Genomic DNA, 72089 nt, shown 5'->3' with positions numbered 1-72089 from the left:
TACTTTGCGGAGCATCTGTTTAAGCGTCTGGTTAAAACGCTCTACCAGCCCGTCTGTTTGTGGGTGATAGACAGACGTCTTCAGGTGCTTTATCCGGAGTAATTTGGCGACCTCCCTGAATGTATCCGAGGTGAAGGGTGTACCCTGGTCCGTGAGGACTTCTTTGGGTATACCCACTCTAGAAAATAAGTTGACTAATTCTAGTGCAATGTTTTTTGTGTTAGCGGAGCGCAGGGGAACCGCCTCTGGGTATCGGGTCGCTTAATCTACCATGACCAATATGTACTTATAGCCACGGTTTGAGGGTTCCAGGGGTCCTACCAAGTCCACCCCTATTCTGTCAAAGGGAATATCTATCAGGAGTATAGGGATGAGAGGAGCGTGGTCCCTCCTAGGAATCTGGCGAATCTGACATTCCGGACAGGATTGGCATAAACGCCGGACCTCTTAGTTGATCCCGGGCCAGTAAAAGCGGAGTTTTATCCTTTCTAGAGTCTTTTCGGCCCCGAGGTGGGCGCCTAGGAGGTGAGCGTGTGCTAGTTCACATAACTCCCGCCGGAAGGTACGCGGAACTAGCAGCAGCTTCTGCACCTCGCCCTTGTGGGTCGCTACCCGATACAGCAGATCATTTTCTAGCACAAAAAAGGGCTCGCGTGGTATGGATCCGTCAGCTTGTGAGCTGCCTGGAAGAACAACTGCATTCCGGGCAAACCGCAGGGAATCATCATTCCACTGCTCCCTCTTAAATGAGGCAGGCGTGGACCGGAATTGATGGTCCAAGTTACTCAGGGGGTCTGGTGAGCTGGTTAGCGGAAGTGTTCCCTGGCTTGTCCCTTCTCCGGCGGATACTTCCGGGTCAGGGTCCGTCGCCGGGGAAGCGTCCCCCGATGTGCCTGCGCCATTAGGGCCTGCCCCAGAGCACGGCGTGGAGACCTCGGGAAGGGTGCCTCGCCCCCTCATAGCCAGACCCAGTGAGGCTCCGGGAGCGGTGTGTGTCTTACCGCATTTTTTGTGTGACCAGTCTTGTCCCAAAATCACTGGATAGGGGGGTTTGGGCAACACTGCGACCATCAACTTAGACAATTCCCCCTTCCAGGTGATGTAGCACTGGGCGGAAAGATATGACCTGGTCTCCCCATGCACGCAAGTGACTTTCAAATGTTGCTTAAGCCACTGTCGCGGTAATACATAACGGCGAGCGACAATGGTTATGTTGCTGCCGGAGTCAAACAGAGCCACCACCAAATGCCCATTCAATAACACCACTCCCGTATTCGGACTCACCAAGGGATGCGACGGAGTACAGTACCTCTCTGGGTTGGCCCAGGTGCAGTCCATCGGCTCCGTGGCGGTGTTCAAGGGACAGGTCGGCAGTAGGTGGCTGGTCTCACCGCACTTCTAACAGCGCGGGGAGGCCGGCTTTTCTTTGGGTCTCTGTGGTGCTTCCGCAGCGCGTCGAGAGGGCTCGGGGGTGGCCGCCCGTCCCTGTCGGTTCCCATGAGCTTGCCTTTCTGACCCCCTGGCTCGGAAGACCATGAGCTGACATTCCAGGACTTCCAGGAGTCCTGGCATGTCCTTATAAGGATGGCGCCGGACCTGATGGGCGACGGAGCTAGGCATGGCATTCACCAGGCCCTCACAGGCCACCTGCTCCACGACCTTCCGGGCTTGGGGACCCTCGAGCCGTAGCCAGTGCCCCATTTTTCCCCAGAATTCGAAAGCCTGTGCTCAGGCCGGCTTCTCGGGGTCGAATTGCCAGCTCCGCCATTCGCTCGCCTGCAGGCCCGGCGTGATGCCGTAGCGTTCCAAGGATCTCTTTCTTTAGGTCGTAACTCGAGGCCTCCTCCTTGGGGAGATCGTAATAAGCTCGCTGCGCGGGTCCCTTCAGGTAGGGCGCCAGAATGGACGCCCACTCGGACCGCTGCCACTCGTTCCGGGTGGCCGTCCTTTCAAATATGCCCAAGTAAGACTCAATGTCGTCCGCTTCCGTCATCGGCACTAGAGGCGGAGGCTTTAGTCGAGGTGAGTCAGGCCTTACCCTCTGGGCTTCTGCCAACCTGGCCTTCGTTGCCTCCAACTCCCGGGTGGTAGCGGCTTACGCTTGCTGCAGGGATAGGATCTGGGCATTCATCCCCTGCAGCACTGTGTTGAGGTCCTGTCCTTCAGTCATTTTGTTCGGATCAGTATCCTGCCGAATACGCCACTGTAAAAGATGCAAAAGGAGACAGCATAAAGGTTTGGGGTTTCCGGCCCCGTATACTGTAAAATTCTCCACAGTCAAAAATACAAAATAAGGTCAGATACATAAACAAAACATGTTCACAATGCACGACACCGAAGATGGCGTCGGCAGCCATTTTATGTAGGAGGAGCCGGAAGTGGAGGAATGCTGGGAAGGAGCCGTGAGGGAAGATGGGATTGATGACGTCAGGACCAATGGCGGAGGAAGGGCGGAAGTAACGTGCTGTGGGAAAACGAGGCTTATGGTGGCGGAGCGTTTTTTTTCTGCAAGAAAGCAAAGGAGAAAGGTTAGTACCCCGTCACTACCTGCCGGTGAACGTCTTCCGAAGCGTGTTAAGGTCTGTCTGTGGTCTCCTACTTGCGCGTGCGTGACAATATATATATATAAATAAATAAATGAGGCAGAAATATTGTTTAAAATTTTTTTATTAACTTTACTCATTATCTCTTAAAGTTTTATATATGCAGAGACACGTAGATGCTGACCATTTATTTTTTATTTAAATACGTATGTATAGATCACTAGGACAGCATTTTTTCACTTAAGAAACATAGCAAAAGTTAGACCTCTTATGTCACTGAAAAATGCTGAGAAATTAGTTCACGCTTTTGTTTTCAGTCGACAAGATTACTGTAACGCATTCCTTTCAGGACCACCCAAAAAAGACATAAATCGATTAAAATGAGTGCAGAATGCAGCTGCTAGAATCCTAACTAGGAAAAGAAAATCCGAGCACATCTCTCCAGTTTTGATGTCACTACACTGGTTACCTGTGCCATTCAGAATTGACTTTAAAATCCTGCTTATGGTTTATAAAGCCTTAAATAATCTCACTCCATCTTATATATCGGAATGTCTGACACCTTATATTCCAAATCGTAACCTCAGATCCTCAAATGAGTGTCTGCTTAGAATTCCAAAAGTTAAACTTAAAAGAAGTGGTGAGGCGGGCGGCCTTGTGCTGTTATGAACCTAAAATCTGGAATAGCCTGCCAATAGGAATTCGCCAGGCTGATACAGTGGAGCACTTTAAAAAACTGCTGAAAACACATTACTTTAACATGGCTTTCCCATAACTTCATTTAAGTTTAATCCTGATGCTCTGTATATTCAATTATTTATCATTACTATTCATGGTGTCTCCAAAATCTGTACTAACCCCTACTCTCTCTTCTATTCTTTTTCCGTTTTTTTGTGGTGGCGATCTGCACCACCACCACCTAATCAAAGCACCATGATGTCCCTACATAGATGCATTAAAGGTCAGAAGTCCACATGACCGTCATCATCAAGTCCTTCTATGAGAACCCTAAATACAAAGAGGACTGTTTCAATTATTTTAGGTAGAATGCCCAGAGGGGACTGGGCGGTCTCATGGTCTGGAATCCCTGCAGATTTTATTTTTTTCTCCGGCCGTCTGGAGTTTTTTTGTTTTTTCTGTCCTCCCTGGCCATCAGACCTTACGTTTATTCTATATTAATTAGTGTTCTCTGATTTTAATTGTCTTTTTTTCTCTTTCTTCATCATGTAAAGCACTTTGAGCTACATTATTTGTATGAAAATGTGCTATATAAATGAATGTTGTTGTTGTTGTTGTAGTGGAAATTTACGTAATTTTCATTTAGAAGTACATCTCAACTAGGTGTTGGGTGTTTTGTTAACATCCTCCGTTTCATTAATAAAGTGTGAAAAAACTGGCAAAAGCAGAAATGGCAGAGCAGACTTAAGTGCAGAGCTGATTTAATTAACCATATGAAGCTAAATGGTTTTGTCCATTACCATTGCATAACCTTCAAGATTAATCAAGGAAATTCAAAATTGTCTATGAAATAATAAGTACTCATTGAAATGAATAATAGGGAGTCAAATATGTCAAACAATTAAACCCTTTCTTTCCCAAGAAAGTACTTTCTACATATTTATTTTTCACATAACTTCTTTACTTCAATTGCCTTTGGACACTACGATAATTACCATCGTTCTGAAACTTCCAGGGCTGGGCTACAGCAGATATAATAGTTTGTGAAAGCCACATTATCTTATAGAAAGTATGATCTGTCAACCATATCTGTCATATTGTACGTTCCCAATGTGGTGGATGGCTGGGGATCCTGCCCAGTTGGGACGCCTGGAAGGACCATGAGAGGGCAGCCGCCCTGGTCTTTATTGAGGCCATGTCATCAGAGCTTAAAAGCTCAACCCCGTTGGGGCCCTTTGGACACCGCCAGGGGGCACCCAGAGGAGCCCTGGATTGCACCACTTCCGCCACACCAGCAAGTGCCAATGGAAGATCGTCATGAAGTAAGTGGAGCACATACGGGATATTGTAAATGGGGCCACCTCACTCCATTATTGGAGCCAGAGTCAGGAGGAAGAAGACAGAGCTTGTGAGAGGAGGAGTGAGGGCTACAGAGAACAAGAAAAAAAGAGAAAGAAGATGACTGTGTGCTGATTTGGGCTGTTTTTGTTGCTGTGTACAGGAGGCAGCAATAAACTTGTGTGTTTTGGGACATTGTTGGTCTGTGTGTCTGTCTGTGTCCAGGCATCTCTTACATCTATTTGTCATATCTGTGATTGTAAAAGAAGACGACGCAAAGAAGAATAAATGATAGAACAATGATGTTGCCTTGATTGATTAATAATTAAATTTATAGGGAGATACATTTCTAGATGTGTGCCAAAGCCGATATCTTTGAGGTTTCCTCATAACTTTTTTTTAAACTACAACAAGAATAAAGAGGATAAGTTTAAAGTTGATTTTCTGGTGCTTTTTCAAAGCACACTATCAGACTAAATTAAATTTATAACATAACACAACTAAAAAGGTGCTGTTCACTTAAGTAGAGGGTAAGGCAAGCCCGACTATTCAGAACTTTACAGCTCCATCTATTGGTCGTTGTTAATAAATCTGAGAACGTATTTAATCTATTATATGAAGAATACAGCATTTCCTATTCTGCAAGGTAAGTCAATCTTTCTCAAAAAATGCAAAAATAAAAAAAAAAATAGGGTGTCGTGTTTTAATAGGGTGTAAGGTTTCAGTCCTGAGGCTTTTTAATTGGTGGCTCTGAAATTGGCTACATTCAGGTGGGGACTGAATTCTACTTTGTTAGGTTTTGTCTCTTTTTTCCCTGCTTTCCTTTTTTTAAACTTTGTGATTTGTTTTTTCTTCTTTCAGTTTCTAGCTGGTTTTCTCAGCTGCAAAGGCTTTTTTGAAAAATATTGTATTGGAGGAAATTTTCATGTAGATGTTTTATATTAGAAACAGATAGTTAATATTCAATCAGATGTGAAAATTAAAACACCTCGACAGCATGCCAACTCTGGCAACATTCTTGTTGATGCTAACATTAATTGTTTTTGGTTTTCATGGTTGTATGTGGTCTGACATTGAGAACAATAATACAGGAATGACTTAATTCTAATACAGTATTTAATTTTTTGATAGTCCACTAGAGGGAGCACTCTGTATAGTTAACGGACTTTACAACTGAACACCATGCTAAATGTTTATAAACAACTGAAACTACAGTATGGAAGCACAAAATAATTGTGTAAATCTGCCACAATTTTAAGTTAAAGTAAAAATTATTTGTCATCCTGTTAAATACTAGGCATGAGAGTTTGTGTTTTCCTTGCGTCAGGCTATTGTGCTTTATTTGTGTAACTAGTGAGAAAAATGGATCAGTCAAATGCATTGCTCATTCTTTGTTGTTCTTGCATTCTGTATATCACACTCGCATCTCATCAGATAGTGCTACTCTTCCTCATCTGCTACCTATTATGGTCTCTTTTATCATATTAGTGCCATCAGATATTTGCTTGATACTCAGTAGATGCTGCTGGTGTTCTTTTTCTTTCTGTCACATCACTTTGTTTGCCAATCACTTTACCTAAATAAATTCAAAAGCGCAGGTGTTCTGAGGTTGCAACTACCTTACATTTTATTGAATTTGCAGATTGCTTCAGGCCATAAGCTTTCAGATAAGACAAAGATCAAAGTTCTAGCCCTAGTAGTTCCATGCACATTTTCTCCATTTTGTAATTGTATTCTGTATCTTGCACTTAACTCCTCCTCCTGTTCTTCTTCTTCTTATTATTATTATCATTATTATTATTATGTTCTTCATCATATCATCAGCCTCTGCAATTTTCTTGATACACAGAAGATGTTGCTTCTCTTCTTCTTTTTCTTCTTCCAATTTTTTTTCCACATCATTTTGTTAATTTGGCATAAGAAACTCACAAGTGCAGGTCAGATTGTTGCTACCTTGAATTTGTTGAATTACCAGAATGTCATATGCTTTTGATCAAGACAAAGTTCAAGGATCTAGCCCAAGTAATTTGCATGATAGACGAACATACCTCATAATTTTATATTTAAAAACTAATCCAAAAGTTTGGACACTGATATGTCTGTGCCATTATCATTTATAGCAGTGTTTTTCATCCAGTGTGCTGCAGCACTATGGTGCACCATGAGCGCTACACAGGTGTATTGTGGAAATAATAGTGAAGTGCACCTGGGTCTGAAACTGTGGTCAACAATCTACACAGATGGTCAGGATCTGTCTGAGGAGGGCACGACTACCTGTAGGCATTGGCATAAAAGCAACAATTAGTAGATCACTATGTTACAAACACAGCACTTAGAGCACTTTAGACACATCTCCAGGCTGCTAGAGTCCATCTGCCTGGGTGTGTGGTTGCCAGCGAGTCTCTCAGGACCAGCGGACAGTGGGCATACAAGTTGTTTCAGGCAGAGAGGGGAGGCCAAAGGGATAAAGCAGCTGGGGGATGCCGGCAAAGTGGTCACAAAGTGCTCTGTCTGTGAACACTGATCTCGAAGCTGCTTTTTACCGACACCTCTGGTAGTCCCTGCCCCTTCAAATGGTTGAGCGACTTTATGAAATATACATGTGTTTGTGGTTAGTAAGGTAGTGGCATGCCTTGGAATGTTTTTGGTTACAAAAAGTAGACCGCCAAAGTTAAAAGGTTTGTAAACACTGGTTTATAGCAATGGTGCACCAACAACACACAATTTTGCCACTTCAATGGCTAGCAGCAGGTGCCTTTGCTTTCAACAATATTACTTCACACATAAAAGAATACTAATCTAAATTTACAGAATATCAACAACTAGCCAAGCCGTGGCGTACCATACGCCACATAGTCAGGCCGGTTTTTTAATGATTTTTAAGCACAGGGAGAAAATTAACATTTGAAAAATCGGTAATGTAATAAATCAGCAAGAAAAGCAACATTGTAACAATGCACGGAACGAACCAACACACAATCGTCCGTGACTGAAAACTGGCGGACCGCCATCGCCTTCTCCTCCCAGACGGAGGGATGGGGGTGGACGGCGCTCAGGCGCGGAGGGTGGAACGGGAGGAGAGGAGAAGGACGTCCATTCCGCTCCCTCCGTCATGCTAGTCTGCTGATTTCTTGTTCAGTATGCACTGCCCGCTCATGTGCCCACCTCTAACTCGTCACTTGAGTTGTTGTCGTCTTTGCACAGTTCAGATGCACCTGTGACTCACGTGGACTTTTCATTGCTCTGTGCGGTTTTGGCTGCTTTACTATATATAATCCACCAAGACAACCGACCACGGTAGTAGCGAGGTGGGAGGGGGGGTGTGTACAAAGGGTAGGGACGTAAGCAGTGGGAGCGTATGAGTCGCACTTAGTGGGAATTCCACGGTTTGCAGTCCTAATGGGGTTCAACGGCTTACCCACATCTCTCTGCGCCGGGTAGACACATGCTCAATCTCATGCATAATTATGTATTGAATGCTAAACACTTCTGGAAAGACACGATTGTCTAAAACGGGTTTGTGTGAGAACACCGATCACTTTTGTCCCTCCTCTGATTCAGTTGTTCCATCTTCCAGAGGATTGTTGAAATAAGGAGTGTTGGTGGGCAGGGAAACGTCTTCCGTGTTCCTGCAGGAACATCTAAGAAGACGCATGTTTGTCGCGGATGTGAATTGCTGTATGTAGCGTGTAAAACAGTTTGCTATGGTGCACATGGTCATGCGTCGTAACCGAAAACTCGGTTTTTAAAGACTGCTTACTTTATTGTGTTTTAACCTCAGTTGTAAAGGATTGTTTTAAGGATCCCATGGGATACCCCTCGCAAACCGTTTTACTCGCTGCATATGGCGATTCACCTCCGCGAGAAACATGCCTCTATGAACAGTCAACGTAGCTCGGAGGTGCATGTGGCCTCCACGACAGATGAATATAAATGACGCCGTTTTTTCTGTGTTGTCGCGTCCGAGTTGGTGGGCGTGGCTCTACGAGTTGTCGTCGTATCCAATGGTCTTGGAGTTGGTGGGCGTGGCTCCTTCCTGCGTGCGCCATAGGTGTCTCACTTGTCGGCGGCTTAGTGAATCCATGCCCCTTCCGCCGTGCTTTCCATGGTTGTCTTGCCTTAGTGAATTATACATATAGATGATATAAACGTATTTCTGAGGTTTGTCAAACTCTGGACAATTCCAGGGCCACAAAATATGTTTCATGCTACTGCTTGTTTTAATGGCTCGTCATCTAACTTTCTCTTTTCCTATTTCAATTTCCTAATGTTTTTTAATATTTCACAATATTTTACATTTTTCAGTAAGAGGTTGATAGTAAAAAGGAGAAACATATTTTAAGGTACAACAACAACAACATTTATTTATATAGCACATTTTCATACAAACAGTAGCTCAAAGTGCTTTACATAATAAAGAATAGAAAAATAAAAGACACAATAAGAAAACAAAATAAATCAACATTAATTAACATCGAATAAGAGTAAGGTTTAATGGCCAGGGGGGACAGAAAAAACAAAAACTCCAGACGGCTGGAGAAAAAATAAAATCTGTAGGGATTCCAGACCATGAGACCACCCAGTCCCCTCTGGGCATTCTACCTAACATAAATGAAACAGTCCTCTTTGGATTTAGGGTTCTCACGGAAGGGCTTGATGAAGATGGTCACGTAGAGTTCTGCCTTTTAATCCATCCATCATTGTTGGAGCATCATGAAGCTTTGAGTAGGTGGAGGTGGCACAGGCCACCACCACAAAGAAACCGGAAAAAGAAACAGAAAAGAGAGTAGGGGTCAGTACGGATTTTAGAGCCACCATGAATAGTTATTATGATGGATTGAACATACAGAGTATCAGGATTAAGTTAAATTGAAGTTATAGAAAGGCCATGTTAAAGTAATGTGTTTTCAGCAGTGTTTTAAACTGCTCTACTGTATCAGCCTGGCGAATTCCTATTGGCAGGCTATTCCAGATTTTAGGTGCATAACAGCAGAAGACCGCCTCATCACTTCTTTTAAGTTTTGTTCTTGGAATTCTAAGCAGACACTCATTTGAGGATCTGAGGTTACGGTTTGGAATATAAGGTGTCAGACATTCCGATATATACGATGGGGCGAGATTATTTAAGGCTTTATAAACCATAAGCAGAATTTTAAAGTCAATCCTGAATGACACAGGTAACCAGTGTAGTGACATTAAAACTGGAGAAATGTGTTCGGATTTTCTTTTCCTAGTTATTTCAAGACCTGACTAATACGTGAGTATATATTGTAATTATATCATGTTCTCTCTATACAGCAGTCTTCATCATTACTAACAGACAATGCATATGCTTAATGTCAAAGGCCTTATTTTGTAGCTTACAAAAATAGTACACTGTGTGTTGTACAACATAACTGGCAATGGCTGCTATCGCTCTTTTGTAGGACATCACCAATGGCAAGGTAAGCAAGGAGTGAATTTTTTGGGATTGTGATTTTTTTTTTGGCTCAAAACAATGACTGGCTTAGAAGCTAATTTAGGCTTCCTAAAAGTTCTCCATTACAGAGAACATTACACAATTCCTGCCACAATACACAATACCGTATATTAGTGTCAATCCCCCCTGATGTCAGATATAATTATAAATTGCAAATAAGAGACTTATTGCAAGGCATTAGTTAAGTTGATAAAAATATTTATTTGCTTCAAAGGCTTTTTCAGAGTAAAAGGGAAAAAATGAAAGTTTAGGATTTCAGCTGAGATTTGATTAAATAGCTGATTCTGGGTGCTGCTTTCATTTTTCACTTTGAAGGTAAGCCAGTGGTTCTCAACCTGTGGGGCGGGCCCCCCTAGTGGGACATGAAATAACAAAAAGGGGGGCGCGAAGATGTGAAAAAAAGAAAACAAGAATCGAAAATAAGAACAATACATCTATTGAAACCAAAACAAATAAACTTAAACTACAGTACATTCTGATACTAGAAAAATAAATCTAGAGTTAGATAAATGTCGATAAAAGTTAAGTAGGTATAATAAAATATGCATCTATGATATATCATTAATTAAAAAAGAACAAATTGGTATTAGTGGGCTCCTTTCAAAAAAATATTAGGGGGGCGCGATTAAAGCTGTTATGAAAACTAGGGTCGCAAATACTTAAAGGTTGAGAAACGCTGAGTTAAGCTACAAACTCCAGTGGTGGCTTTTAACACAAATAGAATTTTAGCTTCAGCGATGAAGGCTTATAGAATTAAAGAGTTAAAGTGAAGTGATCTGGCCTATCTAGTAGATATGATTAATAAAATGGTGTTTAAAAATGAGTTCCACCCTGGACAGAAATCTCCAAAATGTTGTTTTGTTCATTCATTTAGGAAAATACTTGCCTCAGGGCAGGCATTTTAAATATCAAAATAAAACAGGTTTGAGCATAAAGTAAAGAGTCCTTGGCAAGCAACAGAGGTGAATGAATTTTTAAATCCATTAAGTCTAAGCTAAAGGTAAAGGAAATCATACAAATTCCAAAAGTGAGAAAAAAAGGCATTTCAACAACGAGTTTAAACATCTCCACTTGTAACATGCACTTGCACTACCCGATAGCTTCTTCTTTAACAGAGAGTTCCAGATTATTTCCGCACACCTTAATATCATCCTATAAACCAGTGTTTCTCAATCTTTAAGTATTTGCGACCCGAGTTTTCATAACAGTTTTAATTGTGTCCCCCCTAACGTTTTTTTGAAAGGAGCCCACTAATACCAATTTTTTCTTTTTTAATTAATGATATATCATAGATGCATATTTTATTATACCTACTTAACTTTTATCGACATTTATTTAACTCAATATTTATTTTTCTAGTATCAGAATGTATTTTAAGTTAATTTGTTTTGGTTTCAATAGATGTATTTTTCATATTTTTGATTCTTGTTTTCTTTTTTTCACATCTTCGTGCCCCCATTTTGTTACATCGCGCCCTCCTATGGGCGCCTGCCCCATAGGTTGAGAACCACTGCTATAAACACAGAAAGAACAAAAACACAAAAGGAAAGCACAAAAACATGTCGATCCTGATGTTACTCCCTCAGGTTTTCATTCATTTGTCCACCTCCCAAGAAATGTGAAGCTCCACCATTCATGTCTTTTTCTTTGCAGAACCTTTTCCTTCAGCCTCTCATCAGTAAGCCTTCACCTCAAACTCTCCTTCTCTACTCCTAACGTAAACTTCTCCATATACTGTACAGATAGAGGCAGTAAGTCTTTGTGAAGTTCATTTCAGGCCAAGCCCTAGAATCACTGCCAGGATGTGGATGTAGAAAGACCACCAGGCTGGAGATGTAATGTACCTGAGGATGAGCCTGGTAATAGAAACAGTTTCCATGCTGCCAGCTATCTTTAAAGGGCATCAACATCCACTTCTTCACCTTTTGCTAGTCCCTTATCATATTCTGGGTTGTCCATTCTTAACCATTACTCCTTATGAGATTAACCTGTTGCCTTCTACTATAGTAGGGACTTCTTTGGCTCCTTCCAAAGGTACAGTGCACAGACCGCTTTGTCATTCTGGTACCTTCTCGTGGGGCTTTCATCTTCTACTAGTTCTTTTTTTCTTTCTTCAAGGAAGAGAGGCATCCCTCTTCTTTATGCTGCCTCACAAGCACACCACTGCGTAGAAGATGGCACTCGCCACAACCGTCTGATAAAACATCTGCAGCGTCTTATTACAGATGTTTAAAGACACCAGCCTTCTAGGGAAGTATAGTCGGCTCTGTCCTCTCTTGCACAGAGCATCAGTATTGGCAGTCCAGTCTAATTTATCATCCAGCTGCACTTCCAGGTATTTATAGGTCTGCACTCTCTGCGCACAGTCACCTCTGATAATCACGGGGTCCATGAGGGGCATGGGTCTCCTAAAATCCACCACCAGCTCCTTGGTTATGCTGTTGTTCAGGTGTAGGTGATTTGAGTTGCACCATTTAACAAAGTCCTTGATTAGGTTCCTATACTCCTTCTCCTGGCCACTCCTGCTGCAGCTCACGATAGCAATGTCGTCATCAAACTTTTCCACGTGGCAGGACTCCGAGTTGTATTGGAAGTCCGATGTATATAGGCTGAACAGGACCGGAGAAAGTACAGTCCCCTTTGGCGCTCCTGTGCTGCTGACCACAGTGTCAGACCTGCAGTTCCCGAGACGCACATACTGAGGTCTGTCTTTAAGATAGTCCACGATCCATGCCACCAGGTATGAATCTGCTCCCATCTGTGTCAGCTTGTCCCTAAGGTGCAGAGGTTGGATGGTGTTGAAGGTGCTAGAGAAGTCCAGAAACATAATTCTTACAGCACCACTGCCTCTGTCCAAGTGGGAGAGGGATCGGTGTAGCGTATAAATGATGGCATCCTCCGCTCCCACCTTCTCCTGGTATGAGAACTGCAGAGGGTCGAGGGATTGGCAGACCTGTGGCCTCAGGTGGTGAAGCAGCAGCCGCTCCATGGTCTTCATCACATGTGACGTCAGAGCGACAGGCCGGAAGTCATTCAGCTCACCAGGATGTGATACCTTTGGGACTGGGGTGATGCAAGATGTTTTCCAAAGCCTCGAGACGCTCCCCTGTTCCAGGCTCAGGTTGAAGATGCGCTGTAGAGGACTCCCCAGTTCCAGCGCACAGGCCTTCAGCAGTCATGGTGATACTCCATCTGGACCCACTGCTTTGCTGGCACGAAGTCTCCTCAGCTCTCTGCTCACATGGGCTGGTGTAATTATGGGTGGGGAAAAACTCTCTCCTATGCTGGTATCAGCAGAAGGATGGGTGGAGGGTGCAGTACTCCGAGGTGAGAGTGGGTTAAGGTAGTCAAACCTGTTAAAGAAGTTGTTCATCTGGTTTGCTCTCTCCACGTCTCTCTCGATGGTGGCACCCCACTTCGAGCTGCAGCCAGTGATGATCTTCATCCCATCCCACACTTCCTTCATGCTGTTATGCTGCAACTTCTGCTCCAGCTTTCTCCTGTACTGTTCCTTCGCTGCCCTGAGCTGGACTCGGAGTTCCTTCTGCACGTGTTTGAGCTCATGCTTATCACCACCTTTAAAAGCCCTTTTCTTCTGGTTCAAAAGGCCCTTGATGTCACTTGTAATCCATGGCTTGTTCTTAGCATAGCAGCATACTGTTCTTACTGGATCTACAATGACCATTCAGAAGTTGATGTAATCAGTTGTGCAGTCAACAACCTCCTCAATGTTCTCACTATATGATCCCTGCAGGATATTCCAGTGCGTAGTTGCAAAGCAGTCTCTCAGAGCCTGCTCTGCCTCAGGGGACCATTTCCTGAATGAGCGTGTGGTTGTAGGTAACGAGAGATGAAATGAGTTGAACGTTTTCGGTTTAAGCAACCAGAGATTAGAGGTCAGAGGTGATTTGATTGAAGAGTTTTTAGGGTGATAAAGGATAAAGATGGAAACGTACTCACAAGCGAGGAGAGTGTGTTGAGCAGATAGAAAGAGTACTTTGAGAGGCTTATGAATGAAGAGAACGAGAAAGAGAAGAGGTTGGATGATGTGGAGATAGTGAATCAGGAAGTGAAATGGATTAGCAAGGAGGATGTAATGACAGCTATGAAGAGGATAAAAAATTGAAGGGCCATTGGTCCAGATGACATACCTGTGGAAGCATGGAGGTGTTTAGGAGAGATGGCAGTGGCATTTTTAATGAGAGGATGCCTGAGGAGTGGAGAAGAAGTGTACTGGTGCCAATATTTAAGAATAAGAGGGATGTGCAGGACTATAATAACTACAGGAGGATAAAACTGAGTTATGGGAAAGAGTACTGGAAGCTCAGTTAAGAAGTGAGGTGATGATTAGTGAGCAGCAGTATGGTTTCATACCAAGAAAGAACACTACAAATGCAGTGTTTGCTCTGAGGATGTTGATAGAGAAGTTTAGAGAAGGCCAGATGAAGTTGCATTGCGTCTTTGTGGACCTGGAGAAAGCATATGAAAGGGTGCCTCGAGAGGAGCTGTGGTATTGTATGAGGAAGTCGGGAGTGGTAGAGAAGTACGTAAGAGTTGTACAGGATATGTACGAGGGAAGTGTGACAGTGGTGAGGTCTGTGTTAGGAGTGACAGATGTATTGAAGTTGGAGGTGGGATTACATTAGGATTGGCTCTGAGCCCTTTCTTATTAGCAAAGGTGATGGACAGGTTCACAGACAAGATTAGACAGGAGTCTCCGTGGATAGTAGGGAGTAGGTTGAGAAGACCCTAGGGAGGTGGAGGTATGCTCTAGAGAGGAGAGGAATGAAAGTCAGTAGGACCACCAAGACAGAATACATGTGTGTAAATGAGAGGGAGGTCAGAGAAATGGTGAGGATGCAAGGAGTAGAGTTGGCGAAGGTGGATGAGTTTAAATTCTTGGGATCAACAGTACATAGTAATGGGGATTGTGGAAGAGAGGTGAAAAAGAGAGTGCAGACAGGGTGGAATGGGTGGAGAAGAGTGTCAGGAGTAATTTGTGACAGACGGGTATCAGCAAGAGTGAAAGGGAAGGTCTACAAGACGGTAGTGAGACCAGCTATGTTATATGGGTTGGAGACGGTGGCACTGACTAGAAAGCAGGAGACAGAGCTGGAGGTGGCAGAATTAAAGATGCTAAGATTTGCATTGGGTGTGACGAGGATCAGAAATGAGAACATTAGACGGTCAGCTTAAGTTGGATGGTTGGGAGACAAAGTCAGAGAGGCGAGATTGCGTTGGTTTGGACATATGCAGAGGAGAGATGCTGAGTTTTTTGGGAGAAGGATGCTAAGGATAGAGCTGCCAGGGAAGAGGAGAAGAGGAAGGCCAAAGAGAAGGTTTATGGATGTGATGAGAGAGGTCATGCAGGTGATGGGGGTGACAGAGCAAGATGCAAAGGACAGAAAGATATGGAAGAAGATGATCTGCTGTGGTGACCCCTATAACGTGAGCAGCCAAAAGAAGAAGTCGTCATTGAAGAGTTTAAAGTTTTGAAGGGAATTAGTACAAGGGGACTCAGTTGTTACTTTAACATGAATTCTTCAACAAGAAAAAACATCAGAAAGTTTTTCTGCACACAAAGAATCATAGGCTCAGCTGGTGTGGTGGAGAGTATAGGAGTTTAGGAACCTTCAAATCTCGACTTGATGTTATTTTTCACAATCTATGTGAATAGGATGGACATGTTTGTTAGGCTGAATGGCCTGTTCTTGCCACTATTGTTCTAATGTTTTTTCTGCCTTTGCTGGAATTTCCTAAACTCAATCAATTACAAATGTATATACTTTTCTGCAAATTACATATTTAGATTTAAAGGGAACACGTGAAGGGGTTTCAGCTGTAGTTGTTTCCTCTACATTCTACAAGAAGCTAATCCAGAAGAGTCTGTTCTCTCACCGCCAATGTTTAAGCACAGTGATTACTGCCAGAAATGTGTTTATATACACCCAACATATTCATTGGATCAGTAAATAGGGTTTATCCATCTGTGACTCTCACTATTTATCATTTACAATTCACGAGGGATGTTCAAAAAGTTTCCACACTTTTTTTAATTTCAAAAACAATATTCCATCACTTTTCTACATAGTTTCCTTCATTTGCGATCCAATTTTCCCAGCGGCGTACCAGCTTTTTAATGCCCAATTATTACTTCTCCCTCCTTCATCATTTCCAATGAAAATATTAAAGAGCGGAAACTTTTTGAACGTCCTTTATATACTGTATATACATAGAAATATTCTTAGATGCCTGGCCATTCCAAAAGAGTGGTCAGACAATGTCACTAGAGTGTAATCCCTGCTATGATCACTCCACATCCTAGTGAAGTAGCAGCTCTGAAACAACATGAACCACCTCTGAACTCGACAGTGACTACAAGGTTAAGCAGGAAAGTGGAAAGTATAACAAAATTAGAGGACACAGACAGATTGGAAGTGAAAAGAAAGAAAATGAAAAGAGCTTTGGTAGATGGGAATATGAAGGACCCAACTCAACTGAGGTAGAAAGACAGGTCCGGTAAGATATCAAGTTTCCTTTGTTCTGCAAAATTCCTTCAGTTACTTTACAATTTCCTCTATGCATCCATTTCTTGTTACTTTTATTTATAACATCCTTTCCATGATTTATTCTTGCTTTGTGTTTTGCATTACAGTCTTATCTTGAGCCAAGCGGGTGTCATACCAGGATGTTATGTAGTCAGTGAGAATGAATTCCACTGTGCACTTGGAGTGGCAGAGAAGGAGAGCAAACCTGGGAGCTCTGGTATGCACAGGAAAGCCATTCCTTCCCACTTAAGCCAAAACACTAATCATGGTACAATCTGATATTGAGTGTTAGTATTGTGATTGCACTACAGCACTTAACTTTGCCATAGAGAAGTTATTTTCTACCCAGTCTATGCGTCATATGCTATATACTTGGAAAGAGTGAGCCTCCCCACCAGTGCCATTTTGGTATGAAAATTCTGGTGGGGCCATATCAGTTCTTTTCAATGTGTGTGTAGATTTCACTAACACAAACCTTAACTTACCCAATGAATAATGTTTGTCCCTCTTTGGCTAATAACTAGCAAAACCCACCTTTTACATCACAAAAAAACAAAACAAAACAAAAAAATAAAACAACACACAATTGGATGCTGGTGCCTGTTTTTTCTTCCTCAGTTGGTATCAGATCATTGTAACACTGTATATAAAATGGGTGGTCGGAAAATCGAGAGTACACCTTATGAGAAGGATTTAGGAGTCATAGTGGACTCAAAGCTATCAACTTCCCAACAGTGTTCAGAAGCCATTAAGAAGGCTAACAGAATGTTAGGTTATATAGCACGATCTGTGGAGTACAAGTCACAGGAGGTTCTGCTCAACCTTTATAACACACTGGTGAGGCCTCATCTTGAGTCCTGTGTGCGGTTTTGGTCTCCAGGCTACAAAAACGACATAGCAGCACTAGAAAAGGTCCAGAGAAGAGTGACTAGGCTGATTCCAGGGCTACAGGGGATGAATTATGAGGAAAGATTAAAAGAGCTGAGCCTATACAATTTAAACAAAATAAAGATTAAGAGGAGACATGACTGAAGTGTTTAAAATTATGAAAGGAATTAGTCCAGTGGATTGAGACTGTTATTTTAAAATGAGTTCATCAAGAACATGGGGACACAGTTAGAAACTTGTTAAGGGTAAATTTCACGCAAACATTATGAAGTTTTTCTTTAAACAAAGAACGATAGACACTTGGAATAAGCAACCAAGTAGTGTGGTAGACAGCAAGACTTTAGGGACTTTCAAAACTCGACTTGATGTTTTTGGGCTGAATGGACTGTTCTCATCTAGATTGTTCTAATGCAGTGGTTCTCAACCTGTGAGGCGGGCGCGTAGTAACAAAAAGGGGGTGCGAAGATGTGAAAAAAGAAAACAAGAATCAAAAATATGAAAAATACATCTATTGAAACCAAAACAAATTAACTTAAACTACATTCTGATACTAGAAAAATAAATACAGAGTTAAATAAATGTTTATAAAAGTTAATTAGGTATAATAAAATATGCATCTACATTTCAAAAAAAAGTTGGGGGGGGGGCGCGATTAAAACTGTCATGAAAACACGGGTCGCAAATACTTAACGGTTGAGAAACGCTGTTCTAATGTTCTAATTATCTGATGAAATACAACCATATAGATTTAAACATTAAGTAATTTGAGAGCCTTACAGCCAACAGCAGTTGAGGATATCTTTTGTCTATGAACTGCCTAAATTAAAATGGTAGCACATGATGTTTCAAATCAAATGGCTTTCATGTAACAAATAATTACAACAAATCAAATAGATAGATAGATAGATAGATAGATAGATAGATAGATAGATAGATAGATAGATAGATAGATAGATAGATAGATAGATAGATAGAGGAAGTGCATTGGTTAATTATATTTTTTAATTTGTTTTACAAATCTGCCTTGCTGATCATTATTATTGCATTTGTATTTGCATTTTGTGTTTAACTTTGCCAGGTGAAAGATGGTAACAAATTCATTTTTACATTTTTTTCTAATGTCATTAACTATGAAAAATAAAACGAATATGCTGATGGACAAATTCAATTTGGTTACTTTTTCTCAGTTTTGTTTAGCACAACACAATTTTTAAAACCTGCGAAAAGAAATATATTTTTAAATGATTACGTTTAAATCCATTGCCTTTGAGAAGCGTTTGCCATTTTTAATGCACTCTTTTAATATAAAAAGGATTTTTATTTGCTTCGTTTAACTTTCATGTTCGTTTCTAGTTCTCTGTTCTTTTCCATAACGTGATATTTGATATCAATAAGGGTTCGTTTAAGTTTCACGTCTTAAAACGTGCCGGCGCTTGCCGAGATTACACAAGAACTTCAGAGTAAACATCAAAAAATTCCCGTAAACTGAAGGTACAGTTGTGTAGATTTTACGGTGTCACATCCATAGATAAACGTTGTAATGTGCTGACAAGTTTTTAATTATCGGTATCTGCAGCAGCTCTCATTCCACTCTGCTATGGTGAATTGCCAATAATGAATATCAAAGTGTGCGACGTTCTTGGACTTTCTGAGTTTCTTGAGGAAGTTTATTTGCATGGGACGACAACATGCTGCACCTCACAGTAAGATGTCAAATAACAGCCTTCACCTTTTACTTTTTAACTGATAACGTTATTAGGTAAGTAGTGACGATCCAATGAAAACATCTCATGATAAAACTATTCGCTTTAAAAAGTCTAGTTAACTTACTTAAATTCCATTTTACATCAGAACGTTTTTAGTTAATGAATTTCTTAAATAGTTGTACATATTTTACATTTATCACATAAAGAGTAAAGACACAGATTTGTTTGAAAAGGTAAGAAAAGAGAGTAGATTAAAAATGATTAACACAAATAGAATCCTCTGTTAATTAAATGTTGAATTGTGGTCAGTTAATTATGGGGAGGAAAATAAATTAAAACAAAAATGCCGGTTATCCATCATCTCAACCAATGTCTTCTTTCAATTTGACCTCCTGTGTTAATTAAGCCAGCTTTCACGGCCCTATTTATTTATTTTATATCCTTCCAGAAATTACTAACCACTTGAGGTAAGTTTCTGTTGAGTGAGGTAGGAATTTACATGCATTTTTTTCGTATTTATGTCATTTTAAAAAAAAATAAGCGCACGAGTCATTAACACCAAAGCACGTGCCGCATTTTTGCAGTGTCGCTTGCCTGCTAGTTATTGATTGTTAAAATCTGGTTAAAATTAACGTGGCGATTTCCACAGACAAAAAGGGAATTTAGATTTAAACATTTCAGTAGAAAAATGTCTTAACACAATACTTTCCTGAATGAAAAATGAGTGAATAAATTAAAAACAGACAGATAATTAAACAATGGGATTAATTAAAGGTAAAAACAACAAAAATGAATCAGTAATTGTGAACCTGGTCGGAACAAACATCTGCATCCTTGTCAATTATTTAATTTCATGTCTTGTTGGTGCTTTAACTCTGCCATGACAGGTCATTGTCATATCCTAGATTTTTTTTTCCTTTCTAAGGATATCACTCAAATGATTTGAAGTCTAAAACAGACGAGTAATTCTCAGTGCTTGACTTTTCTCTCTTCACTTTCCTTCCAAGTATTTAATTAAACCCAATAGTGTACGATACACACACACAGGGGTAAATGGAAGCAAGCTAAATGGAGAAATGCTGGTTTCTTTTCTCATTTGCATCTTATTGCTAATTAAGAGCAATTAAAAAACAAGACTACAGCTGCTTAAGACTAAAATAAGCAATAAGGGTTCAAAATCTTAACGAGCGACACAACTAAAGTGAAGCAGAAGTGTGACTTGAGGAATAAGGGCTTCTTATTAAGCAATTGGGTTGGAGCAAAAACCTGCAGCCACTGCGGCACTCCAGGACTGAATCTGCCCACCCCTGCATAAGGGAACTAATTTTTGGCTTCCCAAAATAATCATCCATATAGACCAGGAGTTCTCAACGTCGGTCCTGGGGACCCCCTGCAGGTTTTTGTTCCAACCAGCTTCTATTTTTAATTGAACTCCTTGGCTAATTAAGTGAACTGATATTTCCCAAGTTCTGTGTTTAAGGAACAATATATTAATTAGAAAACTAAGTTTGCTAAAAAAATATATATATTAAAATGTACCAAGCAGTTATATAGGAATAATGATTTTTTTTTCTTTTTAACTGTATTTTCATCTTGATTTTCATTCTACTTTTCTAGGTGTTCTAATTGTTTAATTAATCCATTATTTACTAATTAGTGGGTCTGACTCTAAAGTAGTTGCAGCCTTTGATTATTCAGTGTTTGCCTGGGTGTCTGCTCTGCTCGTTTTAAGTTGTCATTATTAAGTTACAATGAAGGGGGAAAAACTGCACAGAGAAAGGGCAAAGTATAATGAAATCAACAAAAAAAGAGAGTTAAGCATTTAAATCTATAGCAAAAGCAGAAATATTTATGAATGTCTTATAAATGTAAAAATCATGCTGCTATGCTTTAATGAATGTCGAATAAAAGAAAAAAAAAATACCAGCTAATTAAATGAGATCAGTGCTATCAGGTGTTGTCACTGATTAGGAATCTGGTTGGAACAAAAAACAGCAGTCACAGTGTTCTAGGATCGAGTTTGGGAAACACTGATATAGAGGTTCCAGAAAGAACCTTTTAATTTATTTATATCCACAACAGATTGCATAATTAAACCATGAAAATATGGTAACAGATTTCTGAAATATCTATAGGTTTATGATTTAAACACAGGGGTTCAGGTTGTCTTGATCTGTTAGTATCTTGAAGTCCACTATAAATGAAAAGATTTTTGTCATGTCAGCATTTTAGCAACTTTTTCAAAGCCCAAGGAAAAAAATATATATGCAAAGAACTCTGCAAAGAATGGAACCGTTCTTTATCAAGCAATGGTGCTACGAGTAACCACACAGCTCAGTTCAGTGATGAAAATGGGAATATTTTTGTTCTTCATATTGTGATGATTCACATTAGGCATATGATCCTTCTAAGACAGCGCATAACATTAGGGCACTGTGCTTAAAAATAAAATAAAATAAAAAGAAGAAATGGAAAGCTATTTGTGTGTTGAAAAAATCAGCATTGAAATAAAGATGGAAAGTAAACTAAAGAACTAACTTGCTGAATGAGAAAAGTACTAAAAGAAAAGCATGATAATAAACTTGCAAATATGAAAATAAAGAAACAAAGACATTTAGGGTAAAGAGAGGCTATAGGAGGATCTGAGTGCAGTTCATCGGGATTTGGAAGACCACCCATAATGGGACAGTGTAGCTCATCAGATGCTGAGACCAGACTTCTCTATGCACAAATAATATTAAAATAAAAGTATAGCTGGGTTAATGGCAGTTATAGGATGTATTGCAGGGTTCTTCAACTACTTTCTCTTGAGTGTCAGATTACCAAATGTTCAATGTCGGGAGGGCCAAACATAATCCTTATCTCTCAGCATTCACATGTGAGCAAGAAGAGCAACACATAACACTGGGTGTTTATTGACATTATTATTATTATTATTATTATTATTATTATTATTTAAATTGATTTTTATTACACAGCCACAAATAAAAATCTCACAAATTTATCTTGGAATGTCATTTGACAATGGTCTGAACTATCAGTCCCTTAACTCTATATTATTTTTTGTTACCTTTGTTATTTAAACATTTGTTACTATCACTTTTAATTTTAAGAAATACAGTACATCCACAGGACCACATGCTAAATACAAAATGTTCCCAATATCAGTTAACACTCTTTTTTCTTTACTTCTCTTTTATTTTGTTTATAAACAGTACATTACACATTTAACAGCAGTACTAAATTTATTTTCTAATGACAAAATTGCACATACTTGACTTTGAAAGAGCATAAAATTTAGGTTCATATGAAGCGAGAGCAATTTGTAGACATTCATAGAGGTTGGTGCTTGTAAGGGAGGAATGAGTTTTCGTTTGATTTGCACGTGTACATCATAGCAAACATTGTTACAAGAAAATCAGCCAACCTTTACGTGTTTGGGAACTGGACCTGGTTCAGCTCTGTGCAAAACTGGACACATCTCACAGATCGAAGTGCCTGTTTCAGTTCAGATGATTCCTGCATGTTTATTATCAGTTCTAGCTGCAGGAACGTTCCTCAAGTGACATGAGCACCTGTTTGGCTTTTGATGCAAACTCTCCTTCCACATCAATCGTAATCGGTTTCTTTGGAATCTGCAAGACTTTAGTAGGAAAGTCAAAGCTGTCAGAACTCACAGCAAAGTTCGGCCATACCTTTCTTAACAATTCTGTAATTTGTGCAAATGCAGAGTTATTTATTAAATTGTGCAGTGTTGGGAAATTAAATATTTTCTCTGTAGGTCAATCATTTGAAAACAAGTCCAGTTTCTTTTTAATCTAAATCATCCTTTATGGCAAATCAAGATTAAGTGCATTTACAGGTTGGAAAATGTCATTCAGGAAAATCACTTCAAGAAATTCTCGTCTAGCATTTCGGATGTAAATGACTCTGCTTTTTAAAGATGAGAGCTACAGAGAAGCTTGGATAGATAGATAGATAGATAGATAGATAGATAGATAGATAGATAGATAGATAGATAGATAGATAGATAGATGAAATGTGGCCATTTTCTCGTTTAAGTGGTTTGTTCAGGATTACTCTGCCACTATTTCGAAAAATAGTTTAGTTTAAAAATGTTGAATATTGTAAATCGGTGAGGTCAAGTTCATAGATTTTTTCAAAGCAGGCAGTGAGGAGTCAAGGAAAATGACAGCTTTTATTGGCTAACTAAAAAGATTACAATATTCAAGCATCCGAGGCAACTCAGGCCCCTTCTTCAGGCCAGGTAAAAATGTCTTTTTTTTTTTTAAATGTAGATGCATATTTTATTATACTCACTTAACTTTTATCGACATTTATCTAACTCTGTATTTATTGTTCTAGCATCAGAATGTAGTTTACGTTAATTTGTTTTGGTTTCAACAGATGTTTTTTCATATTTTTGATTCTTGTTTTCTTTTCTTCGCGCCCCCGTAGCGGGGCCCGCCCCACAGGTTGAGAGCCACTGTTGTAGTGTATTGGTTTATAGGTGTTCAACTCTTTCAGGGCTGATGTCAGCTTTTGTCAAAAGGAGGAGTTGACGATGGTAATTGACTGTAAACTGTGACAAAACCAACTGTTATGTTTTAGCTGGCCTCTCGTTGCTTGAAGGAAAGTTAGCTTCATTGGTGTGACCGAGATTCCCTGCGCTTGTGTGAGTAGCAAGGGGCAAACAACAGCAAAAATGGCACTGACATCTAGCGAGAGATCAAAATGAATGCATAAAGCAAGCTACTGTGTCGACGACGTTTTGCCGATTATCTCTGAACTGGACTATGATTTGTCGAACTCCAACTTTGATAAAAGTGATTGAAAATGAATGTGCAGTTCCAGCTTCAGTTGAGTGGTCCCCAGCTAATCATGGTGCTGAACGGGTTCATGTAGCTGATACGCCTATGTCAATATTTGCCAGGGAGGAGTGCCACTTAACAATGATAAGAGGTAGAAACTATATTGCAATGCCTAAGCCAAGTGAAGACAGCTTGGCAGCAAGCCTACCGCACATTCTTGTCAAAATGGTTACCACAGCCTGCAGCAACAGACATTTTATGTTGATTTCTGTGTGAAACCATTGCTTTTCAGAAACTGTTTTTTTTTTTTTTTGGAAAAAATATTCAGCCCTCAAAGAGTTAAAACTGGCCTGCAACAATGTGACGTGAATGGCCAATTTTCCCCACATGGTGGAGCTATAACTTTTTTTTAGTAGAAACGCATTTGAAAGAATGACGGAAAAACGAGGCTTTAAAATGGAGTAACAGTCCATGAGTGTCAACAGCACAACTAAAAAATAACGATTCCAAAGTTTTCTTTTCTTATATATATATATATACTCCACTACGTTTAATTAAATTCAAAAGTTTTAATCAGTTCATGAAAGTTTCATACCCCATAAACAGATCGGCGTGTCACAGTGACGTTTGGGTATTACCCAGTGTAGTTACGCCCATGCGCTGTGGTTTCCGTTTTTTGCGGTCAGAAGTTTGTTTACTATTTTCCGTGTTCTACTATGAATTCGGCTATATTAATTTTTGGCGTAACCGGACGTTATTTATCATGGAAACAAGCATCAAGATGGGAGTGACAGTGGCGCACGAGACACCACGCAGGATGAGCAGGTCTGAACCCTAATATAAGCGAGCGTACTTATTTACCTTACAACACAACGGGAAGTCGATATTAACTTGACGCGCCTATGCACATTTCCTCGGTATTGGGGACCACGTGGAACATCGTCAAAATAACAAATACTCACACAAGCACTGGGGCACGATCATAAAGGTCAAGGTGCCAGAGTGGTTTTGAAGAGCGATGTATTAGAGGAACCATATTTGGTTCTCAGACGGCCTAGCCAGAGGGAAACGTTATTTGTTTGGATCCGCAATTGGCAGTTTACAGTAAATAAACAAGAACAGATGGTAACTGATTCGTGAAATACTGATGACTGAGAAGACAGACTAAATTCAAGTTTTCTTAAGTTTTTAATATCAAGCTAGAGAAAAGCCAAGCAAAATGACACCTTTTATTGGCTAACTAAAAAGATTACAATATGCAAGCTGAGTTGCCTCGAAAGCTTGCATATTGTAATCTTTTTAGTTAGCCAATAAAAGGTGTCATTTTGCTTGGCTTTTCTCTACATTCATAATGGCTAACACGGTACAACAACCTAGTACTAATATCAAGCTAGGTAACCTACTGTACATTATTTATGTATTTCTTCTCAGAGATACCCTTTTCAGAAGGAAATGTCCGTTGCAAGCAATCTACGAGTCCCGAATCCTTTTTAAGAACAAAAAGAATTGGATGAAGGCAAATTCCTTTCAAAAAGGCCGTATTCTGTATCAGTGCGTGCTCCTAACCTTATATTCTCAGCAGCTGCTAGTACATGGCAGGCCACATTAAAACAGTAACTATCTTGCTTCCTCTCAATATTTCCCAGGTCTTGAATGTTTAACTTTATAAACACTGCTTTCTAAATCATTACAACTTAACAGGGAAATGATCATTGCAGTTCTAAATGTAGGTACATATCTACATATCTCAATTCTAATACAGTATAGTGAACATTTACCCCTCTAACTTAATCCTTAACTGACAAGATAATTTTCCAGTGCCATTAAAGACACAGGATTGTTAAGAGTGCAAGCTGCGTCTCATCTTGTCTTGTCTTCACGAAATTTTTGTATGTAATTTTCTAAAGATATAACTTAACAGTGTTATACCATTATGTTCAGTATTCTGAACAATTAGAGCAGTTGTTCCCAAAGTCTGTCCTCGAGACCCCCAGGGGCTGCAAGTTTTTGTTTCAACCAACTTCTGTTTTTATTTAGAGCCCGAGCCTAATTAAGTGAACTGTTATTTCCCAGTGTCTGTGTTTTAGGGTCAATGAAGAAATGAAAAAAGCAAGTGTGTTAATACATTTTAATAAAAATTAAGCAATTTTATTATTTTTATTTATGTTCATCCCGATTTATATTCTTCCTTTCTGTTATTCTCTAATTAACGCTGAAGCAGTTGCAGTCTTTCATCATTTAAGGTTGTTCTTCCCCGGTGTCTGCTCTGCTTATTGCTAATTGTCATTATTAGGATACAATGAAGGGAGCGGACTACAAAGAATAAGGGAAAAATAATAGAAAAACAACAGAAGAGTTCATCATTTAAAGCTATAGCAAAAAACAGAATTATTTCTAAATGTCTTATAACGTAAAAATCATACTGCTGTGCTTTTCTGAATGCCGATTAAGAGAAAAATGAGGTCAGATATCATCACTTACTGTGAATCTGGTTGGAGTAAAAACCTGCAGTAAAGAACTACTGTATCTGTGATGAGTACAGGACTCGTAGTGTTCACTCCAGAGTGCTGGTCAGGACATTGGTAAATGATGCAGAGAATTCCACACAGCAGCTTATGATTAAATTGACTTATTTATTCTAAGTATTTGAATAGGGGTTTGTGTTTGTGTATGGAGGAATATTTCGGACAACATGAAATAAATACATAAATGCGCAAATAAATAAAAGTTCTGTGAAATGTGAGCATAAATAAATAAATATGTCATGAAATGAGAGCCTAAATAAATTTGCCGTGAAATGAGAGCATAAATAAATAAATGTGTCACGAAATACGTTTTTTGTTGCTTATTTATTTATTTCATTTTGTCCGTAACATTCCACCAAACCATCATGAAATACGACTTGAAATAAAACTGTCACTTTCACTCGTCAAAGTTGAGAGGGAATTAATTAGAATAATGCTTACTACTGCCGATGAAATGGATTCTGCCGAAGATATTACGTATAAACTAAAATAGCCGTTGTGATACACCATATAGATCTGCAATCTGTCGTACTTTTAAACTGCATAACAGAAGGTGTTCTATTGACTCAGCTGGAATGTCAAAGGATGGACGTCCAGAGCAGGGAACTGCGTCACCTGAAGTGGAGTGTAGTAGAGTCCGTTCCACCAGTTCTTCGATAATTTCAAAAATAGTTTCATCAATATCGGAGTCTAAAAGAGCCGCCAACATTGTAATTTCTTCCGATAAATCTTCAATTCTCTCTCTGAAATACGTAATATCTTCGGCGGAATCCATTTCATTGGCAGTAGTAAGCATTTTTCTAATTAACAGTTGTGCTATCGATTCACCAATCAGTGACTAGAGGGCGTGTTAGAGCCCACCCTCTCAACTTTGACGAGTGAAAGTGACAGTTTTATTTCAAGTCGTATTTCATGATGGTTTGGAGGAATGTTACGGACAAAATGAAATAAATAAGCAACGAAAAACATATTTCGTGACACATTTATTTATGTTCTCATTTCATGACATATTTATTTATTTAGGGTCTCATTTCATGACACATTTATTTATGTATGCTCACATTTCACAGTACTTTTATTTATTTGCGCATTTATTTATTTATTTATTTATTTAATTTTGTCCGTAATATTCCTCCATATTTGTGTGTGTGGTCTACAACAAAAAAGAATACATTAAGCTTATTGGTAAATTACACAAAAGTCCACTAGATGTCAGTATTAGTCAATTTAGGCACTAGCTTATCAGCAGTATGAGGTCCAAATCAATAAAGTTTATCAGTAAACAGTATCAATAAACTTTTAGTAAAGTACAATAATGTGACAGCATAAACTATTATTGCAAGAATACTGCTGAATGTAAATAACACTAAGGCAAATTCCCAACATATAAACGCTAAACAGAACACTTTAAACAACGTTGTGTCTTAATGTATAGCAAATATTCAATACAAGTCAAATAAAAATAAACCCACCACTGGTTATTCAAGCACACTTCGTGGCTGATTTGGTATAATAGAAATTCTCAACTATTGCCATTATTATAACTCCTGAAGGAAAATAACAAAAAGGAAAAACACACATGAATCTTGACATCTCTGCTAACACCCCATAATACAAGTTCTCGTGCACGCTTGAAATGTGAGCCGTGTCTCTTTATTATTCCTAAAAGAAATGTCCACATGAATTTCCAGAAAGACCCTTTGTTTATTTAGATCCATGTCAGGTTCCATGAATGGATCACAGCTTTGTAAAATACCAATAAGTTTATGATTTTAAAAGGACTCTTCTTGTATACAATCACACAGGCTAAGTTCAGGTTTTTAATCTGTTAGTATTCTGCTAGGTTGTCTAGGTAGCATTTTGAGTTTTGCCCACATATTAAGAACATTTGCTAAACCCAAAGAACCAGCTTCATATGCAGAACCTTTTAAGAAGTGAAAGCAGTGCTTCAAGGAGGAACAACATAAAGTGCCATTAAAGAACAAATTATTTTTTAAAGTGTACATAGCACTCTTCTTGTCTACCAGAGGGAAATTTTACTCTTAAAAATAGATTTTAAAACATAACCTGTTACAAAGATGATTCATATAAACAACGAATCTTAGGGACTTAATTGAAAACTGGAAAGAAACTACACAGTATACATAAAGTAACAGTAATAACTAAGTATCACTTCATAGGAGTCAATATAGTATTTTTTGGACTGCTGAGCTCTGACCAGTACATTAAGCAAAACGGTGAAGCAACGTTTCGATGATTTGATTACAACAAGATGTCATATGGTACTGTGAAAATGACAGCTACGGCAAGGTGACCACACAAAGCGTACACCCATTCATTTGGCATGTGCCGAGCACAGGGTGAGTATGGACCAAAAATGATTTTGATGGCACACGAGAACTTTAGATATCAAATGCATCTGTAAAGGTTTTAATGAAGAGAACATAACACTGCAAGGATAAATAATTAACAGAGTTTTTAGAAACATACAGAAACATTCTCAAACACACTTAATCTATTTCAGGATTGCACAGGGCCTTGTGTCCCATAATTTTTCAAAGAAATTTTATTGTGATGTACAGTATATCATTTTTTTTTTAAATCTTTAAAGCATAAGGAATGGTGGGAGTCTCTTCTTGGAGGACATCTCCTTTTTCCCACTGAAGTAATATCTTTCTTGATGATGATTTTCTTTGGCTCCAAACTACATGTTACTTTGAATGGTGGACTTGTCTTCCTCATCATTGATGTCATCACCGGTAAATCATTTACTTTGCCTCTCCATGCTTGCCATTTTATAGGTAAGTTATAGCAGCATAACAAATTTGTTTCTTTCTAATGACACAGCACTGAACATGAATTGTACAAGTCCACAGACTGCTTTAATAAATGAGGAGACATCACTGAACTGTTACATTGAACAGCTGAATGGAGATGAGGTACTCTCAGTTATCTGGGAAAAGGGAACACGGGTGCTCATTAAATATCCAAGGAGATCCATAAAAAAGAAAGAAACTGAAGAGGCAAAATTTGCACTTGAGGAGAGTCATATTCATCAGGGAGACATCTCTCTCACCATCAAGAATGTTCTTCAGTCAGATGAAGGCAACTATTGGTATTCACTTCGTACCAAGAGGGAGAGTCTCCAGGGAGCGGTGAAGCTGCGTGTGCTTGGTATTTCTGTTTTTAATTATTCTTTTTCCCAGTTAAATTGAATTTGTGCAGTGTTTGTCTATTATATTTATATTACAGGATGCACAGTCTGCTCAGTGTAAGATTTAGAGGATACTGGCGTCTAGCTATCTATATCTCCAAAGATAACTACTTCTCTCAATACAGAACTACAATTAGCTCTTCACGTGATCGAGGAGAGGCCAGACTCTACTAATTAAGTCTGAAAAGTGCAGATTGTCTGCTGTTCTTGCAGCTGTTGAGAAGCTACATACTTAAAATGACTATTTAGAATAAAACTTGAAAGATATTGAGGAAAGCTGATTAAAAAGAAAATTGTGCAAATGACAGAAAAAAATCTAAAGAAAACTCCTGAAACTGATTTAAACACAGAAAGAAAGAGACAGGCCGAAAAGCTTACTATTCAAGCTATGACATTACTTCTCTCTGCCACCCTGATAGAGTTTAATAAATGTAAAACTGAATGTGTGCTTTTTTGGTATGCAAATCCATGCCATTAGGATTTTCAATGTTTCATTTTTGATAGCCTAGTCAATGTTTCATTACAACATTTAGTCAATGTCCCCATCCCAGGGCAACACCAGGTACCTCTGCTTGCACTTGTCTGGTATGCAGATCCACACTGTTGAACCTACAGTATCTCCACCAACTTTTACATACATTTGGCATTTCTACAGGGGATCACCACACAGACTCTTAAAAATGAAGTTGCCAGAGTGGCTCTTCAGAGTGATGCCATAGGGGAACCATTTTTGGTTCCCAAAAGACATATCCATATGAAGGTCACAGAAAAAAAACTTTATTCATTTAGATCTGTAATAGATAGATACTTTATTCATCCCAAGGGGAAATTCACAAAAAATAAAAGTAATTTATAGCAGAGGTTGGGTGGTGTTGAAGGCGCTAGAGAAGTCCAAAAACATAATCCTAACAGCACCACTGCCTCTGTCCAAGTGGGAGAGGGATCGGTGTAGCATATAGATGATGGCATCCTCCGCTCCCACCTTCTCCTGGTATGCGATCTGCAGAGGGTCGAGGGCATGGCGGACATGTGGCCTCAGGTGGTGAAACAGCAGCCGCTCCATGGTCTTAATCACATGTGACGTTAGAGCGACAGGCCAGAAGTCATTCAGCTCACTAGGACGTGATACCTTTGGGACTGGGGTGATACAAGATGTTTTCCAAAGCCTCGAGACTCTCCCCTGTTCCAGGATGAGGTTGAAGATGCGCTGTAGAGGACTCCCCAGCTCCAGCGCACGGGCCTTCAGCAGTCGTGGTGATACTCCATCTGGACCCGCTGCTTGCTGGCACGAAGTCTCCTCAGCTCTCTGCTCACCTGCGTTGCTGTAATTGTAATTGTGGGTGGAGATGTCTCTCCTATGCTGGTATTAGCAGAAGGATGGGTGAAGGGTGCAGTAATCCGAGGTGAGAGTGGCTTAGGGTAGTCAAACCTATTAAAGAAGTTGTTCAACTGGTTTGCTGTCTCCATGTCTCTCTCTATGGTGGCACTCCGCTTCGAGCTGAAGCCTGTGATGATCTTCATCCCATCCCACACTTCCTTCATGCTGTTATTCTGCAACTTCTGCTCCAGCTTTCTCCTGTACTGCTCCTTCGCCGCCCTGAGCTGGACTCGGAGTTCCTTCTGCATGCGCTTGAGCTCATGCTGATCACCGCCTTTAAAAGCCCTTTTCTTCTGGTTCAAAAGGCCCTTGATGTCACTTGTATTCCATGACTTGTTGTTAGCATAGCAGCGTACTGTACTTACTGGAACTACAATGTCCATACAGAAGCTGATGTAGTCAGTAGTGCAGTCAACAACCTCCTCAATGTTCTCACTATGTGACCCCTGTAAGACATCCCAGTCCGTAGTACCAAAGCAGTCTCTCAGAGCCTGCTCTGCCTTAGGGGACCACTTCCTGAATGAGCGTGTGGTTGTAGGTAGCGCCCTCACTCTTGGTTTGTATTGAGGCTGAAGCAGAACCAGGTTATGATCTGATTTCCCAAGCGCAGGCAATGGGGTGGCACTGTATGCGTCTTTAACGTTTGCATACGGTAGGTCAATAGTCCTATTTCCCCGGGTGTTACAATCCACATACTGGGAGAAGGCAGGTAATGTTTTGTCCAGCGTCGCATGGTTAAAGTCTCCAGCGATTAGCACAAGCGCCTCAGGGTGCTGTGTTTGTAATTTAGCAACTGCAGAATGGATGATGTCACTTGCTATCTCCATGTCCACCCAAGGGGAGATGTAAACAATTACAATAATAGGCTCCATACACTTAATAACAAAGAATTGATGGTAACAAATCTGTAAAATACCAACGGCTTATTGTTTTAAAAGAACTCTCACTGCATATGTTCAGTAACACAGGCTAAGTTCAGGTTTTATTAATCTCTCAGGTTTACTGCAAGGTCGATTACTAAATATGAAAGATTTCAGTTTTTTCTTCTACAAATTAGGACGTTTTTCAAAGCAGAAAAAAAGCAACTTCATGTGCAAACATCCATCCATCCATTTTCCAACCCACTGAATCCGAACACAGGGTCACGGGGGCCTGCTGGAGCCAATCCCAGCTAACACAAGGCACAAGGCAGGAACCAATCCCTGGCAGGGTGCCAACCCACCGCAGGACACACACAAACACACCCACACAACAAGCACACACTAGGGCCAATTCAGAATTGCCAATCCACAAACCTGCATGTCTTTGGACTGTAGGAGGAAACCGGAGCACCCGGAGGAAACCCACGCAGACACGGGGAGAACCCGGGAAGTGAACTCGGGTCTCCTAACTGCGAGGCAGCAGCGCCACCGTGCCGCCCCATATACAAACAACCTGTCCCAAAATGAAATGGTGCTTTGTCAAGCAATAGTTCTACAAGGAACCGTACAACCCAGTAAAAAAATAAAAATCTTAAAATACCATTAAAAAACTGGTATTTTTGATAGTGCAGGCTTTGTTTCATTCCAAAATTTAGTAAACGTCCCCATCCCAGGACACAGGTACTTCTACTTATGTTTGTCTGGAATGCAAATCCACACTATTGAACCTACGGTATCTCCACCATATTTTACACACAATTGCCATCCCTACAAGAGATCACCATAGGCATATTTCATTCTAAAATTTAGTTGGTGTCCCTGCTGTGGGCAGTGCCAGATACCTTTGCTAGCATACTGAGTATTTTAGAGAAAACACTTGTACTTGTTTTTTCTTTTTTTCTTTTAGTGTTTTTACCTGACTACATCCTTCTAATATCTTTCCTCATAAGCAAATGAACATTCCCTTGAAAATATTAAATCAATAAAGGCCTTTAAGTCTATAACTGACACCTACAATAATCCAGTCCGTCTTTAAAACCTGAGTTTTCAAGTGAAAATAATTTATTGAACATACAGTATGGCCCAACAGGGGGGCTCAGATACCTTTGTATTTATTATGAAATGCAGAACAGTAATTATATAGTTCTTACATAATATGTTAAGAAAATGAAAGTTAATGTCAATGTTCTGTAAAAGGTGGTTTACAAATATAGGTGATAGGATTGTCTAAGATAAGAGGTTACTTAGTTTTTGATAAATAAATGCTTAAATATTAAATAGTCATTATTTTAAAATCACTCCAGATACATATTTTTTTTCAGATTTTGTGATATAAAATGATTTAAATTTAGTTAATGGGTGACATGGGAATGGAGTGTTTGCTTTGCAGCTCCAGCAGCCCTGAGTACTGTCTGTGGGCAGTTTGTTCAGTCTGTTGCGATTTCTTCAGTTTACTGAAGATCCTGTGTTTTGATTGTTTTCTTTAAATATATCCCCTTGTAGACGATTGTCGCGAATTCGCATCAAACCGCTTGCAGGCTGAATGCAGCCGAGGTGGCATGCGTATCCCGCTAATGCCGGTTGCTGCGTATTCGATACGTTCCAAGGATTGAATTGAAAGTGCTTCTGCTCCCATCTAGCGGTCTTAGTGGAAACTACAACCACCTGATTGAAGCGAGGCGTTGGCGTTTCCATGCACGTGGATTTTGGCTGCTTACTTCGCGAAATTCTCCATATCTGAGGTAAATTGCGCTAAGATAAAAATACATATAAGCTTATAGTTTTCTTCTATTGCTGATATTTCAGAATAGACTACATGTGACGAAAATTCCGGAAGTTAGACGCCGTTTTCGCTATGTCGCTTTTCGCTACATTCGGCAATAATGGCTGCATATGAAAAATATTGTATTTAGATGCAATATCATAGAAATTCGAATTCCTGTGCATAGATTTCAAATGCTTTGCATTTTTATCCTAGTTTATTTCTAGAATTAATGTAAAAATAGCATACTGAGATATAAATGTGATTTCTGCCGTTCATTTTGAGGCAGAACAAAATGAACACATCAACTTTCTATGGGAAGCGAGCTGGTGGACTTCAAATCAGGGTTCCACCAGTTGAAAGTGATGACAGCTGTCTCAGTGACAATGAGGAGAGCGATGAAGTCTACATACCTACACCATTATCACAAGGTGATGTTTCTGAAAATGAAAGCAGCAGTAATGAGAGTACTGACAAAGAAAGCAGCAGTAATGAAGACTCTGACAGCAATCATGAAGCACCTACTAGCACCAGTGCTAATAGTGCAAGAAGGCGACCAGCTGCTACTGCAAGGAGAACACAGCAAAAGGTAGTGTGGAAGACGGTGCAACAACAGAATTCTGCAAAAGACATTTCAATTTGGCAAGCTGCTCTTCCAGATGCTGATGAAATCAGACTGCCAATTCAGTACTCCTGAGACTTTTTTGATGCTGATCTTTTGGATAGTATTGCACAACAAAGTTATCTGTATTGCACACAAAAAAATCCAAATAGTGCCCTCAAATTGGATCAAAATGAATTGGAGCAGTTTACTGTAGTGTACATGAGTGTTGTACATTTACCAAAGTCAAGAATGTACTGGTCCAGTGAATGTCAAGTAGCACAGGTGGCTGATGTGATATCCAGAGACAGATGGGAACAAATTAAAAAATTCATTCATTTCAATGACAACAGCAACATGCCAGGCAACAATGATGGAAATTACGATAAGCTTTTCAAAATCAGGCCAATTATTGATTCACTTCTCCCAAAATTTCAGGTTCTCCCACAAGATCAAATGTTGTCTATTGATGAGCAAATGGTGCCATTCAAAGGTAGAGCTAGTCTAAAGCAATATATCCCCAAGAAGTCAAACAAATGGGGATACAAAATCTTTGTGCTTTGTGACACAAAAGGACTGGTGCATTCATTTGATATATTTGCAGGGAAAATAGATCCTGTGCCTGGAGAACCTAACATTGGTGCAAGTGGAAACATTGTGCTGAAGCTTGCACAAGTTATTCGTGGTGCTCTCAATCACTTACTGTATTTTGACAACTGGTTTTCTTCCTTGGACTTGTTTGTTGCCCTTACAAACAAGGGAATACCAGCCCTTGGGACCGTGCAGCAAAGTCGCCTGCAAGGGTGCAATTTCAGCGTAGACACCGATATGAAGAAGAAGGGAAGAGGGACATTTGAAGAGAAAAAGGTTGTTGTAGTCAATGTAGAAATAAGAGCAGTAAAATGGTTTGATAATAGAGGGGTGATTGTTGCCAGCACTTTTGCCAGTGCCCAGCCTGCTTCTAATGTAGAAAGATGGGATAGAAAGTCGAAAAAGAAAGTGTCGATAGAATGTCCAAACATCATCAGCCTGTACAACAAGTTCGTGAGTGGCGTTGATGCTCTTGATGCACTAATTGCATATTATCGCATCCACATAAGGTCAAAAAAGTACCATCATAGGTTCTTTTTTCATTTTGTTGATATGGTCATTGTAAACAGCTGGTTGTTGTATTGATGTGATTGTGATTCACTGGATGTTCCAAGAAAGAAGCAGAAGGATTTGCTTGCTTTTAGAACATCAATTGCACAGGCACTCTGCATGCAAGGCAAGGATATGTCAAGGAAGAAGAGGGGGCGGCCTTCATCTGATGTTGAAAGGGATTTCGAAAAGAAGAAACATCGAGGTCCAGCTAAGGCTATTCCAACAATGGAAGTCCGTTCAGATGCTGTGGGTCACTGGCCAGTGGTTGAAAGTGGACGGCAATGCTGCAAACGCCCAGATTGTCAGGGCCAGACTGTAATAAAATGTTCAAAGTGCAATGTTCACCTGTGCCTCAACAAGAACAACAACTGCTTTCGAGAATTCCATGAGTAAGACTGTTTCTCCTCATATGACTTGTTGTTAATTTCATGACATTCTACTGATTTTTGGAAAATTTTTGTAATTTGGATTGTTGACTGGAGGAACTGATCAATAACAGCATCAATAAAATAATCTACATACCTGAGAGTGGAAAATTTGTTTAATTACTATTATTCCCAATTATGCCTAATGTCGCTAATTTGCATCATACCTAAATTTATATCTAATATATGTGCTACATTCAAATTAACAATCTCCACTTAATTTAGCATCTATTTGACAGCAAAAACACAAATAATTTATTTTTTTATACAATTGAAAATAAATTCAGGCAACAAGGGGATATTCTTTTCTTACCACATTTTAAAGGCAAGCATGGTAGGTCTATTGGGGACTTTAAATTAGCCTATTTTCTATATTGGGTTTATTATATTTAAGACTGTGGCCAGGATAAGTTCAAGTTCAAACACTTTATTGTTATTGTATAACATAACAAAATTACTTTAAAATACAAAAGGCAAATAGTTCAGATAGATAACCATTCAATAAATAAACACAAATAAGAGTATTCATAAAATCATAAAATTATGTTCAAAATATTAACAAGGTACCATATGCAATGTTAAATGTTCAGGTAACCAGTACAGACTATTATTGCATAAATGTACAGCAGCATAGATTTTTATTGCACCTGTTAGTAAACCGTATATTACACATTACCTACATAACTTATTGTACTTGTTCAATTAAAGATGATTTTAGACTAAGCACATAGCCTTCTCTAAAAGTAGAGGTGTTGATATGCTTTGCCTACTACCACTGAAGTATAGTTAACCCAGGAGAGTTCCTCTGTGATGGTGACTCTTAGAAACTTAAAGCTGGGGTCCCTCTCCACAGCCTCTGCTTTAATAGCTACTGGAATGTAAATGATCTTTTTAGTGGTCCTAAAGTCCACAATGACTTCTTTAGTCTTTTTGGTGTCAGACCACTCTATCAGGTTCTGAACCTGCTTCTTATATGCAGCTTTATCGTTGTTTGATATGAGCCCGGTGACAGCCATATTGTCCACAAATTTTAACAAAAATATTTGATTTGTGGTTTGGTCGAAAGTCATGGGGGAAAAATGCGTAGAGGTGGGAGTTTAGCACACAGTTTCTGAAAACAGTTGTCAAGTTTGCTAATGTTCTTAAGATGTTAAGAAACTTGATGCATATTAAGTGCCCTCCATAATACAAAAGACAAAAAACATTTTTCTTTGATTTACCCCCTTAGCTCCACGATTTAAAATTACAAATCAAACAACTCAGATGTGATTAAAGTGCACATGGCAGATTTTCATTTAAGGGTATTTGCATATTTTTCGGCTACACCATGTAGGAATTTCAATGCTTTTTCTACACGGTCCCCCATTTCAGAGCACTGCAATGTTTGGGACAACTGGTGTCGTGGGTGTTTGTGATTCCTCAGGTGTGCTTCATGGCTTTGTAAGACACCTCAGCTTGCTTTTACCCTTTGGAGTCTGCAGTTGCCATTGTTCAACATGAGGACAAGAGCTGCACCAATGAAAGTCAAAGAAGCCAATATGAGGCTGAAAAACAAGAATAAAATCATTTGAGACATCGGTAAAGCCTTAGGATGACCTAAGTCAACTATCTGGAATATCAGGAAGAAGAAAGAATGCACTGGTGAACTCAGTAATCACAAAGGGACTGGTAGGCCAAGGAACACCTCCACTGCCAATGACAGAAGAATCCTCACAATGGTAAAGAAAAAGCTTTCAACGCCTGTCCGACATATTAGAAACAGTCTTCAGGAGGCTGATGAGGATGAGACGACTATCCTCAAAAGTCTTCAGGAGCAGAGATACAGAGGTCACACTTCAGGAGGCAAGACACTAATTAGCCACAAAAACAAGATGGCCAGATTACAGTTTGTGAAAAAAAAACTTGAAAGAGCCTGCAAAGTTCTGGAAAAAGGTCATGTGGACAAACAAGACAAAGATGAACCTGCATCAGAGTGATGACAAGAACAAAATGTGGAGATGAAAACCAAAATCCAAAACAGACCATCTAATCTGTTAAACATGATGGTAGGGTTGTTTTGACTTGAGGCTATATGGCTGCCACAGGTCCTAGCGCACTTATCTTCACTAATGATGAAACTGCTGATGGCAGTGGCAGAATGAATTCTGAGGTGTACAGAAACATCTAATCTGCTTGAGTTCAAGTAAATGCCTCCAAGTGGACAGCACTTCATCCTACAACAAGATAATGATCCAAACATACTGCTGAGGCAACAGAGGAGTTTTTCAAAGCTAAAAAGTTAGAAATTCTTGAATGGCCAAGCCGGCCACCTGATATAAATCCTATTGAGCAGGCCTTCCAAATCCTGAAGAGAAAAGCTCCCAAAACAAGCAGGTGCAGAAGATACCAGCATCACCAGAGAAGATCCTCAGCATGTGGTGATGTCTATGAATCACAGACTTCAAGCAGACAGTGCATGCAAGAGACAGACGACAAAGTCCTAATATGACTACTTTAATATACCTGCCATTTCTGTGTCCCAAACATTATGGTGCCTTGAAATGGGGGGTCCATGTAAAAAAACTTTAATTGCATATATAATACTTAACGGGCGGCACGGTGGCGCAGTGGTAGCGCTGCTGCCTCGCAGTTAGGAGACCGGTTCGCTTCCCGGTCCTCCCTGCGTGGAGTTTGCATGTTCTCCCCGTGTTTGTGTGGGTTTCCTCCGGGCGCTCCGGTTTCCTCCCACAGTCCAAAGACATGCCGGTTCGGTGGATTGGCGGTTCTAAATTGGCCCTAGTGTGTGCTTGGTGTGTGGGTGTGTTTGTGTGTGTCCTGCGGTGGGTTGGCACCCTGCCCAGGATTGGTTCCTGCCTTGTGCCCTGTGTTGGCTGGGATTGGCTCCAGCAGACCCCCGTGACCCTGTATTCGGATTCAGCGGGTTAGAAAATGGATGGATGGATGGATAATACTTAACAGCCACTGGTATTAGTGAATGTGGGTGACTTATGACTGTGCAGTAGTATCCCATCCAGGGTTGTTCCATTGTTTGAATTTGGAACTTTTGAGATAGTTCACAGTTTTCATTTATTGATATTTTTCTTTTTATTTATCAAAATGTTTTGCCAAATAAAGAAGAATAATAAGGATAATTCTATAATTGAATAGAAAAATTAAGAATATACTAATCTTGGTGTATTTTGCTTTTTCTTCATAAATGTAGCACACATTAGAGTGAACTGTAAAAATCCACAGACTGCTGAGATCAACACAAACTTCACCCTCAATTGCACAACCTTGGGACTAAATGGTGAAGAGCTAACCTTTGTTCACTGGTATAAAGAGAATACTTTCCTGGCTGTGTATCCTGACAATGGAAACCACAATGGAAACAATACTTTGACTAGATTTAAACTAAATGAGAATCGAATCAAGCAAGGAGATTTCTCTCTAGACATAGCAGCAGTGGACAAGTCTGATGAGGGCAATTATCAATACTTAGTTTCCACTGGAAAAGTGATACGTGAAGGAGAAGTGTTTCTGAAAGTAAAAAGTAAGCCCTTCTATGTTTCTATACATATGTCAATAAGTTATATCTTTTAGTTTTTGACCTTATCTTAATAGAAAAGTTTGATATTTGAGGCTTTAAGGTATGGGTCCTCAATTATGGTCCTGGATGGCCAAAGTGGCTGCAGGTTTTGGTTTCAACCATTTAAATTTTTTTCATTTCATAATTAAAAGCCAGGAATGTCAGATGCGAAAGCTTGGTATTTAATTATATGGCTGATTAGTGCTTTCCTTCTCTTTATTAGCATTGTAGATTTTTTGTTTTCTGATAAACCTATCCATATGTTTTGTAGTCCAGAACAGATTTGTACCTCATAGTCCTTCCCTTCTCTCTCATTTATTTCAAAAACATTTTATTAACACAGATACTTCAGGTTTCATGTACACAGGTTTAAATGGAAGCACATTAGTTGGAGAGTAGTGATGAGTGAACCCTGAGTGATACATTTTTCAGAACTTCAGCGAACTCTGCGAAACACATGAAGTCAACAGAGAAAGAGGAACTGAAGTAGATTTGAGAGGATTATAATGGCGTAATGGGCTTTTAAGTGTCTCTGAGGGCTAAGGAAGCATCTGCCAACTATGCTGAACTGATTCTTGTGGCCAAAAATGGGAAACATTTGTTATTTCAAAATTATTTATTTGTTTTTCTTTTTTATTTTTTATTTTATCCTGGATTTCCGTCAACATGTTTTGTGATCGTTCCAATGACTTACTCCATTGCTCTTCACGAAGTACAATTGAGTATCCCTCAAAATAAGACCTTTTTAAATCTCTTACACACATTACAATTTTTTTCTTCCAGGACACTTGATTAATTTACTGGTTATAACATTTTGGTTTGCCTGTCAAGAAGGCCTGTATGTGCTTATTAAAAGAAATATCCAAACCTAGGACCCTGACCTTGATTATGATCATTAAGGATAAGTGCTATTGAAGTTTAAGTTTATTGTCATGTGTACACAGTATAATGAAATTCCTCCTATATGCCTCACACAGATTAGTGGCAGCTGTACCTATTAAATGCTGAGGTATTTTTACAGGACACTATTCTGATACTGGAATTTCTTTAATCAGATTAGGACATGTCTCTTCAGATTACTATAGAAAAAGCAATGACCGTTAACCTGTTATAATTTTAAGTAAATGGAAAATGTAACTAATCTGTCTGGTGTACTGTGCAATAACCAGCCGGTCAAAACATTTCTTAATTGCAGGAATAAATACCATGGGGTCATTTCGCCATGAAAGTTCTTTAGGCATTCTAATGAAAGTAGAAAAAGCGAGAATAGCAGAATAAAGGTGCTCTGTGAGACAAATGCCAGCTGGTGAGCTTATGCACTGAAAGTGCAACTGCAAAGGCCTTATTGGCTAATACTTTTGCAAAGATGCAATACTAGCATTATGATTGCTCTGTGAATACCATGCCCATGATCTTAATATCCTAAGAAACTTGATTTTCACAGAAGCTTTGAATTTTCTAGTGAAAGCGGACTGAAGCAAACAGAGTGTAACAGCTGCTCTCAATACCTGTTATATCTCAATCACGTAACACCCACAACATCAGACCTGAATCAGCCATCATGTGTCGAGACTAATGGAGTCTAGCTGTAGACCTCCAGAGATCCCCTCCATTGAGTTGTGTTACCGCTTTGCCTTATATCTGTGTAATGTTAAATCTTCACCCTGTAAAACTATGGCTAAGGTTAGGTTTGTGGGAGGATAATCTTACTCAAACAATGACAACCATTGAGTAAACCAACTGACATAAGGGTGAGGGCATTCTGTGATGTTGTGTATGTTACGTGATTGACATCACAGATATTGTTGGATGCAGTTATACCCATCTCAACTGAAATGCATCATGGTAGGAGGTTCTGTTTTTGGGTAGGACTCACAAGTTACTGGCCTACAGACGGTGCTGTTTTAGAAATATTTGGCAATTTTTTCTTCTTCTTCTGAGACATCTAAGAGACATATAAACCCAAAGATTTTTCAGTGATATAGGTTATTTGCAAGTTAAATAAGAAACATTGGTTAAATATAGTTATTATTCTTGATGTTGTGTTCTGTAGCACTAAAAAGAGGAAGTTGGAAAAATGAAGAAGGGCTTTAGAAGATGAAGGTTTGAAGATACATAGAAAGAAAAAGACAGAATATATGAGGTTTAATGATAATCAGGATTCAAAAGGTAGCCTGTAGGAAGTGCAACTGAAAAGAGTGGATTAGTTTAAATATTGAAGATCGGTGGTAGATTCAGATTAGAACATTAGAACAATCTAGATGAAAGCAGGCCATTCAGCCCAACAAAGCTCACCAGTCCTATCCAATTAATTCTTCCAAAAAGCATCAAGTCGAGTTTTGAAAGTCCCTAAAGTCTTACTGTCTACCACACTACTTGGTCGCTTATTCCAAGTGTCTATCGTTCTTTGTGTAGAGAAAAACTTCCTAATGTTTGTACAACAAGAGATGGAAAGTTAGATGTCAAGAAAACAGTGTGCAGTGTGGATGGAACAATTGGAAGAAGGAATCCGGAATATTGTGTGATCGAAGAATTAAGCCAAAGATTAAAGCTGAGGTTTTTAAGACAGTGGTAAGACCAGCAATGATGTATGGAGCTGAGACAAGGGCAGTAAAAGGAAGAGCAGGAGAAGCTAGATTTGGCAGAAATCAGATGTTGAGATGGATGTGTGGTTTGTTCAAATTTGAATCCTTTTACTATCTTCATATGGCTTCATAAAAAACATTGTCAATTCATCATCAAAACTAAAAAATAAAGGAGTCAAAGAATTTAACCAAAATGTATCATATTACATTAAGAAAAAATAAAGCAAATTGCTTGTAAAATGATTGTAGACCCTTTTAAATTATTTGTTGACTTCTTTTAAAACTTTCTTTTCTTTTTCGTTTAGTGCGTTCTGAGATGAAATGCCCAAGTCCGCAGACAGCCTTCCTAAATATGAACACCTCAATCAAATGCAGAATTGAGAACTTGAACAGTGATAAGGTGACATATGTTTTCTGGACCAAAGATGACAATATCCTGGCCAGCTACCCAAGGAAAGAAAGCCCAACTTTGACAGAAACTGGAAAATCCAGATTTGCTCTTGATCAAGATCGTGTCAGTCAAGGAGACATCTCCCTTTACATCAGTGATGTACAAAATACAGATGGTGGGCTGTACCGGTATTCACTGGGAACAGAGAGCACACGTGAAGAAGGAGGGGTGACGCTTGAAATATTTTGTAAGTTCATGTAATTTTTGTTAATAATATGCAATATGTCCAAAAATATCCTTTCTAAATGTAATCAGTACTTATTTGTCCTCTGTAAACTCAGATTCAAATTAAACAGACATGCTGTTCTTTTATCACAGTGTCATCACTTTCAGCTTTATTGCCTGGTTTAGTGGTCTGACAATTCAAAATTTAAAATGAACTCAAGCAGGTTATCAAACATCAGTCAAACGTACTGGAGCTGATAATGATGATTCAGAAAGTGTGTGCCAAAGTGCTATGTTGTGAAAACTGAAAATGACCTCAGCAGATGACAAACACCTAATATGTACAACACTTGAGTCAGAGAGGGCAGCTGCCACACAATTTTCTCCAGAAATTCCTTCATTCCTTCCTTTCTTTCTTATGTAGGTGTATCTGTCTAAGTAAATGTCTTCTCTTGAAGTGTTAGAAGCACTAGGTAGAGTATTGTTTTCAAGTGATGTCAAATATTTTGAATTTTGCGTGCATCTTTTGACCTGTCTCTGTGATTTATTTTATTACTCTATTTTGGTTGTAAGTGAGAAAGAAATTTCTTTCTTTCTAATAAAAATCAATCAAGGTTTACATGGCATTTTAGAAACCAGGTTTCAGTGAATAACGGGGTTATTGAAGCGAATATAAATGCATCTGATTGTCAGTTTTGGGAAATGGCAATCTGCAATGTCAGGAGCAACGTTTGGGGTGTGGACTGAGGGGTTTCTTGGTTTTGATGCACCCCCTGCTGAACTGGCAGTACTCCACTTTTTCAGCAGGTGCTTCCACATGTCACAGGAGCTCTCATAACTTGAATAGCCTGTTGGAACATACTGCTTCACTATCAAAAAAAAAATCAAACATTGCTAAGTCATTGAAAAGAACATTTTGATTTTTTCCATTATGCTTGGAGCTAACAGACTAATTAAACTAAATTAAACAGGCACAGGAACTGTTTAACTGACTATATTTGCTATTGCTAAAACCAACACCTTTACTAAGCATGTGGTCACTTTTTCATACACCAACCTGTATATGAATTTGCTGCTTTTCTTTATATATATTTTCCTTGTCTAACAATAATATTTAATTTTCAAATGCACTCAGTCAGTTACAGGTATTTCTGCTGGTCACCAGTAATGAGCCAGTCCCAGAGGTGTCCAGGCATATTCAGGTCATTACGCTACTGTGCCTCCATCAGAAGAAGTGGTCTGCTCTGGATCTTCCGCACTTTGCTCCTTTGTCTCGTCTGTGTACTGTTATGTGCTATCTCTTCATCGCTGTTCTGTGGAAAGTATTAGCAATTTCCAGAGCAGTTGTTTCAGAGTTTGTAATCACAGCTCTCATCATTTTTCCACCATCAGTTGTAGTTGCTTTCCTCCATTGACCTGCTCATTCCCAATTCGTAAGTGCACTTTTTTTCCTTTCAGTCAATATATTCACAGTAGCTGATTGACTCTGGCCAATTTCCATGCGCAATTGAAAATGTATTTTCATCTTCCAAAATGCTTTGCTATTCTATTTATGAATGTTTCTTTTGTCATCAGGTATAGGAGACAAAAGTGAAATTCATTGCTACATATTAACAGATCTTCCATGTGTTTGAGAAGAGTGCAATTCAAGACAAACGAGAAGTAAATTAAATTAAAGTAAATTAAAAGAATAATCTCAAACTAATGAATTCTAACTGGGATAAATTTAACACTAGAATTACCAAAGCCATATGAAAAAACTCATAAACCCGGCCCACCTTAAATCCATTCGCACCACTCCATCAGTGTCTTTTGTTTTGTAAATGTGTCAATAAACGCAAGCAGCTATGGCTGCAAGTTTTTATTCTAACTCTTTTCTTAATTAGTGACTAGTTTTTGCTTATAATTAACAATTCCCTTTATTTTAATAGACTTTTCTTTAGACTCTGACTGCTGAATTGATTCTTTTTTCCTGAAGAAACATTACATAACTGGACATACATCACTGTGAACTAAAATCCTAAAAAACAAAACAATGGAAGCGTGAAGATTATTCAACACAAAAGAAATTCAAGGTCCAACTTTTAACATTTGTCTACCCTTGATTAAGGGGTGGTACTCCTTAAATTTACTGGCCTTAGAGACTTACAGAGGTGGCGCTATGGCTATATCTTGTAACAGGATCCTGTTGAAACATGAAATGCTTCAGGTGTACGCATAATGTTGTTAGTATAGGTAACTGACTGCTCAATCAGAGATAATTCATACCATATTTAAGACAGTGCACATTAAAAAGGTGAGGTATTAATGACTTGTGCATTTGCAATTTGCAGGAACAATGAGTTGAACTACTGATTTGAGTGGCTTTCAATGAGGGCCAGTGGAAGTTCACACATCTTGGGTCGAGTAATAAATCGCCTTTGATATATAAAAAAAATCATATGTAAATAGCTGTTGACATTGCTTAATTTTGACTTTGCTTTTAAAATATTTTTACAGTGCAAAAAACACACCTGAATTTGAGTTTATAAAACGATTTTCTCATTATTATGCTTCCTTCAGGAATGCATGTTACCAGCTGCACATATGAGCTTTGCAATATGAGATTCAGATATGTAAAATCAAAAGTGTTGCATTTTACAGTGAAGGTTTTGGGGTGGAGCGGCACGGTGGCGCAGGTTCGCTTCCCAGGTCCTCCCTGCATGGAGTTTGTATGTTCTCCCCGTGTCTTCATGGGTTTCCTCTGGGTATTCTGGTTTCCTCCTACAGTCCAAAGACATGAAGGTTAGGTGCATTGGCAATCCTAAAAATTGTCCCTAGTGTGTGCTTGGTGTGTGTGCGTGCGTGCCCTGCGGTGGGCTGGCACTCTGCCTGGGGTTTGTTTCCTACCTTGCGCCCTGTGTTGGCTGGGAGTGGCTCCAGCAGACCCCGGTGACCCTGTAGTGAGGATATAGCAGGTTGGCTGAAGGATGGATGGATGGTTTTAGCTTGTAGTTGTGCATAAAATTTGTTAGATGTTCCAGTTTTTTTCAGCTCATCTATACTGATCTTCTGTCTATGTGTAATATACTGTATTGAAAACTGGAGCTGATTGTGCTTGTTTCCATTTTTAATAGTTCCAAAAGTCGCAAGAAGCAGAACTTCGACAGTTATAACAGTCTGTGCTGTGGTGATCATTTTGGCTTGTATGGCCATTGCTGCATTTTCCTTCTTTAGACGAAGAGGTAATGTATTATTTTCAAATTCTGTATCATTGTTATTTATTGTAACTCCAGGAGTCTGAGGCCTTCATCTTGTGTCTGTGTCACTTTTTGTGCAAATTGCAATTCGAAGCAAGAAGTGAACCACAAACATACTTGGTTCTGATTAATTCTGAAAGAATATGCCAATCAAGAGACAAATGCAGTTGTAGGTGAAGATTCCAAGTCTAAACTGAAAGTCCTTTTTTAAAGTTACCGTAAAAAATGTCTGTCATTATGTTAACATATTTTACAAACATTTCAAAATACATAGATAGTTCCAGTTACTCATGTCTTTTAATTTAGGCACCACCGAAGAGTCTGCCAGAAACCCAGAGAATCTTCAGCTAGAGGTCCATGAGGCACAGGATGAGGAACTTGATCCCCTCTGAAGCATGAACTAGATCTTGTGCCATGTGAAGGTTCTGCTTGTTTTCCTACTTTATACATTATAACAGGCAGCCAGGACTCCTACCCAGCTGGGGTACCTTCGCAAGGGACAGACCGGGGAAAGGCAGTACCTCCCCCGGGACAATAGAGGGCAGCCTGTTTACTACAGTGCCACAGGTTTAAAGTACGGAAATTCAATCCTGCTGAGGCTCATGGCCTCTGCCAGGAGGAACATGGAGAATGGCTGAGCCCATCTCTGCAGGGCTGATGCCACACCCAGAATTGCATCCGGAAGGAGATTGTGGAACACCTGACCTACTGAGTCAGAGCTAATAACCCAGAAATGGGAGGTGTACTCGTCAAAGTTATTGTTACTTGGAGGATAGCTCATGATTGATGTGTTGTACAATAATGTGCTGGTCTTGTTTTGATCAGCAGAATCAACTGAAAGTACAGATGTGTCACTCAGAGATATTTTATGTTGTGTTTTGAAGTAATACATGAAAGCACACAAAAAATCAGAAGAGTAATGTAACACTGTTGGTGGCTTTCAAACTATAGCTCGCATTTGTTTGGTCAGTGGGAGGGTCCAGCGTATTGGTTGAAATCAATTGGCTGGGACTTTTTGATTGATGTATGACACTTGGGTATTCCATATACAAAATAATTGATATTATTTTTTCAGATATTTTTGTGACAATTTATGAAACACAAAAAAGTGAACTTAATGCACCAGTTACACTAATCTTCTAATGTCATTGCAGGAATGAATTAACCAATGGGACTACTGGGATAGGGCGGCACGGTGGCGCAGTGGTAGCGCTGCTGCCTCACAGTTAGGAGACCCGGGTTCACTTCCTGGGTCCTTCCTGCGTGGAGTTTGCATGTTCTCCCCATGTCTGCGTGGGTTTCCTCCGGGCACTCCGGTTTCCTCCCGCAGTCCAAAGACATGCTGGTTAGGTGGATTGCCGATTCTAAATTGGCCCTAGTGTGTGCTTGGTGTGTGGGTGTGTTTGTGTGTGTCCTGCGGTGGATTGGTTCCTGCCTTGTGCCCTGTGTTGGCTGGGATTGGCTCCAGCAGACCCCCGTGACCCTGTATTCGGATTCAGCAGGTAAGCAACAAGTGGAAGCTGCAGCTCTTTGTATGAACTCTCCATGGTAAACGCTAACATTATACGAAGTTATTGTTTGTTTTACCTGCATTTTTATTATTCTTTAATTTTTTTTTTTTTTGTATCAGTATGCTGCTGCTGGATTATGTGAATTTCCCCTTGGGATTAATAAAGTATCTATCTATCTATCTATCTATCTATCTATCTATCTATCTATCTATCTATCTATAGGACTACAACCTTGGTTACATAGGCGACCAAATGCAGAGAAGGCAATCAGAGGCAGTCTCCTCAGTCACAGAGGAGATTATCCTTTCAATGTAGGGGAGCAGAGAGTTGTTTCCCCTTTCTTCCTGAAGGTAAAAATACCTGTGTTTGAGACATTGTGAACATATGACTGGAGGAGTTGACTTGTAGATAATGCAAAACAAGAACAGGGGGACTTTTTTTAGGGACGTTTTCATATCATTTGCTATTGTTCATCCTCAGTCACCACAGATGCCTTTTCTGTGAATAACTTTGTTATCGTTGCTCTACATGAAAACTTTTTCTTGCCAATCACTGCAAACTGTATGATGTAAGTAACAGTAAAGTAGGAAAGTATCATTTTTGGTTAAAGTATTCCTTTAATGTAACTATTTTGTGTGTCTGTGTATTTATTTGTTGGTATTGGGTAATTGTCCACTGTTCAGTGAAGATATGCAAGCAAGAATTTCATTATATAATGTACCCTATGCTTAACAGGCTACAACTGTGACATAAATATTTTCCACTACAGTATACATGACAATAAACTTGAAGTTAAATCAGAAGTCTAGAATTTTTTATGTTTTGTTTCACAAGGATTGCAATATTCATACAAATGTAAAGCCACCTATCTACTATGTACTGAAAAGAAAAATCGCAATCCCAGTTCTACTTCAGATCTCTTTTAATAAAAGGATCTTCAGACTCCAGCAATATATAAGTATAAGAAATGTATTTAACAAAGACACCATTGGAGCAAATCTTACAGTTGTCAGTGATCAGGGTTGTGCAAACAATCCTTTGTTAGTCAACGAGTTTATAGTGTACTAGCTGTCCCCTGCGGCTTGGCACACATAGTAGTGAAACAGGACAAACTTTAAAAATAAATAAAAGGTATTGGTAGCTAAGTGAAGGCAAGTTACACTCCAAAACGCACGGCAGAAGACACCCCACTCCAGAAGTCACGCTTCCCCCTCCCCTCGGCCCACAGCCTGTCTCTCAGATTAGTATGAATGTATCAGTTCTGCAAGCGAACTATGATTCTTAGCATGATGAGAGAAGTCGCAAAATCAACTGCAATGTTCAAGCAAAGTCTAGAAAAAAACCTGATCTAAATCTATTATCTAGTTCTCTCGTGAATAGCACACAGACAGACAGACAGATGTTAGATTTTATATAGAGAAAGATTAATATACAAGGAAATATTTAGCACAAAACTGATAACATGTTAATCTAAAATATTGTAAACAGGTCCATATATGGGACATTAGATCATTCTGTATTAGGTTACAGAGAGAGAGTGATACCTGATGTCTCCATCTGAAAATCATGGGCTAGCTGAAGGCCTGCAAACTAGAAATGACTTTATCCTTCTTAGAGCCATTAGATAAAAGTGCTTAACAGGCTACAATTGTGACAAATATTTTCCACTACAGCATACATGACAATAAACTTGAAGTTAAATCAGAAGTCTAGAATTTTTCATGTTTTGTTTCACAAGGATTGCAATATTCATACAAATGTGGAGCCACCAAGCAACCATCAATGGTGTAAAGTATAACATTCTTAATTCTTTGTAAAGGTTCAGCCTAGTCCAGTATCAGCAAAGGAGCACAAAATGAATGATGAGAGGAAGGAGGACAAAGCAGCTACAGGAATGTCACAGAGTCAGCTCACAGTGTAGACCGCCGTCAGTGAAGCTCGGGGACAGGGCAGGTGAAGGAGCATCAGACAGACCAGCGTATACAGAAGGCAGCATGCTGTACTAGTGGTCCGGTCCTCGACTCGACTGCGGCAGCAGATTTTGTTTCACTACCAGGGGTACATTTTTATCCTTAAGTAATCCTATTATTTAGTTAGCAAATGTTTTATCCTGCTCTTATGTTGAATTCCAAAAAGTTTATTAGTGTGATATTTGCACTTAGAAGAACTTGAAGAAGTCTGTGAATAGTTTGTGATATCTTTAAATGGTGGCGGGCACAGTGGCACAGTGGGTAGCGCTGCTGCCTCGCAGTTAGGAGGCCCAGGTTCACTTCCCGGGTCCTCCTTGTATGGAGTTTGCATGTTCTCCCTGTGTCTGCATGGGTTTCCTTCCACAGTCCAAAGACATGCAGGTTAGGCGCATTGGCGATTCTAAATTGTCCCTAGTGTGTGTGTGCCCTGCGGTGCCCTGGGGTTTGTTTCCTGCTTAGCTAGGACTGGCTCCAGCAGGCCCCTGTGTCCCTGCAGTTAGGGTATAGCGGGTTGGATAATGGATGGATGGATCTTTAAATGCTTAAATCTGTTTACTCCCTTAATAGTATCCAAATGGCAAGCAGAACAGACACCAAGGCCAGTAATGAAGAATGTAAAAGACAGATCCAATTTCAGCACCTTGCCCACATTTGTGCTTATTAATATAATACATAAAGAAAAAAAATCTTAATTTAGAAAAAAAAAAAATTATGATAATCAGTTTATGATTATGTGTCAGTGCCCTCCGATGGGCTGGTGCCCTGCCCGGGGTTTGTTTCCTGCCTTGCACCCTGTGTTCCAGCAGACCCCCATGACCCTGTAGTTAGGATATAGCGGGTTGGATAATGGACGGATGGATGGATTATGTGTTAACACCAATTTATGGACTGATACAAATCACAGAAACTGGGAAACAGATGTCCATATTTATTTTGGTAAGAGTCTAATTCAAAGAAGAATGTTTGGGATAAAACTTGTGGTCACAGGGAGCACTCCCAACTAGAACTGTGAACCACTGTACTTGTACCACCTAATGTGCAATTCATTACAGAATGGTAGATTGGATTTGACTGCTCTGGACAATGTTTGACCACAGTCCATTGCTTCCTCAATTAAATATATCTGGGACAAAAAGAGACACTTGAGAGACGTAATCAACAGCTGGCTAACAAGAAGTCTACCTCGGCAACCTTCACTGGACCACACTTTTGACACCTTCCTGAGGCTATGGGGCCTAAACAGTCCAGGTTGTTCCTAATGCAAAAGTGGTCAACTGTCTAAAGCCATGGTCAGTATAAAATTTGACTATTGTCACATTTTCCTCTTTAGAACATGTAAGGGAAATCCCCTTCATTTGCCCTAGATCGGCCATGGCAGACATTATAGTGTAGCTATGCCAGTGCATTGCAGTGACTTAATGGAAAGTTTACACCTGAATCTAAAAATTAACAAACATACTGTATGCATGACACTGAATGAAAAGTGCCTTGACATGGGATTATTTGGAGAAATAAGCCTGTTGAATTAATTAAAGTATGTTAATTCTGAAACACCCAAATGAGAAATGCACAAGTAGGATAGGGACAGCTTCAATAATGATAATGTTTCTATCCAGTGTTTATGTATCTACGTTCTGATTTTTTTTTTTCTTTTAGGGAACGGACGACTTTCTTTTCTGTATTAGGAGCAGTAGGATACCAGTCATATAGCAGAGATAATGTGTTCATCGTTGGGATTTTCTATAGTGAATCCAGAGAAAAGCTCCATATAAACTTCATGCTTGGTATCATAATCTAAATGAGGTCACTGCAGTATCTGACACTAGCAAGTAAATTTATCACTGATCCCTTAATGTGTGTCCTGTATATTAGAACACAAAATCAAAAAGCATTAAGTGCAACATATGAAAATTGATTTCTATAAAGAATAATAAATAATATGTTTATTAAGAATTTCAAAAGCAAATAGCATAACTTTAGGCAATTTCGTTTGCGATGCAATTTTCCCAGCGTCGTACCAATTTTTTTAATGCCCAGTTACTACTCCTCCCGCCTTCAAAGTTTACAACGAAAATATAAAAGTGCGGAAACTTTTTGGAAGTCCTCCAGTTCTTATGAGTTTAGGATTTTGGGATCCTTGAAACTCTTTAATATCACTGTACTCAATTTAACGTTCTAACGATGCGTGCTTTTTAGAATTGACATAAAACGAAAATAAACCTGAGTCACTGTAACTGCTCGTCTGGATTTGTCTGTTTGAACTCCGCCAAATAAATAAATACATAATTGGGATAAACCCGGTGCAGTGTATGGAGTGGCTCCTGTGACAACACCTGAAAGACTTGTGCGTGTGTGTGTGTGTGTGTGTGTGTGCGTGTACATGTATGTGTGTGTGTCATGTGTGGGTGGATGAGAGAGAGAGAGAGAGAGAGAGAGAGAGAGAGAGAAAGAGACAGCGGGACCTTTTGGCAGATTTTCATGTGATTCTTTTATTGTCATAGGTCGTATGCAGCAGGTCAAAGAGTACACGATTTAAAACATGAAGCAGGGCAGCCTATGGATGATGCATTTAACATGTAAGTGACATTATTAACCTAATCTAACCATAGGTTTTGATCTTTAGTAAGTTATTTAAAGCGGATTAATTATTGTTCCTTCCATGTTAAACCAGCTGGTTCGGCATGTGGTGGGTGCGGGAATGCGATAGCCAATGCTCCCATGTTAAATGGTGTGTGTATTATTATTATTATTAATATTATTATTGTTATTATCATATTTTTGTATACACTGTTCATTAGAGAGCTGTAAGTTCTCAGGTAAAATAGTTCTACAAATTCCAAACTACGCATTTCACACATCAAAATACAAATAACTTTGAACACACAGTTGAACAAACTAACTTCAACGGGATTAAGTCAAAGAATGCTAATAATACTGCATGTCTAAATAATATCGTGGAAGTGGAAGTGTGTGGAATGTGAGGATTTTCCATGCACACTTAAAGGTTTTTCTTTCCTTTTCTTTTTCAGTTGTCGGAGCCATGAGCGCCGTTGTCCAGGTCACCCAGTCTCCGACATTTCTGTCCTTGCAGGTCAGGGACACCGCGATTATTAAATGTCATATTTCAGGTTGCGCGGCTCAACATTACGTCTAGAACAAAATTCCAGAATTCGAAAATGGGACCCAGGGGTTCAAGGAAGACCTTTTAAATGGTAGTCGGATTTCGATTTCTTTTTCGGGCACTCTGAGGATTGAAAACTTGACGGTTTTTGACAATGGGTTGTATTACTGCACAGCGATCAATCTGTGCGTGAAGAAAGTGCGTGGAGCAAAGCGTAGTAATGGGACTCGTTTAACAGTCACAGGTGAGGAATTCAATAAATTGAATATGGCTTTTAAAACATAACCCAATAAAAATCTTTATAAATAATTCTTTCTCTGATTAAGGTTGCGAAAACATGTTTTAAAAGAAAGAGCTGAACAGAGGCCAGTTTTCTCAATAGCTGTGCTCGCATTATTTTGTGTTAAAAAGCAGAAAATAGGTTGTCAGTTTTCTTCTATTTGAGTGATATTTGGAAGAGATAAGGGCTTAAACATCAACAGATGAATCTATCTATCTATCTATCTATCTATCTATCTATCTATCTATCTATCTATCTATCCTTTATATATAAATCTATACAAAAATAATAAAACATATATCTAGATGCATGATTTTAGCAATAAATTTTATATTATGTGAAAATTGTTCTTTTATTAATTGTTTTCTGTAAAATAATAGCAATCAATTTTTATTCAGTGTTTATTCCTAACTTAGTTTCATGTTAATTTTTTTCCAAACTCTATTCTCAAAGTGATCCCCAGTCTGCATCTCCAATCTAATTTGTCATCTAACAACTCGGAGCTCCTAATTCTGACTTGCACCGCTCTGGGTTTCTACCCTTCCCGTATCATCCTTTCCTGGCACCATTCTCTCCCTGGGGTACCCCATACCACCTCTCAGGAAGCGTCCAGACTTGTGCCGGATGGCACCTACAGCAGCAGCTCCACCCTTCAAGTCAATACTTCATTGTGGTTACCGGGCACAAAGATCGGGTGTGAAGCAACTCACACGTCAATGGCAAGGCCACTGAAGAAATACATTAGGAATTCAGTTGAGAAAAGTTAAGTCTTGGGACTCTGATTTTTTTAAAACTTCATATAAAGTACACTTGAATCAGTTGTGGAAAACGTGTGTGTCTTCTAGTGCGATTCACCAACTCAGTCCTAGGGATTCCATGTGGTTGTTTTAAATTGGACACTTAGCCTAATTTAGAATTCAGTTTTTTTTCCAGATTCTATGTTTTGGGGAAAATGTAGAATCTACACTTTATATGTACCAATCATTTGTTTATGTTACATGGAAAATACATGGAGTCATTTTTTGTTTTTAATAAATCCAACCGAATGGACTTATAGAATCAGACGTAGAAATTCTTAAAAACAGAATTGTCACAATTTTTTAACAACTTGCTTTTTAAGATTTTCATCATTAATCATCATCACCAGATTTTCATTCTGCTCTTCAATGTAATCTGGTTATTTAATCCATTATTATTTAATTATTGAGGTCTGATGCTCAAATAGTTAGCATTCGTTCATCTATTCAGTGTTGTTGACCCGGGTATCTGCTCTGCTCCTTGTCATAAACTTTACAGAAAAGGACACATTAACAGCAGAACAACAAAAGAAAGTTAAGCAATTAAATCTGTTGCAAAAGTAGAGGTATTTGTAAGCATCATATAAATGTAAAAATCATTGTTCTTTACAGAAAAACAGAAGAGAAAAATAAAGCAGCTAATTAAATGAGATTGACTAGAGCAAAATCAACTGATTAAAAAATTAGGGGGAGAAACAAACTGCATCCACATGGGGTCTCCACGCAAGACTGAGTCTGATGACCGCTATTCTAGTGTAAATAGTCAACATCTGATGTTTGGTTCTTCTGGTATTGTAATCCTACGAACTTTTATTCAGCACCTCAGTAAAAAAGAAAAAAAAATAGAAATGGATGTTGTATATAATTTGTTTCTTTCTTTTTCATTTTATGTTTTATTTTGCAGTTAATGCAGTGAAGAAATACTGGTATTCATTAGCTTTTCTTGTTTTTCCTGTAATTCTGGGCGGCATTTATTTACTTCTGATCTTCTCCAGAAGTTCTGCAGCAACAGGTAAGAGAAAGTTAATTTTCTAATCATTTACACTCCACCTTAATGGAGCAATTCCCAAATAATGTAGACAATTTAAAAATAAATCAACTAAAGAAACACATATGTATTTATATAAATTACTCGGTCAGTCAATTTACTTATTTCGTGAATTTGCTATGAACAAAAATGCAGATCAGTTGCTGTTCTCATATTTATTTAAAAAAGGGCATATTTTCTATTTTTCAGTCTGTAATATTTTACTGAGATCCTCTTTCAGAATTCTTTTTCTTATTGTTATTCTTTATTTTGTTTTTCACGGCTGCTGCCTTGTTCATGTCCCGTCCACATGCACACGTAGCTGTATTTTTTGAGCTGTGTAATGTCCTGGTATAGTTTTTTCAAATACTTTTCAAATCTGTTTGACTCCTTTCTGGATAGTTTTATTATTATTATTATTATTATTATTATTATTATTGTTGTTATTATTGTTGTTATTATTATTATTATTATTATTATACCATTCTACCTCATACGCAAGTGTCACATTGTAAACTATTCAAAGAAAAAGTACCTTACTATCATCAATAACAAAACTCAATATAGAGCAACACATTCATAAATCTGTTTCACCTAATTCATATATTTGAAGTTGGCATGCAGAGCCTACCCCAGAGGCAGCGCAGGAACACTTTCTGAACAGAGTGCCATGTTCACCACTGGGCCCACTTATGCAAACATTCACTCAGGGACAATTTCTGAATGTCCTTCTTTAAGCCAGTGGTTGTCAACCTTTTGACAAGTGGGCCATTTTAAAATGTTGAGACTCTCGTTTAGTAACGATCGTTCTTCACTCCTATTCCCCCCTCAGAGCTTTGAACCACTATTTATTAATGTTTGATGGTCCTTCCGGGGACGAGTATTGTGGCTTTCGGATTTAGAGCTTCGCAGACCAAAGACTACAAATAGAGGGCTTATGCAGACAATACAATACAATACAATACAGTTTATTTTTGTATAGCCCAAAATCACACAGGAAGTGCCGCAATGGGCTTTAACAGGCCCTATCTTTTGACAGCCCCCCAGCCTTGACTCTCTGAGAAGACAAGGAAAAACTCCCAATAAAACCTTGTAGGAAAATGGAAGAAACCTCGGAAAGGCAGTTCAAAGAGAGACCCCTTTCCAGGTAGGTTGGGCGTGCAGTGGGTGTCAAAAGTAGGAGATCAATACAATACAATATACAGAACAGAACAATTCCTTAAGACAGCATAATAATAAAAATTTTAGAAGTACGGTTTAATAGTAGATGATATGACATAATTAGGTTTGGATATTTTAGAGTCCTGGAGACCTCATCCATCTAGCTGCCTCCCCATTTGGCCATGCCACGGCTGAAACGTTGCTCGATGAAAGGACCCTCTTTCCCATGATTCCTGTGATCCTCCATCAGGGATGACTTTACCATAGGCAGGCAAACAACTTGGCAGGTGGGCCGTGGCACCAATGGCCACATTTGGGTACCGAGAAAAGAAACAGAATAGGTGAGGGTTAGTATTCAAATATAATTATCATGTTACTTATGTTATAGTGCTAATGACTAACAACAGAGATGCAGTATGTACAGTTAATCAGCAGCTCTAGTCAGGATATGCTAAACTGAAGTAGTGAGTCTTCAGCCGGGATTTAAAGGCTGAGACTGAAGGGGCATCTCTTATGGAAGCAGGAAGACCATTCCACAGTTTAGGGGCCCTGTAACTAAAAGCTCGACCTCCCACTGTTATTTTATTAATCCTTGGAATCCTAAGCAGACCGGCATCTTGAGATCTTAATGCGCTCAGGTTTGTAAGTCATGATAAGTTCAGACAAGTAAGCGGACCTTGGCCATTTAATGCTTTATATGTTAAAAGGAGGATTTTGAAATCTGCCCTAAACTTAACTGGGAGCCAGTGTAAAGATTTAAGAACTGGGGTTATGTGTTCATATTTTCTTGTTCTTGTAATAATTCTTGCAGCGCATTTTGGATTAACTGGAGGCTGTATAGAGAACAGTTTGAACAGCCAGTGAACACCGCATTGCAGTAGTCAATCCTACTAGAGATAAATGCATGAATTAATTTCTCACAATCCTGTTTATTTAGAAAGCGCCTTAATTTCCTAACATTTTTAAGATGGAAAAACATGTTTTGGACGACTTTGTAATATGCGCTTTAAATGACATGCTAGAGTCAAAGATAACTCCTAGATTGCGGGCTGATTCAGTAAAATTAATTGGGATTCCAACTGAGTTAAATGACGACAAAATATTGCTGTGATCAGCGTCATTCCCTCCAACAATTAACATCTCTGTTTTATCTGTATTTAAAGACAAGTAGTTCTCATTCATCCATTCCTTTAATTCACTAACACAACTAATTAAAGACAACATCGGAGAAACTTCATTTGATTTAAATGAAAGGTATAACTGGGTGTCATCTGCATACGAGTGAAAATTAACATTATGTTTCCTAATGAGAGATCCCAGTGGAAGCATGTAAAGTGAAAACAGTAAAGGTCCCAGTACTGAGCCCTGCGGACACCATATTGAACTTCTGTGTATAATGATGGAGTACTGTCTGCACATTTCTGTACATACTGGAATCGATTTGATAAATAAGAACTGAACCAAGCGAGCACGGGCCTGTAAGCCCAACATCGTTTTCTAGCCTGTGCAGTAAAATAGAATGGTCAATGGTGTCAAATGCTGCACTTAAGTCCAACAACATAATTACAGTGGAATTTCCTTCATCAGAGGATATCAGAATGTCATTTACAACCCGTGTTAGTGCCGTTTCTGTACTATGACCAGTGCGAAAGCCAGACTGGAATTTCTCAAATAAATTGTAATGCGTAAGGTGTGACTGAAGCTGACTGGCGACTACTTTTCTAGTATTTTAGAGAGAAATGGTAAATTTGAAATAGGCCTATAGTTATTTAGTATGTGTGGGTCTAGGTCTGACTTTTTAAGTAAAGGTTTAATGACTGACACTTTTAGTGCATCAGGTACTGTGCCATGCAGTAATGAACTATTGATAACGGTTAGAATAGGGCTGCAAGAACATCCATTGCACTTTTACTAGTTTTGTTGGCACTGGATCTAGGGAACAAGTAGTGGGCTTCATTTTAGTAATTAAAGTTAAGACTTCCTGGTGAGTTACAGGATTAAAATTATTAAAGTGCTGAATGCAATGTGACAGGGTCTGCTAAGCTAGTATTTGGTTTGTACTGTGATGCTGAGATCTGGGATCTTATATTTTTAATTTTCTCATTGAAGAAGTTCATAAAGTCTGTACTGCTAATATCTGTTGGTATTTTGCACTGTTGATCTGAATTCCCATTTGTTAATTTAGCCACTGCTCTAAAAAGTACCCTAGACTTGCTATCTGTTAATGTAGAATAGTATTCTGAGCGAGCTTTAAAGAGGGCTTTTTTATATTTATTTACACTCTCTGTCCATGCAATTTGAAAGACATGTAGCTTTGTTGTTCTCCATCTGCGCTCCAGTTTTCGACACTCTAATTTAAGAGCTCGAGTATTTTCATTAAACCAGGGAGAGTTTCTATGTGCTTTGATCACTTTTGTTTTAGGGGAGCCACTGTGTCCAGAGCATCTCTCAAGGTCACATTATAATGTGATATTAGCTGATCTAAATTGTTTTCCACGTTTACATTTGATGTTAACTGATCTAAATGGTTTTCCACAATTACACTCGACTTACTCAAGGTATCTATAAATTTTGAAGCAGAATTACAATCTAGATGTCGCACTGTCTTTGTTTTAATCTGTGAGTGCGTTGGCATGGGCAGAACTAAATCAAATGTAATTAAGAAGTGATGGAAATAACTACATTTAATGGAGTAATATTTAAATTTTGAATTTCAACTTTGTAAGTTATAATTAAATCTAATGTGTGGTTATGATTATGAGTTGGACCTTTGACAATCTGACAAAATCCTACTGAATTTAACAAATAAGTAAAACATTTGCTAAAAGTGTCAGTTTCCACATCAATGTGTACATTAAAATCCCCCATCAGAACTACGTGATCATAATTTATAGCCAAATCAGACAGAAGGTTGCTAAATTCAGTCATGAACAATGAATATGGCCCTGGTGGTCTGTAGACTAGCACTATAATTGTGTTGGAATCTGTTTTAATATTTAAAATGAATGCCTCAAAGGATGTAAAGTTGCCTAAATTTTTAGGAGTGATTTGCAATTTGTTACAATGAATTATTCCAAGGCCTCCTCCTCGACCAGAATCTCTAGACTTATGAAGGAACGAGTATCCATCTGGTGACGCCTCAGCTAGGGAAACAGTGTCACATTTACTAAGCCAGGTTTCAGTAAGAAGACACAGATCAGATTTTGTACTTAATATTATATCATTTACCAAAACAGCTTTACTACCAAGAGAGCGAATGTTCAATAAACAGCATTTAAAACTGCATGGTTCTTTCGGAACTGCTGATATATTTTTGTTTTAATTTGAATTAAATTTCTATTACAGATGCCCCTGGTGGAGTGTCTGGTTTTATCCCTTGGTCTAATTATACACCTTATTTTTTGGTTATCAATTAATTTATGGTTTGTATCAAGACTAAAGTGGTCGTGCTAATTATAACACCACTCTGCAACTTAACCATTCAGCTGAAATAATAAATAATTGAAAAAAAAATTTAAATCATCCTAATAGTACAATAACATTGATATTTCAGACAACATATCTAACACATAGCTTAGAAACTGTCAAATATATGTACATCAAAACTGAAATAAAAATTAGCTTTGGACATTAAAAGGGGTCAATACATGGATATTACCTGTTCCCCCAGTGCATTAAACACCAAAAGGAATTTCAATACATTTTTGTGTAACAAAGAGGCTCTGGAGGAATATCATGCACTTCATCCAAAGTCAGTGAAGAATAGCAGCTGTCAAAGCCTAAGCTGGAATTGTCAATTTGGCCACAAAAATTTGGATGTTAAAAAACTTCTGATGGATTAAATGCATGAAGGAGCTTTAAAAGTGAATGGATAAAACTAATAAAGACATTTTGTTTTGATTTATGCAAGGAAATCCAAAGTCACAATGCAAAAAGTAACAACATAAATATCAATTATGAAAAGTGCATCTTACATGGTATGAGAGTGGTCACCATTGCTGCTTCACAGATCCAGTGTCCTGGGCGTGAATCCTCCCTGGATGTTCTCCTTGTGTCTGTGTGGATTTTCCTCCAGGTATTTTTGTGTTTTCATTACGTTTTCCCCGAAGATATTGGTGAGGTTGGTCAGTGATTCTAAACTGTTTCCAGAATGAATGGGCCCTTTAATACAATGGCATCCCTGTCCAGGGCTTTTTCCAGTGCTACCAGGCTGAGAACTAGGCCTTTCCCTGAATTGGCTTAAGCAGGTTTGTGAGTGATTATGAAGTTACAAACACATGATATTCCTAATGTGTACTTATTCTTATTATCTGTTATTGGTAAGTAGCAACAATTCCATAATAAAGTGGAAAACAGTTATACTGTAGTTAATATTCCACAAATGAAGAGCACACAAAGCATCACAGCACAGCAACAGAACTAGAGGATGATCAGCATGCCAGCAAAGTTGTTACTTTCACTTTAATGAGAGGCTCTGTACTGTACAGTTTAGATGTTATTTTCAAAATCTTGTGGCAGTTTAGAAGTTTTAAACATAAGAGAGACAGAGGTGAGAGATGTCGTTTCACAGCTCAGTTGCTGTTTTACAAATCACTTGTACACCAAATGTGTTGAATCAAATTGCCGTAGTGGGTAGAGGTGTCATATTAGAGAGGGCTAACGTGTTCTAAAGCAACGATGTGCTTCCTTTGATACATCAGTAAACAAGTAAAATAAGTGTGATATTTGTACAGGCAACTAGAAGTGAAAGTTCTTAATAAAAAAAATCACAAAACAAAATAAAAAAAATGTACCCACATTGAGTATTCCAATATTATCATTGCAATTATATACACTATATATATAAGAAGAACATAATCATAATAAATAAAACTTTACAATCAATACTCCTCCCAACCCCCACCTCATTACCACCACATCACACACACACACACACTGACCAACCCCACCTAATTTTGCTATATATTACCTTTGATTCTTGTATGTCTAAAAATTATCCTCATGTGAAGGCTCCTGGCAGGTGCTGAAGGCTCAAAAATAAAAACTACTTTATGATACGTGAATCATTTTCTCCCTTTGTGGATCTCCGGCTGCAAATATATATATATATATAGATAGATATAGATATAGATATAGATATAGATATATATATATATATATATATATATATAGATAGATATATATATATATATATATATATATATATATATATATATATATATAGATATAGATATAGTTATATATATATATATATATATATATATATATATATATTTGCAGCTGGAGATATATATATAGTTAGTTAGGTTAGGTTCATTGGCGATCCTAACTTGTCCCTAATGTGTGCTTGGTGTGTGGATTTGTGTGTGCCCTGCGTTGGGCTGGCGCCCTGCCCAGGATTTGTTCCTTCCTTCTGCCCTCTGTTGGCTGGGATTGGCTCCAGCAGACCCCCGTGACCCTGTGTTAGGATATAGACTGAATGACTGACAATCCCCTTAAATTAAAGTTTGTAATGTGCACTTTGATCACAATGTCTGAATTGTTTGATTTGGAATTTTAAACTGTGGAGCAGAGGGGGCAATCAAGGAAAAATGGGTCTTTGTCAAAAACGTATGGAGGGCCCTGTATATATATACAAACTTATCTTCAGTCTAAATGGAACTGACAATTTATGTCCACAAAATGAAGTGATAATAGAAATAATAATATTTCTGCAATTGCCAGTCAGTTCAATTAATTCCTTACTTAATACTTAAGTGTGAATATTTCCCTTTGAACTCCTGATAGCAAAATGGTGGTCAGTGCCGATGGTGATGGTTCAAATCATCAAACTAACTCCAGAATGCTATTGCTGTCAAGTTTAAACACTGGTCATAAACAATATACCACTTCATAATATAACAATAGTAGGACAGACTTTTTATTCACCACAATATGGAAGTATATTTGGATGTAGGGAACATAATATTTTGAATGTGTTAAGTTTTTAGAAAGAGTTAAGAATTTGGCCCAAAAAAACTCTGCACTACCATCTTAAATTGAGAAAATGTTATTTTTTAACAAATAACATGTGAAATAGTATTTATTTTAATTGTAATTGTCATTGATGTGTGGTAGAAGAAAGTTACTTATCCTTTAGTTTTATTTTGTATACAGCCCTACAGACAAATGTTATTCAAATTTAAAAAGATCATATAATCTATATATATAATTCACTAAGGTCACGCAAGACAGAGAGCCACGCCCGCCAACTCTAAGACCATGGGATACACTCGACAGAGCCCCGCCCGCCAACTCTAACCCTCCTCCCGCATCATGGGATATGCACGACAGAGCCCCACCTGCCAAATGAAATCCTCCTCCCGTGTCCACCGTTGCTCTCGAGGCATGTGCACTACCTGCTCATGTACCCGCAGGCAACAACTCACCAAACACAGCCTCAGTCGCTTTCGTCTGTGCTGCAGTCCACATGACAGAGACACACACACAGGCACGTGAGAGAGAGACACACACACAGGTGCGCGAGGGAGACACACACACACACAGGTGCGCGAGAGAGACACACACACACACACACAGGCACGCGAGAGAGAGACACACACAGAGGCGCGAGAGAAACACACACACAGGCATGCGACACACACACACACACACACAGGCGCACAAGAGAGAGACACACACACAGAGGCGCGAGAGAAACACACACACAGGAGTGCGACACACACACACACAGGCGCACAAGAGAGAGACATACACAGGCATGCGAGTTCATTGTTGCAATATTACTTTTCTTGGTTGTTTATTAAATTACGGATTTTTCAAATGTTAATTTTTTCCCTGTGCTTAAAACAGTGTTTTTAGCAAGCGATTTGTAGCGCTATAGCGCGAACTCTTGCATTGTTAGTTTTCTCTGTTGTTCAAGGTTTTCTTAGTGTTATTCAATGTTTTATTAGTTTACTATTACTCTGTGCATTCTATGGTATAATTAACTTTATTTGTGCTTAAAAACTTAAGAAAATATATATTTACATACAGTTCGTACGGTCTGGAATGGATTAATTGTATTTACATACAATCATATGGGGGAAATTACTTCTGTTCACGACCATATCGGTTTACGACCAGAGTTTTGGAACGAATTATAGTCGTGAACCGAGGTTCCATTGTGCACGACATAGCCCCGACCACCGACTCTAACTCTCCTCCCACATCATGGGGAACGCACGACAGAGCCCCGCCCACCGACTCTCACCCTCCTCCCGTGTCCACCCTCGCTCTCAAGGCATGCACACTGCTTGCTCATGTACCCGCCCCCAACATGTCACCAAAAACATCCTCACTTGCTTTGGTCTGTGCTACAGTCTACATGCAGCTGTGAGCCACGTTGACTGTTCACGTTGATAATTATGCGGTGTATGCTACGCCGCGGGTTGGCTAGTTATCTATAATTCGTTATCTGCTGCTGTTTCCATAATTTGAATTCAGAATATTACTAAAATGCTTACACCATGTGCATTTTGAACAGTAGGGGGAGCTACTGAGTCCCCAGACCCCAGACACACATGACCCAACAGAACTCCACTTCTAAATAAAGGACTTTCATTAACTCACCTCAGTACAGTTACAATTACAGCCAATATACAGACTTTTAAGTTCTTTCTCCTTATCTCCTCCAATAAGTGTCTCCCGCTGCCCCCCGACTCTGACTCATCCATGTGTTGCAGCGGGCTCCTTTATGCTGGACCCGAGAGCAATTCCAGTGACATGACTTGGTCATTTGTAAGTACTTCTGGGTCATAAGAAAGCCAGGGAGGTCCTCCTCTAGTAGCGCCCTTTATCATCTACCCCCCGGATCTCTACAGGACTACACTTCTGGACTCCAACTCCCATGCAGCCCTGTGGGTGTCCAAACAGGGACTCTATATGAGGGATATTGCCACCTAGTATAGTTGGAGATTAACTGCTTCCTTCCATCCTCTGTTCTCTCGTTCTCATAGCATTTGGGCATCCCACTCAAGATGGGAATCATAAGACGTTCCAGCCAGGTATTGACCTCACTTGGTCTATCCTTCTGTTTTGGTATCCTCTCCAGGTAAGAGATCTATCTCCATCCTAGATGGGATACCCATTCGTCCTCTGGGGTATCTACAATAACCATATATGAACTGCTTGATATACTCTATAGTGAGTAATCTTTACTTGTATAATTGATTTTTATTTTAATCTCTTTTAGAACCTTCAGAATGCATACATGAAGAGGGAAAGGAAATGGTAAGTCTTCATTAAACAGCCAGCTTAAACAGATGAAAGTAAATGGGAAGCTAAATATTGTCATGATCATGTCACAGTGCCCCCCAGTACTCCCTGGCATTAATGCACCTTAGATATTCCCTTTACAGTCCAACAACCTAGAATTATTTATAAACTATCTACACTAACTAACAGAGGAATAGACAAGAAGGCTATTTTATTCCCCTGTAGTGTTTTCCTGACCCTAGGTTTTGGAGATAATACCCCCTAGTGATACATTCAAATCGCCCCTCAGGTTGCACACTTACCTGACCTTAAGCCTGCAAGCTAAGAGACTTTTGTCATTTTTAGTCATAGCTTTAATTTACATAATCATAAGGAAATCACAGCTAATTGTGGACAGTCATAATGTGTGACCATTAACTGCAGTTGTGTAGTGTGACACCCCTAGAAATTCAATGATCCCTCACTTCAAACCTCCTACAGCTCTCAGCAACTTACTACAAAATAAAACAAAGCACATTATGGTGAGGTGAACTTTGGGGTGTAAAAGAGCTAACATCAAATGAGTGTTCAACTGGAGTTCAAACTATACAATGCCTACAGATGTAGAAGAACATTGGCAGATGCAAAGAATGAAGGAAAGCGAGTGTTGAGCTCTGTACAAACAGACAAAGGGCTCATCCATCTTAAAGTCAAGGCAGATATCGGTTTGATGCTTCATGTTTGTCATAACATGAAAAAGTGGAAAACAAAAAGATAGAAATATTGAATTCAACCGATCTTAATGTATCTGGTAAGCACTTTGGACAGGTGCAATATGAGATTTAGAACCATAATGAAATATCATCAGGGAATCATGTGACCAGTCACCCCTGGTGTTTCCTAATTGTATAATGTGACACCCTCTGTACTGTTGTGGATTCACACCATGAAGCATCTCAGTTCACTAATCTGGACTGTGTCGTACTTCTGGTGGTGAGCTGCAAACCTGCAACACCTGGCTCAGATGTACTCTTATTATAACATGAGCTAATAAGTTAACTCCATTAGTCATCCATGCAGTGTCTTCTTCTAAACAGTGCAAGTGGACTGCTTCCTGGAAGCATGCACTGAGTTCTCACTCTCTCTACCCAAACCTCTTTTGTGCAACACTACCACTGTGTTCCATCTGTCCATAGTATGAGGGTGTTGTACCATGTTAGACATTATGGATGTAGTGTGAAGTCAAGCAAAAATGACACCTTTTATAGGCTGTCTGCCAATCTGTCCACAATGCAGATCATCCTCATTACCAAGAGAACTGCTGTTTGCTCACACAAGGAAGCATCTCAGGTTCACAGATTTGTTCTGTGGTTAACTGCTGGTAGTCAGTTGAGACTCTTCAACATCAGGATTACAATGCTTCTCAGAAGCAGTATGTGCGTGGCCAAGAGTTGGAACTTCTTTTAGCTCAGGCTGATAAGTAACTAACTACTTCTGGGAACCGTACATAATCCAAAAGTTATGGGTTTGTGACGGACCACCGGCAATTCATCACAGTGCAAATATGCAAACTAAAATGCTTCGTGGTGTGTGTCCATAGCAATTAACCCTCTTAAGCAACACAGCTGAGAAACAGTAGCCTTTACATGTCACATGCTCTCTGACTAAAAATTTACGTTGAGTTTGCAAATATCAGTTGATAGTGACTACATATAGTCCACCATACAGGAAATTTCAGGTTTCAAAGTTCTTCCATTTTGCAGAGAGGCAGTTTGTAATTGTCAATTAACCTAAACACAGTTGTTTTTGGGTTTGGCATAGTAGCACAGTGGGAATCATTGATGCTTCACGTGTCCTGCGTACAAATCACATAGCTGAATATTGTTTGTGTGGACTTTTACATATCTCCTCATATCTTCATGGGTTTTCCTCTGGATGTTTTCTAAGATGTGCAGGTTATGTTGACTGGTGAGTCCAAATTCGCAGTGCTGTGAATGAATCTGTTGTCAGGGGCTGTTTGCTGCCTTGAGGCTCTGCTCTTCTGTGTCACTGAATTGGACTGTGCAGTTTTGGGAATATGTTGTTTGTTAGTTGTCGGAGAAAAGGTGGAATACACAGAAGAAAACCCAGGCAGACCGAAGTAGAAAGTGCAGACTCCACACAAACAGGGATCAGGAGCAGACTGAAACCTAAGAAATGTAACACAGCAGCAGTTACCACAAAAATCCCAGTAAAGGAAGGAACGGTAACATACTGTATTTATTTGTTTTTCATTACTTTGCAAAAAAAATTATTAACTGCTGATGATGTCGATCGTTTTGTCTGTGCTGAAATTCCAAACGAGAAAGCTATCCTGAATTATGGTACGAAGTCATTAAACCCATGTCTCGATGACCTCGCTAAAAAGATTCAGCACGTTGGGACTCAAAAGATTCCAAATATTGTTTTTACAGAAGTTCTGAAATAAAAGTGAAACTAATGAAATAGCAACAAGTGTGTATCCGGAAAAACAAAAATGGGGGTTGGTGAGCGAAGTGAGCAGGGGGCGAAGCCCCCTAGTTATTTATATGTACATTTTCTGTTAGTATAAATATGTATTTTTTCATGGGGTATTGCTTGAGAATTTAAAGAGGACGTTTGAACCAGTGAAGCCTCAGTCCATACCTTGCAAGCCTTTTATTAGGTTTACACATTTTTCTGTTATGTCCCAGTGCTGAGCAGAGGTTCATGTCTATAAATGTAAACATTATATTTTCATTTTTTTTAAATACTGAGTTATTAGGTACAAAAACTCTCTTTCTGTCATGATTGATGCCAAATCTTTTATTTTTTTTCCACTAGGAGAATGAGCTGCAGTATTCCACTTTCTTCCATAAGAATCTAAAGAAATACGCTTCTTCTCAAAATGAAAATGATTTCAAGTGTATATACTCAGATGTGAAGATGAAAGAGGGCGGCTTAACAGAATGTAAACAAGGGGTAGACTATGCTGTTCTGGATATTTGTGAGACCCCAAATGTCATCACAAAGAAAAGTCTATAATTCACTATATATTCACCAATAGATAGATAGATAGATAGATAGATAGATAGATAGATAGATAGATAGATAGATAGATAGATAGATAGATAGATAGATAGATAGAGCTTTATTTATCTCCAGGGGGAAAGTTGTTATTTTAAAGAAGCACAATAAATAAATAAATATTCACACACACTTTAGTTTGAGGATGGCACTGTGGCACAAATGTCCTGGGTTCTCCCTGCATGAAGTATGTATGTGCTACCTATGTCTGTGTGGGCATCCTCTGGGTACTATGGTTCCCTTCCACAGTCCAAAGACGTGCAAGTTTAATGAATTGGTGATCCTAAATTGGCCCTAGTGTGTGGTTGGGTTGTGTTTGTGTGTTTTTGCCCTGTGATAGACTGGCGCCCTGTTGAGGGTTTGATCCTGTCTTACACCCTATGCTAAGTGGGATGTGCTCCAGTAGACCACTGCGACCCTGTTCAGGTCAAAGCAGGGTAGAAAATGACTGACTTTGGTCTGAATGAACACTAGAATGACTATAAAGCAACAAAATTAAAAGGAAAGAAAACTTCTGAGTTGACAGTCCCAGTCTCGGTGAGGCTCTATAAAGACATTGCTGCTGGTATAAAGGAGCTTCAGTCGTGTTTCTTGGCACACTTCTCCTGAATTATTCATTGGCTCAAAGTCCTCAGTGCTTGTATGTCAGAGAAAGGATGTGCAGCATTCTTCATAATGGTTTTCTCTTCATGTTCTCCTCCACTATGATCTCCAGGGGGTCCAGTGTGCATCCTACACCTGAGTCTGCCCTTTTTTGATGCAGTGGGTCTCTCTTGAAGTGATGTAACCAACCCAGCACACCTCAGTGTAAAAAACTGCACAGACCATCACAGAGCTGTAGAAGATGTGAAGGATGTCACTACAGGAACACAGTCACCTAAGGAAAAAGAGTCTCCTCTGCCCTTTCTTATATTGTTCCTCTGTGTTACGAGACCAGTCCAACCTTTCATTGATGTAGACCCCCCAAGTACTTGTAGGAGTGGACCACCAATAGCCTGCTGCTTAGAGATGAAGAGCTCTTACTGACAACACTTTTAATCAATTCTAAAAAAAGGTAGTCATTTTAATTAGAAGGTAAATGAAAAATGTCAATAACATTACATTTTTAAAAATCCATGGCTCAGAATGGTTAAATATTGTAAGCCTTTGAAGAATCAAAAACACAGAATTAAAAATATGGAAAACTGTTTGGAAAATGAACTGTAGGTTTCAGAACCACAAAGCATATAAAGCCTCTCTGGATTTTATTGATTTTAACATTCCATACAAATACGTCACATTCTATAAGACTAGGTTCAAAACAAATCAACACCCACCCATGAGAAAGAGAGCTAGGCCAGCAGAGTAAAACTTTAAGCTAGTAAAAATAAGTAAATAGATCTATACTAATAAAAGGCAAAGCCCTCACTGACTCACTGACTCACTCACTCACTCACTGACTCATCACTAATTCTCCAACTTCCCATGTAGGTAGAAGGCTGAAATTTGGCAGGCTTATTCCTTATAGCTTACTTACAAAAGTTAAGCAGGTTTCATTTTGAAATTCTACGTGTAGCGGTCGACAACGTTTTTATTTATGCCCCCATCTTCACGAAATTTGGTAGCTGGCTTCCCTGCGCTAACTGAAATCGATGTACGTACTTATTTCGGTGGTATGATGCCACTGCCGGCCGCCATATTGAACGTTTCAACAGTCTTTGTTACTTATGGGCCCATCTTCAAGAAATTTGGTACACGGGTTCCCAACGCTAACTGAATTCTACTTATGTACATATATACGTCCTTAGCCTGCAGCTCGGTCACCGTGTGAGGCGTCGTTGCATCCCCCATCCCAACGCCTCCTACATTGTTGGCTGCCTGCCTATATAAGGCCGTCCATCGGTCCAGTCTCTAAATTCCCTTCTTTGCTTCGCCACGGGATTCACGTCTCCCTACTGATAACTACAGCCTTTTTATTTAATCCACGGCTTCTCCGCTTTTTATTGTTCGTTTATTACGATTATAGTTATTGTGTAGGTATTTTAGACTTACTTTACATTGTTCAGGTACCCATTTCCTTTATCATTCCAACTGTACCCCCATTAACATGTCTATCGAGGTGATCACCATCGATCAAAGAACTGTCACTTACCGAGTGGTTTCCATGCCCGGAGATGGCACCTATCTTTTCCATTCTCTTTGTTACATATTGCACGCCATATCAGGCTCACTCTTGATATCCGGAGGAACATTCTGTCTTATGTATTGAATGACTGGGACAGGTTCAAGGTGTGGACTGATGACGGTACAGGAGATAATTAGACTACACAGGAACACTAGAAGAGTGAAATGCTTAAGCCCTTCACCTATGCATCTGCATGTGAGTTGATGGCAGCTGCTGAATTGTTCGGTTGTCGCTTTCAAGTGTACCGAAATGGCCAAATATTTTACACCTTTGGACAACCGGCAATGCCTCTTAAACATCTTAGATTGACAGGTGACGATTTCAGTAGTGGACACCTTGATGTTTATGAATGTTTAAACTCTCAAAAGCTGGATGTGAAGTTATCGATGAAACTGGTTGTATACTTACAATGCTTGACAGATGCCGAATGTCTCTTCAACACAAGTCCTGCAAATACTGTCGTCATTGAAACAAACCATGAAAGTCAAACCGATTATGACAGCAGCAATCCAAGCTGTGAGATTTGAGACAAGATTACTGTTCACATGGCCAACTGTACTTGCATGCTCAAGAGTAAGCTCAGCGCACAGCTTGGTCATGTTACAACCGGAGGGCCGAACTGACAATGTGGTATACAAAGAGATCCTTAACAAATAATTACTTTGTATATTTTCCCTCAGTTTAAAAAGGTTTAATTTTCTTCTTAATAAAAATTTTAATGCAGTACTTCGCCGCTGCGAAGCGCGGGTATTTTGCTAGTAAATTAATAAATAATTAAAAATAAACAGAGAAAAACATGAGGGGAGAGAATCTGCTTCCTCAACTAAAATGCTTATTCTAAAATGTTATTGATTAGTTCCTGCCAGGTTTTGAAAAAGTTTTGCACAGATCCTCTAAGTGCGAATTTGATTTTTTCCAATTTCAAATAGATCAGTCACCCATTGACTTAAAAAAGGAGAGTTAGGATTCTTCCAATTGAGCAAAATAAGTCTACATGCCAATAGTTTGTTTGTCGTCTCCTTAAAACTCCCTGGATGTACTCCAGACATCGCCATATCATAACATGTTCTATAATCCAGGTTCTCAAACACTCTGAGCCTAAGCTATGCTATTTGTATCATCAAACAAGATCCATTTTGACTATCAAGCCAGCACGTGTCAGAAACAGCAAAAAGTGTTGTGATATCTGACATGGTGTCACTGAGTACTAATGTAAAAATTGGCCTTATTGTTTCTTTATTTCCCATTCTTACTTGTGTAAACAAATTTTAGTAAGTATTAAAATGTCCAACCATCCACCCAGTATTAAACCTGATTGATCTAGTTCATAATTGCATGAAATACTAATATGTGCCATCTTGAAAGGGCGAATACGTTCTGGAATTGCTAATTTGAAATGAGTTTTCTAGCCAGCTTGTTTTCTCCGGACTGAATTACAGCAATCTTGAAACTGCAATGGCACATTTAAAGTTCATCTTTTAAAGTGCAAAGACCTTAAACAGCACAGATAATATTCAAAGTTTCCACTGAAGAGCATCCTGTGGTCATAAATGGATAGCCTACATGGCAAGAACAAACACAAAAGGTGTGATTTGTGAGAGGGAGCAGCTAAAGGTTTCAAGAGCTGTCACAGTAAAACCTTTCAGAATCTCTGCTCAGTCAATCTAAAGGTTTGTTTTATGGCCTGATTAAGTGGGTGTAGCAAAGTCGATGGACTTTTTCAAATTATTACCCATAGAAATGAAAAATAATAATAAAAAAAGATCTCTTTTATATCCTTTTGGTTTCTCCTAGAAAACAGTGAGATCAGAAAGAAATAGAATGGAGACGTGTTCTTCTGTCTCCCACTGCTCAGATGTTCCTCCGGAGGCAAAATACCCCACAAGTGTCTCCTCTTGAGTTTCAGCAGAGATCTCAGCAAAGTCACACAATAGGCTCAGATTTTCCATGCATTGTTTTGACTTTTTTTTTTCAATTTGAAAGTATTTACATTGCGTGCTCAGTAATGTATGATGAAATGTATGGATGATTGTGTGTGGTAATAAATCACTTTGCTAGGATTACAAAACTGAATAACATTGTTAGTTGTTCTAATTTATATTTTCTGTGCTTCAAACAGTTCAAACTCAGTGTAGTAGAAAAGGCAGGCAGTGTGGCATGGTGGTTAAGAATTTAAAATATAACCCTGAGGTTGTGGGTTCAAATCCCACTCTGTGACCCCCCAAAAGAGTAACTTCATCTTCCTGTGCTCCAAATAAAAATAACAAAAGTTAGCTATCAAATAATGTTATAAGCCACCTTGGATAAAACCATTGCTCTAATAATAAGTAAAAAAAACGTGGAGTCTTGAATGAGATTAAAACAAGACTAAAAAGACTTCTCATAAAATATACCATGGCTTTTTAATCAAGTTCTAAGTTTTAACACAGTTTTATCTCATGTCTCCTTTGTGTCTAACGTTATTTCTCCAATGAAATTTTAGAAGAAACATATGTGACAAAGTTGATTCTTAAATGAAATTTAAATGAGACTTTATGAGCAATCAGAGATCAACCTTTGAGTAGTAAACATTTTCCTATGGGCACTGCCACTTGTGGGTTGCGGTGTCAAGTGTGTACAATCTAAACATACATTCTCAAATCACCTTAATCTAAATCATAAAGGGGACTGATGTCTATCCTGGCAATATTGTGTTCAATTTAGGAAGTAACTCTGGACAGTGTAACAATGAATTGCAAGGCAATAAAAACGTAGACACTGGGATACAATACA

General features: G+C 39.0%; 2 protein-coding genes across 8 annotated transcripts; both read left to right on the top strand.

Annotated features, from left to right (window-relative positions):
• Positions 1 to 18857: 18857 nt before the first annotated feature.
• LOC120536729 lies at positions 18858 to 47041 on the top strand. 2 transcript variants are annotated; one of them, XM_039765196.1, is made up of 7 exons: positions 18858 to 19233; positions 29128 to 29275; positions 29364 to 29690; positions 39162 to 39491; positions 42418 to 42750; positions 45845 to 45952; positions 46274 to 47041. In XM_039765196.1, the coding sequence occupies exons 2-7, from the start codon at positions 29197 to 29199 to the stop codon at positions 46357 to 46359; spliced, it is 1263 nt and encodes a 420-aa protein (XP_039621130.1). In that variant the 5' UTR covers positions 18858 to 19233; positions 29128 to 29196; the 3' UTR covers positions 46360 to 47041. The 2 variants fall into 2 exon arrangements, with proteins under 2 accessions (XP_039621130.1, XP_039621129.1); XM_039765195.1 differs by lacking the exon at positions 18858 to 19233 and adding an exon at positions 24637 to 24816.
• A 581-nt stretch (positions 47042 to 47622) lies between these two features.
• On the top strand, positions 47623 to 67283 carry LOC120536742. Of its 6 annotated transcripts, none has more exons than XM_039765213.1 (9): positions 47623 to 47828; positions 51105 to 51281; positions 51948 to 52024; positions 52478 to 52539; positions 53303 to 53611; positions 54551 to 54658; positions 63832 to 63879; positions 64068 to 64105; positions 66911 to 67283. In XM_039765213.1, exons 3-9 carry the CDS (start codon positions 52005 to 52007, stop codon positions 67109 to 67111), a joined length of 786 nt encoding a protein of 261 aa, XP_039621147.1. In that variant the 5' UTR covers positions 47623 to 47828; positions 51105 to 51281; positions 51948 to 52004; the 3' UTR covers positions 67112 to 67283. The 6 variants fall into 6 exon arrangements, with proteins under 6 accessions (XP_039621147.1, XP_039621152.1, XP_039621148.1 ...); XM_039765218.1 differs by having other exon boundaries at positions 63832 to 63926; positions 66911 to 67044; XM_039765214.1 differs by lacking the exon at positions 51105 to 51281 and having other exon boundaries at positions 51950 to 52024.
• The last annotated feature ends 4806 nt before the right edge of the window (positions 67284 to 72089 follow it).

Source organism: Polypterus senegalus, chromosome 10 (genome assembly GCF_016835505.1).
Source record: "Polypterus senegalus isolate Bchr_013 chromosome 10, ASM1683550v1, whole genome shotgun sequence".
Classification (NCBI taxonomy): Eukaryota; Metazoa; Chordata; class Cladistia; order Polypteriformes; family Polypteridae; genus Polypterus; species Polypterus senegalus.
The sequence above is the reverse complement of the archived record's forward strand: the minus strand, read 5'-3'. Positions and strand labels throughout refer to the sequence as shown.

Coding starts and splice junctions, on each gene's coding strand:
- LOC120536729 (XM_039765196.1), top strand. CDS start 29,197: ATGATGATTTTCTTTGGCTCCAAACTACATGTTACTTTGAATGGTGGA. Junction 29,276..29,363: donor CATCATTGATGTCATCACCG/GTAAATCATTTA, acceptor CTAATGACACAG/CACTGAACATGAATTGTACA. Junction 42,751..45,844: donor GGTGACGCTTGAAATATTTT/GTAAGTTCATGT, acceptor CATTTTTAATAG/TTCCAAAAGTCGCAAGAAGC.
- LOC120536742 (XM_039765214.1), top strand. CDS start 52,005: ATGGATGATGCATTTAACAT. Junction 52,540..53,302: donor CGACATTTCTGTCCTTGCAG/GTCAGGGACACC, acceptor CTATTCTCAAAG/TGATCCCCAGTCTGCATCTC. Junction 64,106..66,910: donor ATGAAGAGGGAAAGGAAATG/GTAAGTCTTCAT, acceptor TTTTTCCACTAG/GAGAATGAGCTGCAGTATTC.